A 71117-nucleotide genomic window follows, 5' to 3' on the forward strand; every position below is an offset into this window, starting at 1 on the left:
ATACGATTCCGTTGAAACAATATAATGGAATCATATTTTTGTTGTTCATTAGAGGGGGTGTGAAAAAAATAACAACGAAAATATGATTTTGTTGTATCGTTTCAACATAATTGTGTGGCTAGGTGATATAGTGGGCGCGGGGTGGGGCGTGGCTCCATGGTATGGTGGGGATGGGGGTAATGCAAATGTGTGTCGGCATATTGGTGGTGCAAAGGAGTCGCAGTGGACTCATTACGGCACAGAAAAAGTTGGCTTTACGATGGTGCAGTGGTGGTTGGACTGTGTTAGAGGGGGGTCGCACCTGCACAGGTTTGGTCGGGCTGACGGGGTCATGGTTGTGTTATGCGTAGCTCGTGTTGGGATTGCTGGGGTGGGGGTGACAGGTCACTAGTGATGGGTCTTTAGGAAGGGGTAGGTGAAAAAGGGGGTTGGGGATGTAGGGAATGGGGAAGGGTGAAAGAGGGTTGGGGGCATAGGGAAATTCAGATCTTGGGGGTGTGTAGAAGGGTTGGGGGTGCTGGGAAGGGAATAAGGAAGGGTTTGCACTGAAGGGTAAGAGTATTTTTTTTTGAGATATGTAGAGGCCAATAACAAAGAGGGTAGGGGCCAATAGCAACTCCCGATTTACACTTGAAAGATTAAACCCACTTTTGGTTTTCTTTTTCTTAAATTTTATTTAAAGAGTATGTCTTGCACATGTGATTTATTCAACGTTTCAAAAAATAAATTCTAGAAGTATGAAAAATTTACATGCTTCTAGAATTTAATTTTTAGAAGTAATTTTTTTTACTTTAGATTATAAATTACTAGATATTATTATATTTGAATGAATAATTAAACAATTAAAATGATTGGATAAATAAAATATGAAATTAAAATTTGTATATTTATTATTCCTTCAATTCACAATTGAGTTGCAACATGATCCTTAATATACCTGAGTAAGGATAGGTAGGTCATGAGAAACTTCAAGAATTGACTCAAGCATATGGAGGGACCTGCTAAATTAATATTAGGTACTTTACATGCAAAGGAATCTCCTTCTTGTTGGTCCTTAGGTGTGGAAAGAAGTTGAGTTACAACACGTCTATATACCAAAGTTATCAATTATGGGTATGCAATACTATTACCTCTAGTTTCTCACCACTTTTGTAAAAAAGTGTGTCAATTCAACCTAACTCACTTTTTGGTAAGCCGAAAAGTAGTCATCTCAGCTCAACCCACCATGCGTTGATGAATTATATAGGTCGATTCACCTAAAACAAAAGAATCATAAAATGAATAAAAAAATATGAACACGCATACACTATTGGTAAAATTCTCAAGCCACACACACATACACATTGCTCTTATTGTAATTATATATATATATATATATATATATATATATATATATATATATATATATAAAGTTTGTGAGAAAACTTATTTGATATCTCATATTTATATTATACTCAATGCTCAATAGTAGTGATATAAGAAAAAGATTGTGAGAAAAAATAATTGGCATCACATATTTATACCAAACTCACTAATAGAGACTCAAAAGTCAGACTATTCACAAAATTGAGATATTGTAAATATTGGAAGAGACAAGAGGCAAGTAAGGATGTGAGATTATTAGAGACCAATAAAGCGAGTTTTTTATATAAAAAATCCCAACCCATGAGCCACAAGTTTAACTTGGGTGAGCCACAAGCTAAGTGTCTAAGTTTAATTTAACCTATAATTGTGGTGAGCTAATTTTTAGCAACCTAATTTGGCTAAAACTTGCGGTATGTCAGGTTGGCTCATAAGTTATAACTCACATTAACAACTCTTATACTAAAAAAGAACATAACAATGATTGATATTGGATACACAATGACTAGTCTTTATGTAAAGATAGAGTCGATATTTTGTGACTTGAGAGTTAAAGACTTAGAGGTTCACTCATTATTTTTTCATTCTTTTTACATTTAATATTTTTAATATGTACAAGGCATGACCTTCCTCTATATCAAATGTCGGTCCAATTAGCTCTTGGCATTCTTTTAGCAAAGTCTTAAGCATGGCTTCACTTCACAACATAGGTCGATATAACTAAGACCTATGCACTTTTCAATAAAAGTCTCAAGCATGACCTCACTTTGCAATGGAGGTCGACCTTGTCAAGCTTAGATCCTCTTCAGAAAAAGCCTTAGGCGTGTCCTTACTCTGAAGTAGAGATCGAACTAGCTAAGTCTAAGCGCTATTCATCAAAATCCTTAAGCATGGCCTTACTCCACAATAAAGGTCAATAAACCTAGGCACTTTTGAATAAAAGCCTTAGGCATGACATCACTTCACATTAAAAGCCTAGTCCACTTAAGCCTAGGTTTTCTTCAACAAAAGCCCTAAGCATAAGTTCACTTAAAAATGAAGGTTGGTCCAGCTAAGATTTAGGCACTCTTTGACAAAAGCCTTAGGCATGGCTTCACTTTGCAACATAGATCATTCCACCTAAGTAGACATTCTTTAGTAAAATCCCTATGCATGATCTCACTTTAAATGTGGGGTTAATCTAGTTAGGGATGTAATAAGTTTAGTTGGGTTGGATTTTGGGTGTTAGAAGTCCGAACTAAGTAGTATCATGGGATTTTGGGTTTTGCTTTGGGCACCGGCCCAACCGCTAGTACACCAACAAGTTAGGTGAAGTAGCAAAAATGCCCTTCACCTATTTTTTAAAAGTGATTTACATTTTTTTCTCTCTCACTGCTATAGTACTTGTGTCTGTCTTCTCCCTCTGTTTGCATCTGTTCTTCGTTATGTCGTCACCTCCGTTGTTCGTGTTGTCGTCGCGCCACCAATGATCGCCACCGTCATCATTTTGTCGTTGTCTGTTGCCATCGTAAGTGCCCTTGTCGCTCTTCTTTGTTGTATTTTATGCGCAGACACGGTTGGGGGGGGATTGTGGATCTGTATAAGACATACAAATTGCTAATTCGTATGCTTCTTACGGATTGGTAATCCATATGAAGCTTACGGATTATTATGCAAAAAAATAAATGACCACCTTACCTCCGTCGTTAATGACCAAACCAACCACCGCCACGACCACCACTTGTCGACGAACCACCGCAAACAATATAGTTTGACCAAAGAGGACACAAGAACGAATGGCAAACTCTCATAGATAACCTCTCACGGAAAAAATGGAATGAACTACGGTGAAGGAAAAATAAAAACAAGCTCGAACGAAAAATGATGAAGGAAAGCGCTACTTATAACACATGGGTATAATGGGTGTTAGTCGTTGTTTACGACTAACTTTGGTATTGAATAGTTTCATGAAATTAGCATCTTTCCTCCAATTTATGGTTCTTTTTGTAGGAGTTGTGCATATTTTTATGTTTAGTTTGATTTTACTCAGCAGATACTCCTATTTTGTGAATTAATGTTGATATCACTTTAGTTTCATGCCAAAAGAATAGAAGGTCTAGCAACTGGTGTCTCGCTAAGCGAGGCATATGCGCTTAGCAAATGACATCCGCTAAGCGAGACACTCAGCTTGCTTAACGAGTTGGGAAACCTTAGAAGAGGATCAATCACAAATGCTTGCGCCCAGCGCGCCGCCAGCTCGCCCAACGAGTCGTTTGTCCCTTCTCGCGCTCAGCGCGCCTAGCTCGCTAAGCCAAATTTTACTAACTCGCGCTAAGCGAGCCTTCAAAATCTGAAATGTCAAGGAGCCTTTAAAACACTAAAGTGGGCGTAAAATCAAAGGAGCAGTCGAAAAATAGAGCAAGAGAAGAAGCTAGAACGACAGAGCCTCAATCTCTAAGAGAGTTTAGGTTAGAAAAATGATTTTAGGGTTCTAGAGGTTGGAGGAGACATCCTCAACCATTTGTAGCCTTAGTCTTTCCTCAAAATCTATCCTTTGTGCTGAAAGTTGCTAACTTGTAATGGAAGGCTAAATCTCTTATTGGGGAGTTCTGCTGAACCTTTGATGTAATATTCTCTTACTATCTATTTAAAGTAGTTTTTATGTGTTCATTGCTTCTATCTATGCTTATTTCTGTATGCTTGTGGCTTGATCACCCATTTGTATGCATAGTTAGGATTTTTAGTACTGGAAAGTGCTTTAAAACCTTAGAACTTGATAGAGCAAGCTAGAAAACTGTATGTCTGGGGACAGAGTGCAATAATCTAGTCCTTATTATGCTGTAATCGTAATGCAACTCTTTTAGACTAAGTTTGTTGAGGGATCAAAGACAAGGTTTAAATAGAGTTAGGCCTATTCACTCGAGGGATCTTGGTTTGGACAGTTTTTCAGCATAAGAACACTAAAACAATGTTAAATAGAAAAAAATATTTGGCAACATCAAAGTAAGTTCAGTAGAATGACTCAACGCTTTTTACTTGACTATTTTTACTTCTCAACTTTTAGGTATTTTAATCTGTAGTTAATTAGACTTTTAGACAAAAACCCTATTCAACATTTACTTGCTTTATACAAATGTTTGCTCATTGAACATATATTTTCTGAATGAAACAAGTTCTCTGTGATTCGATATTCGATTCTTACTGTTTTATATTACTTGTGCGACTGAGTACACATGCTGATTAGTACCGTAGAATATTATCGAACAAGTTTTACTACGAACAATGGACATTTGTAAAATTTTGCTGGGTGTACTAGCAAATCTGCTAGTGCCCAAAGATAAACCCTGAGAATTTTATATTTTTTTTGTGTACAATGACGAGAATAAAAGATTGAACTTGAAACTAAAACATTTTAAAAAAATATAATAATTAGTGATATTCAAGAAGAAAATGAAAAAAAAAACTAAGCTTTAGGTATCCAATTAATCATATGAAAATATTTTTTTTTAAAATAAATATGGGAAGAGTTAATAATTAATAAATGTGTATGAGAAATTATAAATAATTCAAATATTTAATATTATAATAGGCATTTATTTGAAAAATATGTTATATATTAAAATAAAATAAATTAATTATTTAATAATTTTTATATTGTATAAAGTTTTTAGATTTAATATACTTAAGGAGAATACTAATAGCTAAATTAATGAAATTTAATAATATAAAATGTTATGAAATAAAGTATTCGAATAAATAGATCTCCCCCCTAATTATATTATGCCAATTACATTCCGACATTGTTTTTCTTTGAAGGGACATTCCCATATTGTTAATTCATGAACTTCTACAAGTTTAACTTGTTAAAATGTCAAAATCAATATTAAAAAAGGATTGAACATTTTTTTTTGTTACAATTAAAAGGATTAATTTTCATCTAGTGATTTTTTTTTCTGAAATATATGCTTATAATTTTTTTTATTAGTAGTATGAAGTAGTTTTTGGTCAAAAATAATGATTAATATTTGTCGGGACCCATAAAAATATATAAAATAAGTATTTTACTTGTAACAAGTTTATTCTATATTTAAGATAAGATTCAAACTCTAAATTACTTGATTAAAAAATATAAATTATTGTTGGTTGCTTATAATTTATTTAACAGTGTCTTGAAGGGGATTATTTTATTTTTTAAAAAATAGGAATAAGAAAAAGAAAATAAAAATAGGTAAAATGAAAAAAAAAATGTCAAATAATCATTTGAAGAGGTGCCCATACGCAGGCAGTGAATATGGACCGCGAGTCTGCGACGCACAAACAACCCAACCCAACCCGTGGGTGGGCGTTTTCACAAAGGCAGTACTGGTGTGTGAATGCCTGGCTCTCCACGTATTCAGATAAAGCACCCTTCCTGCCACGTCAGCGTTTCCTTCCTTCTCTCTTCTTCAGTTTGGTCACGCCACAAGCTCTTCCACTCTTTCATTTCACTTGTGATTTTTTTCTTCTTCCCTCTCTTTCTCTAACAGCAACTCCATTCTCTCACTCCGATTCTGCATCGGCTTCATGGCAGTTACACTGCGCAGCACCAACAACAACTTGCTTCCGTTAAGGTGATCGATTTCTCTCTCTCTCTCTTGCTGGTTGCGAATTACGATTACAATTACGATTCTTCTTCGCTGAGTGAGTGAGCGTGGAGGCACCTAGGTTTTCCGCGTAGATTACGATTGGAACGTTTGTCCGCTGTATTATACAGCATACGCTGAAACTGCTTGAGCTAATTTGTGACGATAATTGTAATTCAGGAAGTGTCTGTTTCCTTGATTTTGATGCTCTTGTCTTTCGCAGCATGGAAATGTGTGTTTCAATCGGTGAAGAATGGTTGAGAGTAGTCATGACTTTTGATGCGTGGTTTTGTTGCAAGTTCTTTAGGTGATAATGATCTGGCTTTGCCTATGTGTTTTAATTATTATCAAATTTGAGAGATTTAGATAATAGGAGGATCTATTATTAATTGCTGTGGGTTAACAGAGCATTGGTTAGCTATTTAAGTTCATGAGGTAATGCTTATTATATTGGTTGGCACCAGCTCCGTGAGAAATAGCGTATTAGTGTGTTTGAACTATTGCTTTGTTTTCATATTTATTGCATTCCTTTTGAGCCGAGTTCTTGCGTATGATTTGTTGTTTATGCGCTGGTACTAATTGCATATCATATCGATTGGCAGCTCTTCGAATTGTTGGCTTTCGAAAGGCTCCCCTTTTGCAGGGAGAAAAGTGTCAGACTTACATTGCGTACTATTGAGTAAATGGGGGAGTTCAAGAAAGGGATGCCTCATACGACATGATGTTTTATCGAGCAGTAATTATGGTCTGTTGGGCTTTAGAAAATGCTATTTGGTTATTTCTAAACCTAGAAGGGGGGCGCACCTGTTACCATTTGCCTCCTCTGATGATGGTGTGACTGTCAATGGGAGCCTCCAAGCTAGCACCGGTACTGACCTAGAAAAAATGAGGGTGGAACTGAATAGATCACTGGAAGATGAAGAGTTTTGCGATGGACTTGTCCAAGCTTTATATGATGCAGCCAGGGTTTTTGAACTGGCAATTAAAGAACATAAATCGTTCTCACGAATGTCCTGGTTATCAACAGCCTGGCTTGGGGTAGACCAAAATGCATGGGTGAAGGCACTGTCTTGTCAGGTATGGCATTTATCTTGTCAGATATTATCATGACTTTTGTTGCACATTATTATTTGGGTCATATCATGCATAAAGTTCAACACGCATTTGTGAAAATAAATTTTAGACTGACAGCCTTTGTGATAGCATGTTATTCTATAGTCTAACTCATGTGAGCTTAGACAAATACAAGCTACATGAATTGTTAAAAGGAAGAAGACAATAGGTTTTATTTTGCAAGTCTTTGTTGGTATACTGACTAAAATATGCACCGACATATGTCAATAACAAGCACAATTATGGTTACTACATACTAGGAGAAGCTTTCCATTATTAGGCATGTTATGCATGTACTTGGGAACATCAATATTAGAGTTAATAGAGCATTTTATCAGTCATAAGCATTGAGATGGTGTTACTGTGTGTGTTTGTGACATTTTTATCTATAATACTAATTCATTTTTAATAACTTAAATTTGCTTGTATTTTTATCAGTAGGACAGATATACAGTGCATCAATATGGAAAGCAACTAATTATCTCTCTTTTCTACTGATTATTAAAAGCATTATGTTGAGATAGAAATTATTTTTTGTATATCGATTTTATAATTTCTTTTATTAGGACAGATTTGTAGCATGTAATATAGCTCTTTTATTGTATAGTAGCAATAGGAATTGCTCCATATATATTATGTAAATTCCTTGTATATTCTGAATGAGTCCGAATTATATTTAGAAAATCTCTCTATCCACTTGGTTTCAACGCTTTAGTAATTTTTGTTGTTCCTGATAGGAAGTTCCACATTGTCTGCCTCAGTTCTTGGAGTGCAGCTTATATATTTGTTGAACAACTTCACTTAGTGCCAATTGGTTTTAAGTTGAAATCTAACATGGTATCAGAGCCTATAGCCCATCTTAGTTCTTGCCTATTCTAGTTGGCTTGCCTGTATTGGCAGACATCTGTGGAGGGGGGGTGTTAGGAAGTTCCACATTGCCTGCCTCAGTTCTTGGAGTGCAGCTTATATATTTGTTGGACATCTTAGTTCTTGCCTATTCTAGTTGGCTTGCCTGTATTGGCAGACATCTGTGGAGGGGGGGGTGTTAGGAAGTTCCACATCGTCTACCTCAGTTCTTGGGATACAACTTATATATCTGTTGGACAACTTCACTTAGTGCCAATTGGTTTTAAGTTGAAATCTAACAGTTCCATGGTTTATGGAGGGGATATTCATAGTTTCCACTACATATCACTTGATCCGACAATTTTTGGTGTAGGGGAGGGCATTGAAAAGTCCCATATTGTCTACCTCAGCCACAAGGGTGTGATTTATATACTTGTTGAACTACTTAACTTGATCTGGTTTTACGATGAAATCTAATGCATTAATGTGATACAGATATTGCTTCTTGTAATATTGAAAAGCATTATCACTGAAATGTGGTTCTCTCCTCCTCCTAGGCCAATCCAGTAGTGATTCAATGGTATGGTACGACTCTTCAAAGTTATCACTGCATAACTGCCGAAGGAAATGGTCTTGTTTCACCTTTTTGTATATGTTTGTAAGTAGGTGTTTTATGTTTCACTATTTTGAAGTAATAGGCAGTTGAGTCTTTGGCTTTAGGTAATTTAATGTGTTGTCTGCTTTTAGGCTTAGGATTAGGGAATTTGGCTTCATCCTCATTATATCTCTTTTTTCTAATGAACATTTGTATTGATGGAACCTAATTATATATTGCTGTAATATACATGTTCATCATAAATTAATCTGAGTGATGTTTCTTCTATTGCCTTTGCTACAAGAACTTTTAGGATCTCATTGGTCATAACTGACAAGTTATTTGAGCTCATTGTTTTTAAATTTTCAAAATTATAGAAAAACTGAGAAACAAGTTGCATAAATTCTCTCAGGCTGCTGTGTACTCCTTATTGCAAGCTGCAAGTGAAATTTCATCTCAAAGTGACGGTAGAGGCAGAAATGTTAATGTATTTTTTCAAAGGAGGTAGCAGTTGCTTTGTATTTTGGTTTACTTTTATCTGTTTCCATTGAACTTTGCAAAGAATAAAATGTTAGACTTATTTATCAGAAGGAAGTAGAAATTCTATGCTTGAATTTGTGTGTTGTAAACTTGTAATAGATGTACCAGAAATATTTCATAAGATAAGTAGTTCAGTCATTTTATGGTTTATAAGTGTGTTTTATACAGCTATTTTACATCTTAATGTCAAATTCTGAAGTTTAAAGATTTTTTTTTAAATCAGCAAATTTATACCAAATATATGGTACCAGAGATACCTTCAATAAGAAATTACAAAAGATAAGTGTCCAGTTGAAAGCTGCAAGGTTAGAGGGTATTAATATTCATAATGAAATAAATACTAACTAACCCCAAATCTAACAACCAAGACATCAGCAACATAAAAACAAAAGAAACCTTAGAATATAGCTTCACCATGAAATGTGGCTAACCCCCCACCATATGAAAACTACACCAGGAGTATCAAGATTCTGATATACCAATATTCCCCTGTACCAATAATCCGATTACCACAAGCCAAAACCCCTGCGAACCCGATTGCCAGCAATTGGAGCAGCTACCAGATCAAAAGATTACGCACTGTTTGATTCGTAACTGTATCCCATGCTGTTCAAAAGTGATGCCGGGATCCAGTTCCCTATGAAGCACGGACAACTCTCTTGTTTGAAGTGTCACAATGTCGGACACGTTTCTGATACTAGCACTCTACTCCACAGTTGGGACTTGTTTTACATGTGTCAGGCACTTTTCATTAGGTTTGCAATTAAAAATTATTTTTTGTTGGCTTGGACACCTAAGCTGACACCTCTACACAACTTGAACACTTGAGCTAACATTGCTATATAGATGGCACACACTAATATTATTTAAAAATATTTATTTTTTTTAGCTTTAAGAAAAGTCAGCTAAAAATATAATATAAAATATAAAAAGATAACACCTCTTACTTTAATTTGTAATGAGGCTTGTTATCATAGATAAAACATATAAGGTTATTTTAAAAAGGTCAACAATACTACCTATTTAGATCTTTTGTTATGTTATTCATATTTTGTTTCATTAGACTATTTCTAGCTATACACACATGGTGTCCCAATGTCTAATATTTTAGACATTAGCTGTGTTATGTTTGGTATCTGTGTTAGAGTCCATGCTTCACAGCCAGTTCAAATGAGAACCATCTGATTTGAATTTTTGGGCTCGTGTTTAAGGTAGTAACTTGTGTTGTACCTTCAATATCAAACAGACTAATTTTTAATATCATATCAATTTTCTATCCACACAAAAAATGATTGTACACTTCTAAACCATTTCGATTGCCTTCCAATCTTTGATTCACCATTATTGACGTGTTTCCTGGCTATTTTTTCTCTTTTCATGTTGTTTAGTTTTAATATTTTACACTACTCCCTAGTAGCTTTGGGCATAAAACTTGTGCAAATGTTTCATTGATTCAGTTTGCTAAGGCTATCTGCTCCCCTGGAGAGTTTAATTAGAGAAAAATTATCAGCCAAACACCCTGAAGCATATGAATGGTTTTGGTCTGAGCAAGTACCAGCTGCAGTAGCATCCTTTGTTAATAAGTTAGAAGGGGATGGACGCTTTACTGCTGCCATTGCATTGTATGTTTTCTCTTATCTATATATTGAGATATTAACTGCTACTTGTCATTTCTTGTTCCTTGATATTATTATTATTATTATTATTATTATTACTATTATTTTTTTTGTTATAGACAATGCATAAATGATCTTTTAACTGAATTCTCAGGTCTGGAAAAAATGAGATATTAACTGCTACTTGTCATTTCTTGTTCCTTGATATTATTATTATTATTATTATTATTATTACTATTATTTTTTTTGTTATAGACAATGAATAAATGATCTTTTAACTGAATTCTCAGGTCTGGAAAAAATATGGGTTTAAGCAGTGCAAGTGACATATCACTTCTTCTGCTTGCACTAACATGTATTGCTGCAATTGCTAAACTTGGTCCGTCAAGAGTTTCTTGTTCGCAATTCTTTTCAATGATCACAGAGATATCCGGTAGTTTGATGGACATGATGGTTGGTTTGATTCCTGTAAGTCAAGCATATAATTCTATAAAAAATATTGGTCTGCACAGAGAATTTCTTGTACATTTTGGTCCTCGGGCTGCCTCATGTAGAGCAAAAGAGAAGTGGGGTTCAGAAGAGGTTGTTTTCTGGGTAAATCTTGCTCAGAAGCAGCTACAGCAAGCTATTGATAAGGAAAAAATATGGTCAAGATTGACAACATCTGAAAGTATTGAGGTTAGTTATGTTCTATTTTGAAGAGGGCATGGTTTTGACAATTCTAGAGAGATGATGCTGGATGAAATGTCTCAGAACACATTCAGTTGAAATGATATTGGACCCTAGAAAAAACACACTGAATTTGGAGTAAATTATAGAAACATGTTTTAAGCCACGATTTGAGTACAAAGTACAAACATCAACAAACACAGGGTTTCCACCTAACAAGGAGTTCCCTCCTTCAAAACACCAGAAATAACAATCTTACACCATAATTACCTTCTACAAATATGTAACAACTTTTATAACATTGTAACTGTCATCATAACCTATAACTGCTTAATCTGAAATTAATATAAAAATAACTGCCTAATCATAGTTATCAATCCCAGATAGCGGCGCAGAGAGGCTGACTCCAAAATCGATATTCTAATATTTTACTCATAATTCATGAACTGTTCAAGATTAATTATAAAAACTCATAGTCCTCAAACAAAACATACCAGTAGATAGCAAAAGAGGATAACAGAGTCAAGAAACAAAAAGAATCAGAATACAGCTACTGCTCAGCAGCTGGGTAGTGGGGGAAAAAAGAAAATGTGAAAATTGATAGAAGAGAAAAAAGGAAAGTGAGTAGAGGAACAAGAGAAAGAAGGAAAGTGTGTCCAAGTGTCCAACCTGCAGGACTGGAGGAGAAAGAGGAAAACAGAAGTGGGTTGCTGGTAAAAAAAATGGTAGCCGGAAATAGCAGTGGGTCCCCAGAAACAAAGGTTGGGTTATGTGCAGGCAACTAGGAGGAATAAATAAATTGTCCAGGGTATTTTTCCACTTTGAAGGCTGACGCACATCTAGAATCCCCAAAATACTCCCAAATGAACTATGTGCCTAATAACTTCCAAATATAGAATGCTTAATTCAGAACTTGGTCCAATATAGAAATAACCTTGTCCTCAAGGCTGAAATAAGGAAATTGTCCCATGCAGATCAATATTTGAATTTGGTTCCATCAATTCAACCTCCCATCATCTCTTCCCGCCAAACAAGCACTCAACTTCCTTTCACGACCTCTATGAAGTGGCCAAATTGTTGGCCACAATGAAAACAACATCCTTCTTCCCTCCTAACATACTCTTGATAAAGTAAATACCTAGTGCTGTGGGGTTTTTGTTTTGTATCTGAACGATGAATTTCATGAATAACTAGCAGCAGAACTTTCACTTTTTCCTATTGTATTCCTGCCTGATTTCGTGCTTGGAGAAGGAACATAGTGCTGTTCTTGGGCTTGATTAATACTTGAATTCACAGGTTTATAACTAGAAACAGTCTAGTGGTTAAACTCTGTTCTCACATGTGAAAGTGCCTCCCTCCTGTCAATCTGTAACTGCTCCACGCCTCCACCTGTAGCCAAACTGCATGAACAATTTTTTTCTGTGCCAAACATCATACTATCATCATATAAGATATGACACAACAATATCCTAAATGAGATACAAGATATACAGAAAAAAGGAAAGGAATCCCCAAATCTAAGATATGATTCAACAATCCCCTAAATAAGGTAACTAAGAAACACAAAACGAATCAACAAATATCAATCAGAATCGATCACATAATCAACAATTAAGTTTGAAGAGAAAGAACATTCAGTAAATGAAATAACAAAAGAATGAAGAGATGAGTTCAGTTGAGTATACTAGAGCTAATCCTCTTCCATTCATGTATGTGCTTTGTTGTTACAAAAGTTTCAATTGAAAGTTAGCACACTGCAGGTCTTGGAGAAGGATTTGGCTGTTTTTGGGTTCTTTATTGCTTTAGGCAGAAGTACAAGGTCATTTCTTTTGACAAATGGTTTTGATACTCTAGATGATCCAATTGAAGATTTCATCAGGTACAACTTGTATATGTTATTCCTGTTGTTAAAACATTATGTTTCTTGTTGTTTAAGAGTCTTATCATGTTAGTGGCTATTAGGCTAGGCTTGTACTAGCTGTACTATGCTAGTAGATGACCTAGATAAATAAGTATTTTAGGTTAGTAACTTTACACACCATATCACTTCTCTCCTTTTCCATCTAATTCAAACTCATCTTTCTTTATCTTTAACTTTGTTTTTGCTTTCTATGAATGTTTATGCATTTTTTTAATATAACTATTTGTTACAGGTATCTTATTGGAGGCAGTATTTTATACTACCCTCAGCTCTCATCCATTAGTTCATATCAATTGTACGTAGAGGTTAGTATTATGGTCATTAAATTTTACAGACACGCTTAATCATTAAGTTATTTTAACTGGTAAAAGCCTATTAACTGCATAGGTAGTTTGTGAAGAGTTGGATTGGCTTCCATTTTATCCGGGAATCACCAGCGTTACAAAACAATCTCATATGCATAGAAGTAAACATGAAGGTCCTCCCAATGCTGAAGCAGTGCGCCAAGCTTTTGATGTTTGCTCTCATTGGATGCAGAGCTTTATTAAATACAGTACATGGCTGGAGAGCCCTTCAAATGTGAAAGCAGCTGAGTTTCTGTCGACAGGGTAACTGAAACAATGTTTGTTTATGGTTTGACAAATACTAACTTCTAATTTAATAAATTATTATATGTATTTTATTTTATGTTAGGCACAAGAAGTTGATGGAATGCATGGAAGAACTTGGGATGATTAGGTAATCTATGAATCAAAGTCTGCATTTACAATGTATTTGCATTCAAATAGTTGCATTTATATTGTACTTGTACAAATTCATTGACGCCAATATTCAGGCATCAAAACTATACATATTTGGAGTAAAATTAAGACCATGAAATTGATTGCTGAAAGCTTCATAAGAACAACTGAAAGAGATCAGTGTAGTAACTGCATGTTACAGTTGCATATGCTTCTGTTATATTCATGCCAAAATATTCACCAAAAAATGTTTGGAGGGTTGTCAAATGTGCTTTGTTGTTCTTGTTTTTGTAATTGGCCAATAAATGTGTGTATTTCGTCAACTTTAGCTTTCACAATAAATTTTTCATTTCTTCAATATAAAATTTGTTATTACATTGCTAGGTTTTATCCTACAACTCTTACTTCAGAGGAGAATTTACTTCTATTAAACAGCCACAATCACATAAAAGAAAGTGAATATGGCATGTGACTACTCTTCAAACAAATGAATAATTACATGTGGAAGACAAAATGGAAGGCCAAGTGTTGAATCTAGAGGATAGAATAACAACCTTGGAAACTGGCCCACTGATTATTAAGTTTGCATATATGTTGTGTCCTCTAAAGGCAGTGAAATTAGTTCTGTTATGATTCAAATTATTATGAAATTCTGTATTTGTGCCTCTGAAGCATAAATGGTACTATTTTCAAATGTATCTTGTCAAAGTCCAAGACAATCCTTTAGGAAATGAACTTCGAGGTTGGTCAAGATAGTGCTACCTTTTAACATGATGGCTCCATTTGGTTGGAAAATGTTCATTCACTTGGGGGGGGAGGGAGGTGGGGGGAGTTAAAAATTCTATATACGTGCAAGGGATATGGGTTGAATGGTCATATTATGGGACAAAGCATCATCTACCAGAGAGCTTGTTTAGCACCGACACCCTCATGCAACTAGTGCAGATACCATGTGATGTTGAACTAATTGTCTAATGTCTTGTATGGTGCCAACATTTTTTTGAAGTTGTTTATACATACTTTGTATTTATATTTTATAGCGTTTACTAGAATTCCAGGGGTTGTGAACCTGATGTTTTATAGAGTTTCTTATTCCAAAGTTGTGTTGCTTATTATTTTTGTAAAATGTAATGCAGGGATAAGGCATTGGAGACCGAAGGCAAGAAAGCAGCTCATAGACGTAGATCTACAGTTCAGTCAACTATAAAAGAGTCAGGTTCTTTTGATGAGGTTTGATTCCCATTTTCAAAATTTGAATTTCATCCAAGTGCTGCTTCCAGTTTTGTTGAATTAGTAAATTACTTGGATTAGTGTCAAGCCTGAAAATATAGGCCTTAAAGATTAATACATTTATTTTATTCTTGAATACTGTTAGAATAATGTACAGTTCATGCATAACATGTTAAATGAGTTCATGCATCACATGTTAAATACATTTAGTTTTCATAGCAATTATAAACCTTTTGTTTTGAAGTATCTCATTCTTGTTTATGCCTTCTCTTTGGCATATAATTTTAGGCATTGAAAAGTGTTGAAGAGACTGTTGTAAGACTTGAAAAGTTGCTTCAAGAGTTGCACGTATCAAGCTCTAGTTCTGGAAAAGAGCATTTGAAAGCAGCCTGTTCTGATTTGGAGAAAATACGAAAACTTTGGAAAGAAGCTGAATTCCTGGAGGCATCTTTTAGAGCAAAAGCTGATTCTCTGCAAGAGGTACACCTTCCAACCCTCACCAACCTCCTTGATCAATTCTTTGGAACAATGCATAATGGATATCTACCTTGGAATTATTTTAATTTCCATGAATTTTAATTGACAAAGGAGATTAAGAACTGAATACCAGTTTCTAATGATCAAAACTGTATAATTCAGGTTACAGTATATAAAGCTTTGATAATAAAAGCTATCATAGAATTATGGGCTGAGAATCTGGCCTGATGACTACAAATAAGAAAATCAGTCCTAATTACATAAAATGAGGAAACAAATCTACTTAAATTTGACAATATGTTGGTATTTGTTGATATAAATGGACGAATATGTTGGACAAGTGACCTCAATAACTTAAAAGAGAGGCTGAATTAAGTCTTACAAAATTTTCCGCTAACAAATTTTAACCCCCTTTTAAATAAGATAGACTCAAAATGCAGAAGTAGAAGAAGAAGCAATCAATTTAACAATGTTCTTTTAAATGTGCAAGGCAAAGTAAATTGCAGTAAAATAACTGAGACAGGGGAAGAGAGAAATGTAAACTCAATTTATATTGGTTCGACCACTTCCCGTGCCTACGTCCAGTTCTCAAACAACCTATTTGAAATTTTCCACTGTCTCTGTAAATCATTTACAGACTTTGAACACACCTTGGGATCCCTCCTCACTCTTGTGTTTAATATCCTCATAATCCAAGAGACAACCAGTCTCTTGATTACAACTAAGTTTATGAGATGAATAAAAATATTTCTCTCCTTTAGAGTAGATGATACAAATTGAAGATCCTGAAAGAATTCTCAATAGATTTGCAAATGTTTGCCCAATAGTTGTTGAGAGAGTATTTGACAATTAAGTTCTCTTAGAATATCTCTCTTGCTTTTCGAAGTCAGACACACATATATATAGGTCCATTGTGCCTTTTCAAAATGGTTTGAGAATATGTGTCTTTTCAAAAAAAAAATTTGAAATTTTCTCACTGGTAATCGATTACAGGTTTTTGGTAATCGATTACACAGTTATATTTTGAAGGGTCATGACTTTTCAAAGTGTTTTCAGAAGTGTCGTTACTGGTAATCGATTACAAGATTCAAAATTCAAATTTCAAAACCCTTTTTGAAAAGCTGATTTCCAAATTTGTCTCTGGTAATCGATTACCATTACACTACCTGGTAATCGATTACCAGTGCCTTTGATCTCTTGAAAACAATTTGTTTTGAGGCAAAAACCAATCAACTAGTGAGATTGTTTGAGGTCTTATCTTTTTCTTGATCTTGTTTACTTAACTTTGAATTAATCTTGAAGCAATGCTTAACCTTTGAATGTTTGTTGAAGCAACCTTGTTTGATTCTACTTTGACATCATCAAAACCCTGTATTCATACATTCACATTCTCCCCCTTTTTGATGATGACAATCATTAACAAATGAATTCTTTTCGGCATCATCAAAACCTGCATTGTTCACGGAAACAGAACTATTTATTATACACTTATGATTTAAATTGAGCTAATTGAGAATTTGATGTGTTTGATGGTTCTCGGATTCCAAAGAATAAATGGACGAATCCACATAACTATTCATTGTACACCTATGATTCACTTGGGGTCTTGTTAAAATAAGGAAATATTAAGAAACACAACTTTGAGAGAATGTCTAGAGAGAGAGAGAGACAGAGAGTGGGTGGGAGAGAGTTAGGACTAGAAGAGAGAAGACAGAGAGAGAGTGAGAGTGGATCCCCATCGGAACAAGGCTTGGAACAGGAATGGACAACGACAAAGTTACATTTGAGCTAACTGGAGAGGCCAGAATGACATACAATCATTCTACTTCACCCGATTCCCTGAGGATGCGACGGAGAAAGAACTGTGGCTTCATTTCAAAAAGTTTGGTGATGTACGGGAGGTTTTCATATCCAGACAAAGGAACAAGAACGGTAAAAGATATGGGTTTGTTAGATTTAAAGGGATGGAAGACGTGCACAGCTTAGAAAAGAAGCTAGACAACATCATCTTCAGTGGGCTGAAGATGTATGTTAACATCCCAAAATATGGGAGAGTCAGGGATGCACAGATAGTACCAGAAGCTAAACGAACAGAAGAGAAACAACAAAAGGGAAAGGAGGAACCTTCTCGAAGACACCCATTCCCGAGAACGACTCAAGGGTCGTGGCCAGGAACAACAGACACCCAGCTCCAATGGGAAGACCAGGTAGTCAAAACCATAGCCGTGAAGGATCATGGTCTTCGGTGTATCTTGACTTAACGACAACAGGGATTAAATGGCTCAAAGAGACGTGGGTGGAAAGACTAAAAAATCTGTCCATGTTCAATAGAGTTGAAGACGACTTACTTTGGGGCATCGAAGCTGACATATCGCCAAAGTACATGGGAGACGATATTGTACTCTTACTAGGCCTCACGGACGATAGAGCTCAGCAGATGGTGGAAGAAGAAATAGAAGGAGGAGTCTCTTCGTTCCACTCACTGGAAAAGTGGAACCCGAAATTGCGTCCTGGATGCCAGCTGACTTGGGTGAACTGTTGGGGCATCCCATTAGTGGCCTGGGACACGGAACAAATTAGGAAGATAGTGGTTGGTATTGGAGAAGTGGTGGACGTGGACGACGATGTCGAGATGCTTCGGAGGCTGGACAGGGCACGAGTCCTCATTAAAACACCATGGAAGCCACTCATACAACACACCGTCAATGTACACATCCAAGGTGAAGTGTACGGTGTGCATCTAGTGGAGGAAGGTGGGATTTGTTCAGAGATGCATCATTGCCGGCGCGGGAGCGAGTACGGGTCATCGGAAGAAATAGAAACCGATGTAAGTGACGTCGGAATGCCGCTCAAAGAAGACAGAAGAAGATCGGCGTTGGAAGATGGCCTTACCGTGAATCCGACAGAAAACCAGGCCCAGACAGTTGCGCCCGAGTTTGTGCAGGTGGCACACAAGGGAGCGCAGCTCGCACACGCCGCGCATGGCGTCGCGAAGGTTGCTGACGTCATGACGGACGAGACGGGGATGACGAAGACCAGCGCGTGCAAGTAACCAGTGGTCAAAAGGAAAAACAACGACCACTGAGTAATAGTATCATCTCGTAGACAAAACAGGCCAGGCAAAAAGGAAGCACAGTGGATTCCATATTGGGCATGGACGCAGAACGAGAGGCACACCAACCAATGTGGACTGAGGTCAACCATTCAGAGGAAGGTAGCTAAGAAGAGGGTAGGCTACAGGATGTCGGGAAAAGAAAATTCAAAGCAGAAAGGAATACTTGCTATATAAATGAAAATGGGTCAGACATAAGGAGGGGGGATGTGGTAGGGGAATTTAGATGGAAGAAGAAAGAGGAACGTGACCACCACCTGGAAGAGGAAAGTAATTCAAATGAAATGGGCCTTTCTATTTACACCCCTTTTAAAGGCACAACACCCATTGCCTTCAGCCCACAAACTGATAACGTAGCTACAGCTCCCCCCTGGCAGGTGTATTCTCGAACCAGGAGGTTCCAAAAGAAATCGCAGGTGGAATGTGCAATTGCTGAAGCTCATGAAATTGAGTCACAATTAAAAGTAATAAGCACACAACAACAGCTAGTAACAGACACAAAAAAAGAAAGAAAGGGCTCTAACTATAATTCTGCCCACATACAAGTATCATCAGTCCAGGCTGTAGTGGAGATTGCAGACCAAGGAGAAAACATGAAGCAAGCTGCAACAGATATATGGAATATAGCAAAACAATTGGGGGTAACAGGAGCTGCAGATCAGGGGAGGTTTGTTGAGAAAATCTTGATAATGGAGGAAAGAGATAGGAAAGAGGCAGAGAGATTGGGGAAGAAAAGTGATAACCCATGAACATCATCACATATAATGTTAGAGGGCTAGGGAAGGGGGTGAAATGGTCAACAATAAGGAGATTGGTTGAAAAAGAGAATGTAGATATGATATGTATCCAGGAAACAAAGGAGACAATTGAGAAATCAATGTGCTAGGCACTGTGGGGGGACCCAGAAATAACTTGGGAAATGCAGCCTGCAGTCAACAAGACAGGAGGAATTTTATGCATGTGGAGTGACAAAACATTCAAATTAGAAAGGAAAGTTATTGAAAATGGTTTTATTCTGTTAACAGGTCAATGGATTAAGGAGGCACAATTGGTTCATATTGTAAGCATATACTCACCATGTGATATTCAAAATAAGAGAATACTATGGGATACCATCAAACAGCTGAAAATCTCAAATCAGGGGGGATTATGGTGTATAATGGGGGGCTTCAACAACATTAGAAATCATTCAGAAAGAATGGGTGTTAGTCAAAGAGGGGTGGAGGAGAGCAGTATCAATTAGTTCAATGAATGGATTGAACAGTTGGAGGTAGAGGATGTACCATGGGTGGGAAGAAAATTCACATGGTTCAGACCCAACGGAGCTGCTAGGAGCAAGTTGGACAGATTTATGGTATCCTCAGAATGGCTTGCCAAATGGCCAGGAAGTTCCCAGCATCCACTAGATAGGAACTTTTCTGACCATTGCCCGGTTTTACTCAGGTCTAAGTTTGTAGACTGGGGTCCAAAACCATTCAGGATTCTTAATTGTTGGCTACTAGACAACTCTTTCAAGTCAATCGTGCAGGAATGCTGGACATCCCACCAGCAAAGGGGTTGGGGAGGCTATGTGCTTAAAGAAAAAATAAAGAGGCTGAAAGCAAGGTTGAAAATATGGAACAGGGACCATTTTGGGGATACTTTTAAGAAATACAAGAAGATTGAGGAAGAGTTAAACAAGATGGAAGAGAGCACAATTGACAGACACCTTTCCCCTCAAGAAGTGTTGATCAAGAAACAGCTCCAAGAAGATCTGTGGGTAGCTGCCCAATCTCATGAATCTTTACTGAGGCAGAAGGCGAGATCTAGATGGATAAAAGAAGGGGACTGCAACTCCCATTATTTCCACTTGATGTTAAATGTTGGCCGTAGAAGCAACTCCCTCAATGGAGTGTGGATTGATGGCTCATGGATTGAAGAACCGGCAAAAGTAAAAGAGACAGTCATACTATTTTTCCTGCAAAGATTCCAAGAATCTGACCAAGATAGACCTCGCTTAGATGGAATCTGTTTTCAAACCATTGGCCACCAAGAAAATCACAAGCTAGTGGGGCGCTTTCAGGAGGAAGAGGTAAAAGATGCAGTCTGGGATTGTGGGAGTGAGAAAAGTCCAGGCCCAGATGGAATTAATTTTAAATTCATTAAGAGCTTTTGGAATGTAATCAAACCCGATGTCCTTCGGTTTTTGGACGAATTCTATGTCAATGGAATGTTCCCAAAGGGTTGCAATGCCTCTTTCATAGCTTTAATTCCTAAGGTGGCGGGTCCACAAGTTCTGGATGAATATAGACCCATATCACTTATTAGCTGCATGTACAAGATAGTTGCCAAGTTACTGACTAATAGATTGAAGAAGGTTATGTCACTCATAATAGATGAAAGGCAATCTGCATTCATAGGGGACAGACACTTGTTACATAGTGCACTGATAGTCAATGAGGTGGTTGAGGAGGCTAAAAGAAGCTAGAAGCCATGCATTGTCTTCAAAGTGGACTATGAGAAGGCATATGATTCAGTCTCCTGAGAATTTTTGTTTTACATGCTTAGAAGGCTGGGAATTTTTGTTTTACATGCTTAGAAGGCTGGGATTCTGCTCCAAATGGATCCAATGGATAAAGGGGTGTTTAACATCCGCATCTATTTCGGTACTGATAAATGGTAACCCCTCGCCTGAGTTCATTCCACAAAGAGGGCTTAGGCAAGGGGATCCATTAGCACCACTTCTCTTCAATATTGTTGTTGAGGCATTAAATGGGCTGGTGAAAGAAGCGGTGAAAAAAAATTTATTCAAGGGTTTCTCAGTGGGATCAAATAATGTGGAAATTGGCATCCTCCAATATGCGGATGACACCATATTTTTTGGAGGCATCAATGGAGAATGTCAAGGCAATCAAAGCAACTCTGTGGACCTTTGAACTTGCATTAGGCCTTAAAATTAACTTTACAAAAAGCTATTTTGGTGCAATTGGAATGTCGGATGGGTGGAAGCTTGAGGCAGCTGGTTGTTTGAATAGTAGCTTGTTGTCCATCCCGTTTGTTTACCTTGGAATACCTATAGGGGCAAACCCTAGACGGTACCAGATGTGGGGTCCTATTCTCAAAAAGTGTGAGAGAAAGTTAACTAGGATCCCCAAGAAGGTGATGGACAAGTTAGTAAGCATCCAACGTAGATTCCTTTGGGGTGGCGGCTTAGAACAAAACAAGATTGCATGGATTAAATGGGAGACAGTTTGCCTTCCAAAAGATAAAGGGGACTTGGGCATCAAGGACATAAACACTTTCAATCTCGCTCTGCTCGGCAAATGGAAGTGGAATCTATTTCAACATGAAGGTCAGTTGTGGGTTAGGGTTCTGGAGTCCAAGTACGGTGGATGGAGGAGTTTGGATGAAGTACCTCATGGCAATAATGAGTCCATATGGTGGAGGGACTTAAAGGTGGCATTTCAAAACTCACAACAGGGTGCTGATGTTCAAAATAGCATATTGTGGAGGGTTGGCTGCGGTGACAGAATCAAGTTCTGGGAGGATAAATGGTTAGATGGAGAGGTATCATTAGTAGCAAAGTCTCCCAGATTATACTTAATCTCTTGCCAACAAAACCAGCTTATTCAGCAGATGGGAGGATATAAGGAATTAGAGTGGGAGTGGAACTTCTCATGGAGGAGGCCATTATTTGATAACGAGATACCAATGGCTGTTAGTTTCCTAAAAGATATTGAAAGCAAGCCTATTCAGATGCATAGAAGAGATGACTGGGTGTGGATGGCAGATCCAAGTGGGCAATACTCGGTGCAAAGTGCTTACAACATGTTGAGGGGAGAAGCAATAGTGGGGATCCAAGACTGGGCTTTCGAAGAACTGTGGAAGCTAAAGGTCCCAACTAAAATACTAGTTTTTGCATGGAGATTACTTAAAGAGAGATTGCCAACTAAAAGAAATTTATATAGGAGACAGGTGGAGGTCAATGATAGGAGTTGCCCATTATGCAGTAGTATGGAGGAGGATGTGGGACACCTATTCTTTCACTGCAGTAAAATAATCCCTATTTGGTGGGAATCTTTATCTTGGGTGAACATCACAGCAGCTCTCCCGCAAAATCCAAGGCATAATTTCCTCCAACATGGATCGATAATGGCTGATGGGATAAGGGCTAATAGGGGGAAATGTTTGTGGCTGGCTGTGACCTGGACTATATGGCAGCAAATAAACAAGATAATCTTTTCCAATGATTCCTTCGATAGCAATAAACTGATGGACGACGCAGCTTTCTTATTGTGGACATGGCTGAGAAATTTGGAGAAGGATTTTTCCATTCATTTTAATCAATGGTCTAACAATCTTAGAGCAGGGTTTAGGCATTAGCAGAGGATACAAATATAGATTAGAAGTAGCTGTTAATAATATGTTTGTGGCCTGGATTTGGTTCCTATCTAGAATTCATTTAATCTGATTTGGAACCAAAAGCACAGGAAACCAAATATCTGTACTTTAGTACCTCTGGTACTCATTTTACACACACACACACACACACACACACACACACATATATATATATATATATATATATTTGCTGATAAAAAAAAAATGATTCACTTGGATTTTGACTAATTGAGCTTCTGTGCATGTCTTGCTTAAAAAGTTGGTAAATACTGGATGCAACTTTGGTTGTATATGCTTGGTTAATTCTGTTTGCTTCTTGCCGTGCCTCTAGGTTGTGCTCTTTTTTTATATTATTTTTTTATCCTTCCCTTACACAATAATTTCATTGTCTTGTACACTAGTCACAATTGTTTGCTTTTTGAGAATTTGTTTTATAGTGAATTATATTTTTATTATACTGATTCAGGGGGTTGACAGTGGTCGGACCTACTCACCAGTTGGTGAAGAGGAGGAGTATATAAAAGGGAAAAGCAAAAAGAATCCTAATGTAAGGGTGGACAGGAGCAAAAGGTATGAATTTTTTATACTAAATTTTGGCTTGCTTATTTTCATATCTAGATACTGGTTTCTGAAAGTACAATTAGCAGCTGTTACTTTCTTCTCTTTTTCGAAGTTTTTTTTTAATATATTTATATGAAAAGAACATCTTTTCTTCCAGAAATGTTGGGAAATCCCGTGGATTCTGGAGCATCTTTGGACGTCCTGTCACCAAAAAGCCTGGCTTGGAGTCTGATGCGGATCCTTATGTATGCATTGTTGTCCTATTAATTTGATGATGCTATTTTTCTCTCCATATCTATAGTGCAACATAACTCAACTGTCTATTTGTTTTTGCTTTTATTGTGATAAATAAAGTATTAGCATAGGATGTTCATTTTAAATTTGTAATTGTATTTTATTATTGTTATATATTCTTTAGTTTTTTTTCTAATCTTGTCTTATTATAATGACATTTGAATCAATGAAATGAGAATAAAAATTAATGTTTGATTAGTGGCAGAATAAAGATTATATTTGGTTGTGTTATGTCTAAATATGACGTTTGATTATATTTGGGGTGATAAATAGCATTGTCAATTAAATTAAGTGACTAGGTATTCTATACGGATGGGAGGAGAGAGAGAAACCCTCTTCAGTTAAGATACCTATTGGGTGTTGAATTTTTTAGTGAGGATAATAGAGTCAAATTGCGACAATTGTGGGCAAGCTGAATTTTGCTGGTCATTTATAAACTAGATTAGTGAGACAGAAAAGGAAACTGCTGTAGCTCACTCATGCAGAATTGAAAATTGACCTCAAAAAGCCTATCTCAAGAATTTATAAACCTCAGATTTTTTATTCTTGCTTTTGCTTAGACCCTGCACCTTCAAAGCAGTTAGGATCCAAACCACCCCCCCCCCCCCCCCCCCCCCACACACACATAGTGATTGACTTCAAAATTTACAATGTCAAAATGCTATAAGGGCTTAAAATGTTATTTTATTTTGCTTTAGCTTATCACCTAATAATCTGTGTCTTGAATTAGCGCTGTGCTTCATTTGGTTTAATTGTAAAGATAATTATTTGTTATATTTGGTGAGTATACCATGTTGAACTTTGAGTAACATGGACTTGCTATCTTGCTTGAAGGAAAACAATATTGAACAGTCTGCACCAAACGTAGGGGTTGTGGACCAAGAACCCAATGAAATCCGCCGCTTCGAGCTTCTGCGAAATGAGCTAATAGAACTTGAGAAACGAGTTCAAAGAAGTGCCTATCAATCAGAAAATAATGAAGTACGTCTGAAACATTCAATAAGTTACAAGTTTATGATTTTATATTGCTTACAAAATTTTTTCTTAGCAAGTGCATTGGTAAATAATATCTGAAGATTTGGTTTTTAACCGTGCCAAATGGTGTTGTGAGGTGCAATCCACTTCAAGGTCTAGAGGTTTATAAATACCTCCTTTGTAACTGCATTAAAACTAACTTTTTCAGAATCAATAATATCAGTTTTTCCATTTTCTGTTCTGAATGTTTTCTCTTATTCTCTTTGTTCACTTAGTTCTCTAATTTTGATATGGTATCAAAGCTTGTTACTTCATAAAAGCTCCTCTCTTCAGTTTATCGAGCTGCACCTTCACATACATGGCTTCCTCATCTCAAGGTTTCAGTTCGCATTCATTTCCGACAACGATAGCTGAGAAATTGGATGATTCCAACTATCTACACTGGCGACAACACGTTGAACCAGTCATTAAATCGCATAAGTTGCAGAGGTTTGTGGTTAATCCAGTCATTCCGCCTCAATTTCTCACAGAAGATGATCGAATCATGGATCGTGTTAATCCTGAGTGCATGACCAAACGTTGCTTGTTTGGCTTTAGTCGGCACTCTCAAAGCTTGTCCTTTCTCGCGTGCTAGGCTCAAATCACTCCTATCAGGTATGGGACAAGATTCACGAGCATTTCAGCCTTCACACCAAGTCTAGAGCACGACAATTACGGACCGCGATGTGTGCTGTCTCATTCGAAGGCAAAACAATGGATGAGTACCTTCACAAAATCAAAGGCTACATCGACGAGCTTGCTGGCATTGGAGTTCTAGTACGACATGTCGACGCTATTCTTGAAGGTCTACCTTCGAACTATGCGCCAGTAGTTTTCGTGATTGAAAGAAAGAAACGTACACCATCCATTGCAGAGATTGCGGCTCTGCTTTATGGCCACGAAACTCGCCTTGTTCGATACAATCGAGACACTCAGATGCTTGTGTCTCCATCCCTGAATTACACTCAAGGTTATTTGTATGGAAGCTCATATAAAGGTAATGATTCTGGTGGCTCTAGAGGAGGTTATGGTAGAAGTAACGATGGTCGTAATGCTTCATTTGATCGAGGTGGTGGTCGCGGTGGTTCTGGAAGAGGCCGCAGTGGAGGCAGATTTGCTAATTTCCGCCTCAAGTATGGTCACACTGGTAATGTGTGCAACTTTTGTTCTGATATGAATTTTCAACCTCATGAGTCACTCGCCTTTGTTGATCCAAATACACTCCCACCAATTCCTTATTCGATTGCCTCGGGTAGGACCTTAAACACTTGGGTTAATCCTAACTCTAAACCAGTTACTCAGTCCTCCAGCCTGCCTAGTGTGATGCTTACCAATTCGACACCTCAGGGTAATGGTCAAGCTAGCTCAACATGGATTCTAGATTCTGGAGCTAGTTTTCATGTAACTGGTGAATCACAGCATATCAAACAATTGTCACATTTTGATGGACCTGACCAAATCTTTATAGGGTGAAGGTTTGAGTATTTCCAACACTGGTTCTTCATCATCTTTCTCTCCTAATGACTCTCATATTAATTTCAAACTTAAAAGTTATTACATGTTCCTTCCATTTCAAAAAATTTGCTAAGTGTCAATCAGTTTGCGAAAGATAATGCTGTTTTCTTTGAATTCCACCCTCACTTATGCCTTGTCAAATCACAGGGGACCAATAAAGTGCTCCTTCAAGGTGCTATGGGTGTTGATGGTCCTATTCTTTTCATAACATCAAACTCCAAGATCACAGACCTCAGTTGTTATCAACAACATCTTCTACTGCTAATAAAGAGTCTACTGTTGCATCTAGTTCTGGTTTTTCATCTCCTAGCATTGTTAACCTTTGGCATGCTAGGTTAGGGCACCCTAATAGTCATGTACTAAAACTTGTTCTTGATCAGTGTAACATTTCATCATCTAATAAAGTGATTTCAGATTTTTGTGCCTCTTGTTGTGTGGGAAAATCTCATAGGCTGTTTTCCCATGCTTCCACTTTAGTTTATTCTCCTTTAGAACTTGTCTTTACAGATTTATGGGGGCCTTCTCATTCAACCTCCTACTCTAGTTTCAAATATTATTTATCATTTATTGATGCCTTTTCACGATATACTTGGATATTTCCTATTAAAACCAAAGCTGAAACTATGTCTGTTTTCCAAATTTTCAAGTTATCAGTTGAACTTCAACTTAATACTAAAATAAAAAGTGTTCAATCTGATTGGGGTGGTGAATATTGACCCTTCTCTGCTTTATTAGCTTCCTGTGGCATTTCGCATAGGTTAATTTGCCCACACACTCATCATCAAAATGGTGTAGTTGAAAGGAAACATAGGCATATAGTTGATCTAGGACTCACATTACTTCATCATGCAACTCTACTACCTCTACAGTTTTGGGATTATGCTTTTGTCACTGCAGTCTATTTGATTAATAGGTTACCACTGCATCACTCAACTTTGCTATTCCATTTGTCACTCTTTTTAACAAAGAGCCTGATTTTCACTTTCTTAAAACTTTTGGCTATGCATGCTTTCCTCTGTTGAAACCCTATCATACTCACAAACTAGATTTCAGGTCTCAAGAGTGTGTTTTCTTGGGGTACTCCTCTTCACATAAAGGCTACAAATGTCTGTCTTCAACTGGTAGAATTTATATTTCTAAGGATGTTTTGGTTAATGAGTTGATGTTTCCATATTTAGATCTGTTTTCCTCTCCCTTCAGTTCAACACAGAATATTACTTCCTATTTCAGCCTCAATCCTGACCTATCTCCTCCTGTTGCAGCCTCTACACCTTCACTTTCCCAAATACCTTTCTCCAATTCCCTTTCAGCTCCCTCTATTCCTCCTGGTTTCTCTGCTACTGCCTTAAATCAAACCTCATATGAATCCACTTCCCCTCATCCTCAATCATCCAATATAGGGTCATCTAGTGAATCTATACCAACTGCAACCTCTCCCACTCATCCTCAATCATCAAATACTATGTCTCATAGTGAATTTGTGTCTGCATTAATTCTAATTCCCATTAACACTCATCCTATGCAAACTAGGTCTAAATCTGGAATACACAATCCTAGGCTGCATCCTTCATTATTTCTCACTCATTCTGAACCTAAAAGTGTAAAGCAGGCCTAGAAAGTTCATAATGGTTTGCAGCTATGCAGGAGTATAATGCTCTAATGAGAAACAAAACTTGGGATTTAGTTCCATTACCAGCTGGTAGACAAGCTATTGGATGCAAGTGGGTCTTTAAGAATAAAAGAAAATGTTGATGGTTCAATGAATAGGTACAAAGCTAGATTAGCTGTTAAGGGATTTCATCAAGTTCATGGCTTTGACTTTCATGAAAAAATTTCTCCTATGGTTAAACCAGTTACAATTAGAGTAGTTCTAACTCTTGCTCTCTCACAAGGCTGGGACCTATTTCAGCTTGATGTCAACAGTGCATTTCTAAATGGATTACTTGAGGAGACTGTCTATATGACTCAACCTGCAGGTTTTGAAGTTGAAGGAAAATCCTTGGTTTGTAAACTTTAGAAGGCTCTCTATGGGTTAAAGCTAGCTCCAAGGCAGTGGTTTGACAGGTTAAGGTCAACACTAATACAGATTGGGTTTGTAGGAAGCAAGTGTGATCCCTCTTTGTTCATTTATACACATCAACAGCACACTGTCTACATTCTAGTTTATGTAGATGATATCATCATCACTGGAAGTTCTAACTCTCTCATTCAGCAGAGAACTTGGTTTGAGAGGCTGACACGAGTTGTCAAGAAAGAGGGGTTCACCCAATGTCAGTCAGATCACAAAATGTTTGTTAATCACTCATTGGAAGGGAAGGTAACACTATTTATCGTCTATGTGGATGACATTGTAATCACGGGAGGCGACCATAACCAAATCGATCACTTGAAGAGTTTTCTGGCTAGAGAATGAGGTCAAAAATTTGGGGCAGCTTAAGTGCTTTCTAGGGATGGAAGTGGCTAGAACAAAGCATGGGATCTATAAGTCTCAAAGGAAGTACACCCTAGATCTACTTCAAGAAACAGGGATGCTTGGGTGAAAGGCAGCCGACACCCCTATAGAACCAGCCAACCAGAATAGCTCCGAAGATGATAGTCCTCCAGCTGACAAAACCAGGTACCAAAGTCTGTTTGGAAAATTAATCTACTTGACCATACCAGGCCAGACATTGGTTTTGCAGTAAGTATGGCAAGTTGCCATATGTCAAACTCCACAGATGTTCATGAGAAAGCTGTGAGGAGAATCCTACAATACCTCAAAGGTACTCCAGGCAAGAAAAACTCAGACAAGAACATTGAAGTATATACAGACTCGGATTGGGCAGGTTGTGCTTCTGACAGGAAATCAACTACTGGTTATTGCACCTTTGTGTGGGGGAACCTGGTAACTTGGAGGAGCAAGAAGCAGTCCGTGGTAGCCCGGAGTAGTGCAAAAGCCGAACTAAGAGCCATGGCACAGGGCATTTGCTAAGGAATTTGGCTGAAGAGGATGTTGGAAGAAATCAGGATTCCCACTAACTCTACAATGAAGATACTCTATGACAACAGAGCTGCCATAAGCATGGCCAAAAATCCAGTTCACCATGATCGAACAAAACATGTAGAGATTGACAGACACTTCATTAAGGAAAAAATTGACCAAGACATTATAGCTGTTACCCATGTTCCATCATGTAACCAAACAGCAGACATCCTAACTAAATCTCTTCCAAGACGCTCATATGAGGACATCAAAACCAATCTGGGAATGATAGATATCTATCACTCAGATTGAGGGGGAGTGTAGATGATTGCGGAAATTAGACAGAATCATGCGATTCTGATTGTACAACTATAATTAGGATTTGCTATTATTTCTTTTCTTTCTTAGTTACAACAATTATAGGGATTTTGGTTCCTGATTTTTAGCTCTAAATTAGTGTACAGAATCAGTCTTGTAACCCTATTTATACACACCATTGTACCTTTTTCAAAAAATAGAAAAATACAGTTCATTTTTCTATAAATTATTTTGATCATCAGACTATCTAATCAAAATCATTCAAGAGTTTCTTAGGTTATCATTGTTCTTAGTTCTTACTTGTTGTTTTGAGCAATTGACTCTTGATACTATACGCTTGTAATTGATTAAAACAGTGAGAAAGAATTTCTCAGGATTTACCCTGTTTTTGTAATCTATTACAGGATTCATGTGATCTATTACATGTTCTGGAAACCTTTAAAGAACAATTTAATATATTACAAAATCAACGTTCAACAATTCAAAACATGAATCCTTTCACTAATCAATCCCTAAAACTTAACTTCATCTAACCTAAACATCTTTAAAACATCATTTTACCTTTTAAAACATTTATCAACATCAATTACACTAAAACCAACCAGATTGATTAAATCATTACGAGCTTGATTGATTGATTGATTTATAATAAGAATGGTTACAAAGATAATAAATAAAAATAACTGTATGTCCTAAGATACATTGAACTACTATTGAACTCAGCTAAACAATTAAAAATAACTACTATTTTCAAGAGAACAATTAAAAATTTAAAATATCACAACATCCTAAGATACATTGAACTCAGCTAAACACTAAGCTACTTGGAAGGGTAATAAACATTGAATGCTCCTATTTCCAACACTGTATGTCCTCCTCATTAAATTTATTTTCCCTTGACTGTTCTTTTAAATTGAGCTTTGAATATTGTTTTTACAGGATTTACTGGTTATTGATGATGGTGCCCCTTATAGCGATGATGCTGGGGGTGTTCAGATGGTCAGGGTTGAGAAGAAAGAAAATATCCTGGAAAAATCTTTTGGCAAACTAAAAGAAACAGGAACGGTATGCTTTAGTCTTGTGGCTTTTCTTTCTTGGAAAGATTGTCTTTCTTTTATTTGGCTTATGAATTCATTTGCATCATGGCATTGATCTGATGAAACCAACTTCTTTCCCCCCCATGTTATCTCTAGAAACTGGTGGGCATAATATATATTAGTGTCTCTGATAATATTAACAATGTCCCCTGAAATTTAAAATTAAGTCATCAATTATGTCTTGTAAACATCTATTCAATAAGCAGGATGTCTGGCAAGGAACTCAGCTGCTCGCTATTGATGTTGCTGCTGCCATGGGTTTACTTAGAAGGGCATTGATAGGGGATGAATTGACCGAGAAGGAGAAGAAAACACTTAAAAGAACCTTGACTGACATGGCTTCGGTTGTTCCTATTGGTGTTTTGATGCTTCTTCCAGTGAGTCGAACATTTTTTATTGTTCTCATCTTCTATGTCTGCATCACGACTTGTTCATGCTAGAGAAGCATATTGTTCACTCATAATCACAAAGATCCCATTAAAAGTAGGTTAGGGTTCTAAATCATTGTCTTGTTTAAATATGGACCAATGAGACCAGATCCTTTTAATCCCCAGTACCTGGTTGCCAAATCTAAATTGAAAAAGAAACAAAATTGTATAAACAAATCACATCATGTTCAACCTCTATGTTGATATCTTATTTTATAACTTTGTTACCTTTCCTAATTCTCCGGACCTTGCTTGAATTAACCCATCAAACATAAAGAGGGCTGGGTGCCTGGGTGGTTTGCCAGTCCTAGCCCACTTAGGGCAACACGGGTCGGGTTAGTTGATTGACAGTTCCATGTGAAGATCGGTGTTATTAAATGGCAGTGCCATGGCTGCTATAGGCAATTTGTGAAGGAACTCATGCTATGGCGGCGCCATAGGTTGTAAAGGCATGTTTGTATGGCAGAATTTTGACCTTCCGCGGTATTCCACCATCCGCCATATGTATTAAAATGGGGGGCCTAATGCTCACGGTTACCACTGTTGTGAGGTCTATGGAGGATCAGATTTCTGTAGCCTTACCAACTTGGGCGAGATTTTTTTGGTGATTAGAACCCATGACCACTACTATATCATAAGGGTAGTAAAATTTCCATTGTGATAAGGTATCTCAGAAGATGTAGACATTGCTCTTATCAATGATTGATAGTCCAACAAGCTTAAACTACTAGGTGATGACTTATGAATAGCTTTATTACATCTTTAACAGGCCCCTTCATGCAGGGCCCTTTGAAATTTGCCGCATTGAATGCACTAGTCCATTATTACCATGTACTGAATTTCAACTTTGGATTAATAGAATGGAGACAGCAAGGATCAAAATTATTTACCACTTAGTTATGGAGACTTTGATACCTATTAATGACTAACTTCCCTGAAAATTTAAGTTGTTAGGTGAGACTTTTTGAATAACTTTATTATATCTCTAACACACTCCTCATGCAAATCCTTTTGGCTTATGGCCATTGTGCAGCCTACTTTAACCATCTACTGAATTATATATATATATATATATATATATATACACACACACAAAGAGAGAGAGAGAGGAGGAATCAAGTTTCTCCAAGAGTACTCTTCATCCTCACCATTCATTTTCTTGAAATATAATGGTTAAGATTAGCTACTCATTACAACCATTAGATTTCAAGAAAAATAAATGGTGCGGATGGAGAGTAACTTTCTTAGAGTTACTCTTAGTGTAACTTGATCCCTCATATATATATATATATATATATAGAGAGAGAGAGAGAGAGAGAGAGAGAGAATAATGGGAACAAGAATGTAGAACTACTTCATCAATGAAGCTCTAATACCATCTCTAGAATCAACTCTCCTAAAAGCGTTGTGAAAGACTCATGAATGCCTTGTTGTTGCCTTGGATCCCTGCCACATGAGTAAAAGTGGAGAATGCACAAGACCATTTGTATCATATATTAAAATTTCTTTTTCTTTTTAAGATCAATGTGAGCAATAGGGATTAAACTCTAGATCACCGGATCATAGAGGCTGAAATTCTATGTCAAGGAGTAACACTCGTAAAAGTTATGCTATTAGGTGGAAGCTTTAATAGATACCCATTAGAAAGTTACATAAATTTGGCACCTTCATTGTGCCCCTTTTTGCTGCTGCCCTGCCTTTGGTAAACCACTGTATGTCATTCTCTTAGTTTTAAATAAGGGCTGACCTAAAGAGTGATTTCAGCAACTTTGCTTGTTGAGAATGATTGGCTTTGATTTACCAATTTGAGGGTGAGTGTTGTAAGTATGTAAATAGCTCTAATTTAGAATAGAAATTGGAATACCTTTTCTCTTTTTGTAATATCCTCTAGTAGCATTTGTTATTATACTGTATTTCCGTATTTCCTGAGTTTCATTTATTAGAATTAGCCAATATGTTCATATTAGATCATGTACGTTCAGGGAATCATCAAATGATATTAAAAAATTAATTCATCCCTCCCCTCATATTTCAAGATCATTACATCTCTAGGCTTAGTGCTGTATTCAAATCAATGGTCAATAAATTTAATTATTGATCTTGCATAAGCAAGAGATTCTTGTTTCCTCCATTTTTTCCTAGTGAATCTGACTCTGCCAAACTTGGCATGATCAATTAATTCATTTTCCCCCTTTAATATTTTCCTCTGCCTCTTATAAATTTGAGTGGGAAATATAAGATAAAGAGCTAATTAATGCTTATATAAAATGTAGAAAAGATGAAACAAATGAACTTACTGCCATTTCATATATTTTTATTTCTTATGTGTGGTAAATTATCATTTTCCAACATTAGATCTGGTCCTTTCCTTGGAGTAATTGTCTAGTGTAACCTGCTAAAGAATAAAAGTTTATTTTGCACAGGTTACTGCCGTTGGTCATGCAGCAATGTTGGCTGCTATTCAGAGATATGTGCCATCTCTAGTATGCACACTATGACTGGCTGCTTATTTTTTTTTCCATCACCTATTCAGATTCAATTCTCCAATCATCACATCATAGGGTTTTTACAAAGCCTTCTTTCTTGCAGATTCCATCCACTTATGCACCAGAAAGGTTAGATCTCTTGAGGCAGCTTGAGAAAGTAAAGCAAATGACAGCCAGTAATATGGGCTCAGATGAGGAAGTGGATGAAGATAAATGATCAGAAGCAATGCCGATTTATGTATAGCTAGCGAAACTATTCTTTGTGATCTGATGAAAATTGGACTGCTTTGTTATCCTCTTTCTGGAAAAAATTTGTTGATGCCAAATTTCTCAGATAGAAGTTGAGCATAGAGAAGTTCATTCCACGTGTCTGGCACCCCTGGTAAGCACCAGTGGCTGCAATCCTGTGGGGCATCAGGTGGAGTGCCCGGTTCCCGGTACTTGGAAGGGTGACCGTCTTTCCTCAACTCTGAAAGATATGTGATGTTCAAAAAGTGGACTTTCCTGCTCTCGTGTTGCATCTGTTTGACAACACCAGAAACAAATATGTTATAATATGGTTCAATTTCAAGTTTTGTAGGGTCATTTTCTGGCTCTGTTTCCATGTCACACTCTCCTCCATCATTCCACGTGCCATTCCTGTATAGTAAAGACTTGTCCAAATGTAAGCATGCCATCCAAACCCCCTCCCCCCAATACATATATTTTAGATCTATTCTAATAAAGATCAGTACAGTATTTGTGAAAAGAAAAGTGGGGGGACTGGGAAACTGGTTTCATATTCATAATTGATGTCTAACTTTTAGTTAAGTTATCATCTAAGTTTGACTATCTTTTCTGTATTTATCGTGGGTGTGGATGACCATAAGAAATCACCAAAAACTAATGTAGGATGACTGAATTTGAGCAAAATAGTTTTGAAGTGAAGTTAACTAAGTAACGCTTCTGTTTGGCCAAAATTAAAAACGCCTTGCTACATGAAACACGCTTTTGATGATGAATTGTGTTTATGCACTTGCCTGAAATGAACGGAGGAATAGCTACGAAAGAAGACGAAACTCCTAGGATCGAGATTATGCAATGTCCATGATTTCCATGTCTGTAGGGATCTCCTAAATGCTTCTTTCACGTTCATCGTCTTGTTTACCCTCCCTCCTTCCTGGAAGTAGATTCCCCTGCAAAATATTAAGCAGCTTTTTTAGAAGTGTTATTTTCGATCATAGAAGACATTGTAAAACCATTTTAAAGAAGTGAAGAGCTTTTTCATTTCAAAGAAGCTTTCGGCCTTTTAAAAATAATAACTTTTTATATTTTAGAAGGTTAAAATAAGCACACTTAATATATATTTTTAAAAAAAAAGTTCATTCAAATGAGCCCAAACTTCATCAGAAATTTGCCAATACTTATGCAAGAAATGGTTACGGTTGACCTACAACTTGATAGTTTTGTCTGGGTTCCACCAATGCCCAGAGTTGAAAACAAGAACATCTGCTTCTACCCATTTATTAAAATACCAGTGCAACTCGTCAAGCCTGATAGTACTTCGGACATTACTTGATGAGTTTTGTGGTGGACGACCTATAACACACAAGAAGGGTGTCCTGTAGTACTCCACTGTCAGGTTGTATTCCTGAAACCTCATTACCAGAAAACCCTTGTGTTTGCTTATGGGGTTTCCATTCACTTCATATATATTGGAGAGATTAGAAACCCCTTGTGTCAGCATGCATAGCAAAGACTCCCATTGGTTTCTCCCCACGGAATCACCCGCAAACACAATGCGTCCATTGCGATTCCTCTCTAGGAGGTCACTGGCATTGAACCTGAGTTACATCACGATACAATCAAGAGAAGTTGCTATCAGTCATCAGTTACTCATGACTTTTACAAAGTACCATACAAACTTAAAAGAAAGGCAAACATTAATGTCTTTTAGGAATTAAGGAACTAAAAAAATAAATTATTAGGACGTTCAAAATTATATTGCTCGTTATTTTTTTTTATGATTTTTATTATAATTTTTTTTTAGTTTTTTAACTAATGACTGTAAGCAAGGCTCTAAAAGAAAAGTGCAATGGCTGAGGCTTATCACAGAACGTGAACCTTACCCACTTTGTATGCTTCTAACATAATATGAATTATGTCAGTCAACTGTCAAAGTTGAATGTTTCATTTGGATAACCCCGGATCCCCCCTCCCCTCCCCTTCTTTTTATTAGTGGAGTGTCAAGTTCAGATTAATTATGCTCCTCAATTGAGAATTGAGTTCATAAAAACTAGGGTCACCCTTAACTATTATTTTCTTTTAGTTCATAAACACTACTATAATAGATTATTAATGTCATTTCACTTACTAAGTCCCCTCTTGGAAATAAGGATATTGTTGTCGACAAGTGTTTCTAAAAAATTAGCCTCATTCTCCTTCTCTACCTTATTGACTATTTCCAACCAAACCATTTCTTTGATCCAAAAGCTTAAAAGAAGAGTGGGGGGAATAATACTAAACAAAAAGACACGTTGGAACCCACACGATGGCATTATTGTTGACAATGTGAGGTTTTATTTTATCTCAACAATCAAGAATACATAATATACATATAGCCATGCATGGATGCATGCAATAAGTAACAAATGAGCATGACATGATACCGACACATATCACATACCGGGGAATGTCACAGTCATCAGGTTGCCATCTCCATTTACGAAACCTCTCATTTTTCCGTCCGTTTCGGCGGCACCGGAATCCGGGGTCGAGAAACGGACAGTTTTCGCCGTACAATTGACGAGGGTAGGTTTCATCCCACACCCAGCGGCCTCTGGAATAATCGCAGCCTCCGGTGAGTGGCGAATTCTGTGAATTATTGAGAGTGACATATGATGATGACAAGAAAGCAAAGCGAGAAAGAAACTGTGGATCAAAAGGGTACACAAGGTTGAAGAATAATATGGATGAGAGTAAGAGGACAAGAAAAGAGAGCGCATATGTTGATTCTCTCTTCATTTTTTTTTTAAGGTTCTATTAAAATTATGTGACGGTAAAAACAATAAAGAAATAAATTTAAATGAGGTGTTTTATTTTGAGGGTTTGGTTGTTTTAGGGGGTTGAAGAAGATCCATGAGAAAAGGAAGCACGAGAGATTTTACATCTTTTTGAAAGTCTAGCCCCTTTTTTTCTGAAGACGACTTCTGAGCTAGCTGGAATTCACATGACTTTCATCATTGTTTTTTGTTTCTTAATTATTATTGTTATTATTCCATGTACAGCTTTTGGTAATTCCTCTCGTCTAGCTACGTTGTCGTTAGCTAAATATTCCCTGATTATGAGATTATTGTTTTGACTAATTAATCCATCTTCTCTCTGGAATTTTTTTTTCTTACATATAATAAAGTTTAGATTAGGAAAAAAAAACAGTTTATCGAATGAATTAAGTTATGTTCAAAAAAACTAGTGGAAAAACTAACTAATAGTTTAAAATTGAAAATTAATAAAATTAGTTTATTAAAATGTAATTGTTCAGTAAAGTTGACTTTTTAAGTAACTAAAAAATATAAAATGACATAAAAGTAATAAAATCATAATTTATTTTAAAAAGATAATAATAAAATTTGATAAATATATTAAAAATAAAAATAACAAATATATTAAAACTAGAAGTTTGCATTTTAAAAAATGCAATTTCAAGTAGGTATTTTAAAAAAAGATAGTAATTACTAAAAAAATCTTGTATATTGAATAGTCAAATAAGTTTTTCAACTAGTAAAAAAATAAAAAATTAACTGATATGTCTTATAAAACATAACCTTAAAATCATCTTGAAATGAAGCATCAAAATTAAGAGAACTTCCAACTTGTTGGTAAAGTTATAAAGAAGTATGATACTAAGGCGAAACGACGGAAAGGGGATAATTTTTTTTTTTCAAATTACCAAATGGAAGTAAAATTTAAATTAATATCTAGAAAAAGATAAGTCATAGGTTATCTACGATAAACTATGTTACGCCTTTTTTTTCATTGAAGTCATAAAAAATTTTACGACTTCAATTTTTTTAATACAACTTTAAAGTCATGGGAGTATTTTTTATTTTTTTAAGTCGTAAACTATTTATGACTTCAAAGTCTTAAATATTTTTTATTTTAATTATTTAACCAATTAATATATGTTTTGTTTTTTAATTTTATTTAATATTCTCTATATTTTTTATATTATTTTATTTAATATATTTTCTATATTTTTTATTAATGTTAAGGATTATTATTTGTTTTGTAAATTAAAAAAAATAATACAAAATTCCCAAATTTAAATAAAAATATTAAAATAACCATATTAACAAGTTGACGACTAATATTGTTTCCAAATAATCGTATCGTGGAACTGAAGGACATAATCGTATTAATTATCCATACAAATAAGTTGACGACTAATATTGTTTCTAAATAACCATATCGTAGAATTAAAGGATATAATCGTATTAACTGTCCATACAAGCAGCAAGTTGACGACTAATATTGTTTTTATTTTTTAATTTTATGTTTGTGTTTAATTTGTATGGTTTGTTTTCTATTAATGTAGTGTGTTGTTTTTATTTTAACAACTAATTTTATTATTAAATTATTTTCTGTTGTTAATATTAAAATAATTTATAAAATAAAATTAATTAATACTACTTTACGAAATTCTTAATTTACTTAATTATAAATATAAAATTAATTAAATTTTTTTATAAAAAAATTAAGATTATTTGATAAATTATAAATTAATATTATTTGTTAATATTAATAACAAAATATTTTAATATTTTTCTTAAACAAAGTACATTTTAATATTTTATTTAAATTTAAGTCTTTTATATTATTTTTTTAATTTACAAAACAAATAATAATCCTTAACATTAGTAAAAAAAATAGAGAAAATATATTAAATAAAAAAATATACCAAAAATAAAGAAAATATTAAATAAAACAATATAAAAAATATAAAATAAAATTAAAAAAGAAAAGATAAATTAATTCATTAAATAATTGAAATAAAAAATTATTTACGATTTTGAAATCATAAATAAATTACGACTTTAAAAAAATAAAAAATAAAACAAAAATACTCCCACAACCTTAAAGTCGTAATAAAAAACATTGAAGTACCACTTCAATGAAAAATGAAAAAAAAAAATCATAACACAATTTATGACTTTTAATTCAAAACCTATGACTGACCACTTTCTGGGTATTGATTTAAATTTTACTCCCATTTAGTAATTTTGAACAAAAATTACTCCCTTTTCGTCATTTGGCCCTATTCGTAATCTGTCGATAAAATAAAATTATAAAGTTATTAAGCCAAGAACAAAGGAAAAATTCTTAAATAAAGAAAACACTAAATTCATAAGATTCAACTTTGAAAAAAAAAACACGTTTACGGATAAAAAAGGCAAAAAAAGATTAGGAAAAAAAAAACGTTCCATTTTGGAAGGTTAAGGAAGACTAGCAATCTTAGGGAAGATTAATAATCGTTTACCAATAAAATAAATCTAAGAATTAAATGTAAATTACAATTAGTATAAATAGAAGAAGACTCCTTCAAATGTGTAGGCATCCATCTTCTGGAATGGTAATGTTTGTAATAAATTGAATAGTGTATTTTAGGTCAAAGTTTATTTGAGGATAGAATAGAATAAGATAACCAACATAAGTGGAAGTTTTTTTTTCTTGTTTCCGATATGCATTATATATTTTGAGATATTATTATTAGAAGCATGATCAAACATTATGTGCCAAGTATAAACCTCTCTTTATAAGTGAAGTATGATTTTGATTTATGGGTGTTCTCCTAATTTATCGGATAAGGGATTAATCCTGCTCATAGAGTATGATTGTCGTTGGTCCAAATAAATTTTGTACACAGTGTGAATCAAACATGAGTTTTTTCGTTAAATAGATCATTCTCACTTATCTAAATGCATTAGAGTCTTACATCACTCTGTCAACCATTTGGGTTAAAGTATGCTTTTGATTTAGTTCAACTTGTTTCAATTTTAAATATAAAAATCAAATATTAAATTGAACCAATGAATTAAAAATGCAGTTTTATCATTATCGCTTTTTATCTTTAAGAAACAAAGACATGTAAAAAGAGGTTAAGACATGACAATGGGATGGGAGACGGGTATGTAGTTCCCCATCCCATCCCCACCTCCAAAAACTCATATCCATCCCCGGCGGGTATGATTTTTGGTTCTCCATTCCTGTACCTGACATGTATCATGTATATTTATACCCGCCCTATATTTTTTAAAAATAAAATCAAAAACATAAAAAAAATAATTTTAAGAAAAAAATGAAACAAAAACATTTAATTTCCTATAAAATAGTGTCACCATCTATATTTAAGAAAAAAAAAACTCTATAAACAATAACAAAAAATTAATTAAGTAATATATGTTACATAAAATATAGATAATTGAGTTATTAGACATACCGAGTACATGTATGCGTACTGGTAGAAGGGAGGTACCTACATACCCATTCCCATCCTCATTCTCGTCCCGTATCCATTTTTTAAGATTGAATATTACTTTCGTATCCATTCCTGGTCAAAGCAAGGATTTTCCGTCAAACTTAGAGTGAGGGCGAGATGGTACCCACCAATATGGGTTTGTTTGTTATGCCTAAAAGGCTTAGATCATTATCAATTAATATTTGTTTTTATTGGATTGATATATAGTGATTTGCTATAATTTAGGTTGGTTGTTAACTAAGCACACTTAATTAATTTAGAGGATAATATGTAATTTTAGACGTTGATAAAAAAATTAATCATTAAAATTATAATAAAAATCTAGTATAACGAACTCTAAAATTAGTTCAATTGCTGAATTTTATCGATAAAAAAAATTCAACAATTGAATTTAAATGAATGACTGTAATTCACTTTAAATAAATCAAATCCAAGGGCCAAGATGAAAAACGCACAAAATTGTCTTCAACATTCTTTTTTTTTTTTTTCAGAATATTGTCTTCAACGTCTTCATTCTTCATGATATTAGATCTGGGTTTAAGCTTGTCATGACTAATGTAGGGAAGAATGCTTCCATACGTTCTTTTCACATAATCTTATGTCCAACCACCTTTATGGGAAAAGTATATACACCAATCTTCTTTTAAATGAACCAACTCAAAAAGTTTTTTATTTAAGGATTTTATTTTTAGTAAATATCTTCCATATAGCTCCTTATATCTTTTTATTTTCCCATTTGCATATGCCTTGCTTTTTTTTTCCACGTTACATGCTTTGTTAAATGTAGTGACAACAAATAATTTTTCTAAGATGATTACATTTTCAAAATTAATTTATAACTAGTATTTTACTCATTGCATTGTAAAAAAAATAAATGTTTATTTTATACAATAAAAAACTATAACTTATAATAAATAAATATTTTCAAATATATAAGTTATATTATAATTAAAATCTATAATAATAAATATTTTTAACATAAATTATATTTTAAATTTATGATAAATAATTTATATTATGATATATTTTTTATTTATGATAAATAATCTAACATTGTGTCACATTTCTCATGTAATGTCTTCTGGTACAACATCAAAACATACAAATTATATTTGTGCAATATAATAAGAAACAATTTTTAATTGAGAATTAGAAGAACAATTGTTAGCAACAACAGCACAAGATGCTTATTGTAGCCATATTCCTTAACAATGTTATCGTGTACACAGAATTTGTAAAAAAAGAACATAGATCCTAATTTTAAATTTATCAAAAGAAATCTTGCTTTAATGTTTGTGCCAATTTTATGATATCTTTAAAATAGGAGATTTAAGAGAAGGATTTGCAAAATGACCTTCAACTAGCCCATTTGCTATTAGCCTATAAGCTTCTTCGATGAAGTGGGTTTCATCCCAATTTATATGTTTCCAAGGGTCAAAACAAATTGTTGAAGCCAAATGCAAAATATATGTAAATCAACATTGTAAGGTTCGTCTTTTTCACAACATGCTTCAAAAGTCTCATTCTTACCAAAAGAAAAGCCTGCATCAATAACATACATAAATAAAGTATAAGATAAGAACAGATCATGATAAAGTTGTCCATCCCATATAAGAAAATAAAAAGCACAGCATACCATATTGTTGTGGTGCTTGAACTAAACGTATGACATCATCATAATAATTAAAATATATTATCTTAACATGGTTGTTTTGTTGTCTTAGTGCCTCTATGGCTTGAGTGAGCACGTATTATAGTACTTAATGAAAATATTGTATGCTTCTAAACATTTAAATGGATCATAGTCATCTTTAACACCACTATTCATTATTGTTAAAATACTAGAATTACACCCAATTGGAAAGTTCTCTGGTATCAGTATCTCTACAACCCCTCCTTCTATTAATGTCTGGAACATAAAAGAAAACAAAAACAAAATTGAGTTTCTAATTAATTTTGAACTACTCAGTCATATTTCTAATCAAAAGTGAATGCCAACATTTCAATACTTAAAACTGATATGACATACAATGGTGGCCTTGGTAATTTCTTTGATCATTAGAGGAACTATTTTACGAAATTTTGAAATATTTTATATGAAATAAGCACATTAATATCATTTCCACCAATTTCTCCTACCAGAAACAATGATTTTTTGAAATAGTTATTGTACTCTCTAATAAATGAGAATAAAATTTGTAAGTCATATGGAGAAAACCTAGTGTGTGTGTAAAGATTACTAATGGAGTTTTGGTAAAAACAAAACCTTTATTTTTCCAGAGGATATGTTTGAGCTTTTTAAACCAATTAAGTTGAACACTCAATGAATTATATGTCTAATGTCAAGGCATTTGGTGAGATTGAGATAGGCTGGCAACATTAACAACCCATATGTTTTGGCTACAATTGAAAAACCATTGGTTAACATTTTCTCCAATCAACAATACATTGTGCATTTCCTTCCTTCCATGGAAATTTTATTTAAGCTACCTAAAAAATATGGACATATATCTATAAGGTTAAATTACTTATTTGGTTCTTATATTTTTATGATTCTTACCTTTATAGTCCTTATAGTTTGAAAGTGGTGTTTTTAGTCCCTATAGTTTACATTTTAATTTTTTTTTAGTTCTTGTAGTTTAAAAGTGTTCTTTTTAGTTCTTATAATTTATATTTTAATTCTCTTTTAGTCCCTATTATTTGAAATAGATATCTTTAGTCCTTATAATTTATATTTTAATTACCTTTTATTCCTTACTATAAAAAATATAAAAATAATTAGCTACAAATTAGTTATAAATTATCAATTATTTTTTTATTACAAATTATCTTACGATAAATTAATTACGAATTACTTGTTAATATTTTTGTAGTTAATTGTAATTGATAATATTACTCATATTTTGATGGTAAAGACTAAAATGGAATTAAAATATAAATTATAGGGACTAAAAATACCACTTTCAAACTATAGGGATTAAAAGAGAATTAAAATACAAATTATAAGGACTAAAAAAATTACTTTCAAAATTATAAAGACTAAAAGAAAATTAAAATTAAATTATAGGAACTAAAAAAATCACTTCAAAATATAGAGACAAAAAAATAAAAATTGTAAAATTAGAGGGACTAAATGAATAATTTAACCTACTATAAAACCTATGATCAATCGTTCATTTAACAAACATCTGGATAGATGTTTGAAGTATGTTGAGCCGTAAGCATCAATACCAACCTTGGGTGAGTAAAGAGAAGCAGCAATTCTTGTATCACCTATAGAGTCTCCAAAATTGAAAATAATTAACTTCATCATACGAGAGATGATTCACATTTGAAATAACATTTCCAAAAAAACACATGCAAAGGTGACACTAAAGATAATAATGATCTTGATAATTGGCACTTGAATATCAATTGGAACTGTACATTATATATTATCACAGTTCCATCTTGTCATGCAGCTGTCCTTTTAATTTTGACATGGTTTGACTATATTGTTTCTTTAAATAAAAGAGTTGTGAGTTGTATGTTCATATATATTAACTAATACACATATATCCTTGAATATCAGTTTGTTACTCGTCAACGTTATTTGTTGTGTTATTATTAATTCTATGACAATTTGTGTCATGTGTTTGCATTGACTCCATGTAGCGAGATTCATACGTAACAAATAAAGGTTGTAATAAATTCAGTATATGAACAAATGAAAGGTGTCTTTATCCGTCAAAAAATCATTTGTGTGGACATCTTAACTCTTTTTTGGATCAAAGTTAGTACAATATATATTATTCAACTTTAATTCATTTAGAATTAGGGATAGAATTTTTCTAGTGTATGATACTTAAAGAAGGAGGATTCAAATATCTAACATTGCAAGAAATATAATTATGTAGAAAAGTAACCACCTTATAAACTAAACGACATTTCTTTATTTAGAAACTTTAACAGGTTATGCATAACACACTAAAGCAATTTTCTATTTCTCATTTGTGCCAAATTCAAGGCTAGCTTTTATCGTTACCAAAAAAAAATTCAAGACTTTTATTTTTTAAATCTTCACCCTTAACAAATTCTATTAGCCCGAGTCTTAAATTTCGTCCACTCTTTCCATCATAAATCATATATATAATATAGCAAATTCTATTGTTGACTCTCAATTTTCTCATCCCTTTCCAATTCTTCAGCACTAGGAAGCTCTTTGAGCTCTTCAATGGTGATAGGTGCAATTAAAACATATAGTAATAGAAAAAGTACCTTTTTTGCCTTTGATCTTAAATACTAACTTTAATTTTTATTATAAGGTCTAATTCACTAATTTATCATAATTAAAAAAATTAATTAATTTAATTAAGAATATTAAATTTATTTGAAAAAATTATAAATTATCCCATGAACAGAACTAACAAACGGTTAAAATTATAACAGCATATATCGACATACGTTTAACAAATTAATAAATTCACTCCAACAAATTTTCAATTGCATACTGCTCAAGTAAAAATCTCTTTGTTTCTTTGATTGGTCACTATACTACGTGAATACCAACAATAAACACCACATACCTGGGGACCTTCCCACTTGCAGTGTTACAGAACCACTGAAATATTTGACGCCTTCTCAAGTAGAGAAGTTAATGGGACTCTTGTTTGTGTAAATCTCTATGGGCCCGTAATAATCACAACTCACTGTGCTTGTCTCGATATTTTTTTATTGGGAGTTTCAAACATAAATACTAAATATTTAAATATTCATATATTTTATTCAACTATATTGAATTAAATTTGTGTACTTGTTTCATTTGATCTCATAACAGTGTGCAACACCAATAATGTTCTATGTTCATTACTTTTATAAATATGTAAATAATAATAATAATTTTATTTTCAGAAACAAAGCAATAAAGAATGGAATTTTGTGGTATGCAAATAACAAAGTTCTTACTCCTTTTCCCTTTTTTTTAATTAATTATGTTGTATAACTTGGATAAAACTGCATCCATTCCGTTAACAGAACTCAAAAACTTAAAATATCATGTAGACCTAATTACGCATTATTTTATATATTCACACAGTTTTCATTAGCAATATCATTGTTTTAATTTCGTATTTAGACACACACATTCTGTAAAACTATTAACTATGTTTTTGGTGAAGATTACTTTTGAGATAAAAAAAAATTAAAGATAAAATATGTTTTGAAACAAACAAAGTTAGGATAAATTCTGAAATTTATTGTTAAAAGTTATGAGATTATTTTCAAATTAATTTTTATCCTCTATTTTTAGCCTTAATTATTTATTATTTTAAATACAAACTAACTATTATAAATAATATTCTATTCTTCAGAATTCAACCAATACATCTTAAAATCATTTTAATTTAACAAATCTAAACATAAAACTTACTCATGCGATTAAAGAAAGTAACAATAATCAATTAAATAATAAATAATAACTAAATTATTATTATTTAATATTATTCCAAAACTTTAGGACTAAAATCGAAATCCTAACAGGAGAGTTTAAGTTTAACTCAAATTCAAAAACTTATATCATCATTTAGTTTCGCTTTTTTACGGTTAATCCAAATCACATACTAATAAAATAAAGATATTTATCCTTCCATATCAATCAGACGAATCTCACGATGCAAAATCCGTACCAAATTAATGTTATTGCACTATGCTCATCGCATCATGCTTTATCATATAAGACTTTGATAACAGTCTTCAATAAACAGAGCAATCAGTCCAAGCTGTTCCATCTGGGTCCTCACAATTTGGTTTACATTATATATCTTTCCTTTTCAATTTCCTGTGAGGGACGAGGGATGGGTATCTGTACTGGTTGGATAGAGTTTTGGTAAATTCATCAGTGCGATTAATCAATCATCAATCATTAATCACAACACAACTTCGTCTTCATTGACGCGTCACATCCTAATTTCCGCAGTCTCTAGTTGTAGCTTGTATTTTTGTAGAAGCAGTTGCTCGTTCGTACCATGGCTAAACTTCTTAGTCAGTGAAGTGAAAGTGTACTAGTCCTTTCTTCGCATGACAAAAATTAACCTCTGTGGTCGTACCAGAATTTTGAAATTTTATCCCCCTACACAACTCAATGTCAGAGAGCGAGAGGATCAACAACTAAAGAAGATGACAAAAGAATTATTTTATTTGAATTTATATATATAATACAATTAAAATATATTTTTCTTACTGTAAAATTGATCAAATTCAAATTTCATTCTTACAAAGTTTTTCATTCTCATAGAAATATAACGTGTATTTTTTTTCTTAAAATAAGTTTGAATCTAGTATTATGATTTTTTATATTTATTATGTATATAACTAATGTAAATATAATATTTTTTCATATGTATATAATCAATATAATAAAGTTACACACTTAGATTCAGATATTTAAACTTTACTTTAGATCAAAAAAAGATACAATATAATTTTATGAAAATGAAAAATTAAAAATAAATTACAAGCAAAATTCAAATTTTATTAAGGATGAAAAATACTTATAAGTGTGTGGCAGAGAATATACATGTAATGGTATTTTTTGTTTTAATTTGTTAGCAATGGTCAATTTTTTTCTTTTATTGACTAGTTTTTTTTATATTTTCTTTTCTTTTCGATTCATTAGATATCTTTATGCTTTATTTATCTTGATATTTTGTTCCATTCTATATACATTTTTATTTATATGAATATGATAATTAATAGTTATTATTAATTGTTTTTTAAATAAATTATTCCTATTATCTTAAGGTAGCATCCTTTAGTTTTTGTTGAAAATTCAAATGATCATTTTTAATGAATTTTTTTTAATTATATATATATATATATATATATATATATATATGTATGTATGTATATATATATATATATATGCAAGGGTTGAATCTTAAAATTTACATAATTGATTCAATCTTGTATCACTTTTTCTTTTTTTGATAATATCAATCTTGTTTCACTTGAATCGACGTGACAACGTGCGTATATATTATGTCATTTTTTTTATGTTGAAATCATCCAACACAGAAAGAAAAAAAAATGAGACAGGTTCCGTGTTCAATGTTAACTTAAGAGAGAGAGGTTCAAATGGTGGGAAGGAAACTTCAATCAATCAAGCGTTCTCTCTTTTTTTGTATGCATTATTATGTATCAGTTGAAATTGCTCTCTCAAAAGTGGTCCAAAACCTCCCTCACCCACTCTGCTAATCAGCCAAAAGGCAAAGACTCAGGTTGCCACAAATACTGCATTGAATCAGTGCTGCTGAGAGCCTGAGTTGTTGTTTCTGGCAGTTTCCCCCAATGACCTAGATAGTACATTACACAGATGTTTTATGAGAATTTAGAAGCCGTGAATCACCGGATAAGCAGATAAGATCAACAACAATAATATTCAATTTTTTTTTCAACCTAGCATTAATTATATTATTAATAAATCATTGATCTAAGTAATATTAAGTTCAATCATTTAAGTAAAATTTTAGATTGAAGTCTTATGAATAAAAAAAACATAATTAGAAAGAAAGATCCGCTAAAGATGAACCAGATTCTACAATAAAAATTAATTATTAATAAAATTAAGAGATATTTAGCACCTAAGTCATGGAAAGAAAAATGTCATTGTTATCTTTGGTTTTGATACACTGCATACCTTGGTTGCTCCAAGGATATATCTGTCTCCTATTTTTGCTCAAACATTTCACCCCAGTTGGTGATGTTGTTAACGTTGTTCCTCTTTCCCCTCAGTTTAATTTCATGAGTGTGTTGTTGTACGTTGTTTGTAGTTTGCATCAGAAGCTTACAACATTGGCCAATTAAGAATCCCATATAAGACAGATCTGGCAACAACGTAGTGGGGTTGGGTTTGGAGGGCTCCACTTGTATTAAATTTCGTCTTGATCTTTTCCATCCATACTTCATGACTCTTTCATCCACATGTTTGAATGCTCATGACAAATTAAGATTGGTGGATAACCAACAAAACACCCTTGTTATTATCACCAATTCATCATCACCATCGTTCACACAAAACTTGTGTTTAGTGAGATCAATTTGTAGCACAGCTCATTGGCCCCCTATTAGCTTAAATTTTGTATAGAAACAAAGAAATAATTTTCAAACAATAAAACAACTTTTGTCTTCTTTCATTTTTTAAGAATATTTTCAAATGTGCAAATAGTTTTTTTTTAAAAGGATAAGATGAGTAAAAAGTTGATGCACCAAATATAAAGTATATTTACACTATCATCTAATGATTAATTAATATATATAATAAGTTTATTATTTTTTATAATAATTATATTAAAAATCATATTTATTAAAAGAGTGTTAGAAATATATATTTTGTTAATACATTCTTTTTAATACATTTTTTCTTTATATTAATCAAAACTTGTTAAAAGTACAAAATTGTGAGCAAGATTCGTTGTATAAGGAATGAAACCTACGTGATTTTTAATAAATTTTAATTAATAGTAAAAGTATTAAAAAATTATCAAACAGTGAATTTTTTTAGCATTTTTTAAATATCTTATTATATCATATTGATTAACAGTGTATTTTATATTTAAAATAAATAGGAAATCAACTCTTCAAATCACGTATCCATAAACAACATATGATATAAACACACTGTCAATTATGTGATATTTGAAGAATGAAACTATAGTTAATGTTCAAAGGACCTTTTGTCAACATAGAATTATTGCTGAAACTCAGGTATGAGATTGAGCACATGCATAGATGCGACCTCAGCTAATGCACAGAAAAGAGTGAAGGACGGAAACAACAAGCATGTGTTTTTATTGCTACCGCTACGTCTAATTAGGTGTTTTCTATCATATCAACCATCGAGTCATTAGGTCCATCCACTCAACTCAACCCAACCCCACCCACCACGCCAAAATACCAGCACACCATGACTATCAACATACCATACCTCTCCCACATAAACATAAACACATTAATTACCATGAGCCCTCGTGAAAAAAATATATATATATAAAATCTTCAGGCAGAATCTCAACAGTGCCAAATAGATTCCCCATTTTTCATTTTCTTCCATGACTTCAATTCTCCATTTCGCACTTGGCTGACGCCACACAGTTCCCCCAATGGGCCCTACTATATACCTTTTCATATCCAAAAATTATTAGGTGATCTTAAATTATTACCTATTTATAAATTTATTGATTCAATCAATTTTCACATTATAGTTATACGTATTTAAATTTTTTGTAATTATTATTGTAATTAATATATTTGACTTTTTATAGAACCGGGTGGTATTCTCAATAATTTTAACCTTTGAAGTCAATTATAAGATTAATTATTAATCTAAAACTTTATAACATATACTTAAAAAAATTTATCTTTCTTTAAAAATGTATTTTTTAGAAATCGAATGAGTTTTCTTTCACAAACTCAATATATATATTTTTAATTAAGTTACTCTCATATTATTAAATTTTTTAATTTAACAAAAATGATTAACAGTATTTAATATTTAATTATGTGCTAGGTAAAAATTGATCCAAATTGTAGACCAGATAGCTGACTATCAAATAACTTCTCACCCATACCTTACTGCCTCTGACTCTGATGCTGCTCTATCTTTTCTCTTCCCACTGCCACTTACTTACCTTCCTTTGGTTTTCATAACTGTGATATTACTATGGTGTGAAAATCGGGGATTTCATTTCTTTCCTCACCTTGCTAGCTAGTAAAAAGTTTTGTTACGTAATTTTTTCTTTCTCTCTCTCTCCAGGCAAAAGCACTGACATAGTCGGCTTAATTGGGTCAATTCATGGATGTCACATCTACATATCTTTATCCTCGGCAATTTCTCATCTGGTTGACATCTGTTGCAATCACACGCATCCTCACATATTCTATTAATTACCTGCTACTTTGTTTTTCAATGAGTAATCACCTCACCTAGCTGCTAGTTTTGTTGCACATCATCCTATGCATAGTTTCCTATCTAGTATCTAGGAGGCCTTTAACTAACGAATTAAGTGCTATTTAATTATAATTTATTACATTAGGGTATTTTAATAGTAAGTTGTAGAATCTAATTTTGATACAATGACATTTTTTACATTGTTAGCAAATTAAAATATATATATTTTAAACAAAATTTTTAAAATAAAATAAAATAAATTTACATACATGATCAGTATAAAACATTTTCCGGTCATTTAAAAAAAATACTCTATTGGTGTTATCACATCATCTTATTAATAAGATACTATGTTATTAAGCTAAATTCTTATGAGATGTTTGAGAAAAAAATTATACCAGCAATGCATATGAGTATATCAAACTCTTAAAATAATTAGAGAAAATACTAGTATATAATGGTGTTTCACATTATCATTTATAGTTATTTATGATAAATTTGTTAATTTTAATAATAATTGATTATTTTAAAAGTTATACCGAAAATATTTTTTGATTGGTTAATAATTAAAAAAATTACCTTAACAAATTAAACTCCAATAATCATCACAAAAGTGAATATTTTGTATTATATGATAATTTTTTTAGAGATGATATTATAAAAAAATTAGTTAATATATTCTGATTAAATTCTACTTTTTTTCTAAACTTTAAAGAGATAAATTAAATTATAAAAAAGTCTTGTTTTTATAATGAATATGAAGAAACTAACACCGTGTGAAAGAATTTGCAATGTTTTGATTCTGAAAAGATATAAAACCCTCGAGAGTGATCTGAAGTGGAACTAATTATAATAGGTTTCCCAAAATTGAAAGGTTGCAAACCTAGATAGTTGACTACTATATGTAACAAACTTGTTGAATTTCTGTGGGGAAAATTTTAGATCGATTTAACAATATGTTGGAAAAGGCAATACCTTTTCTGGAGGGGATTTATTATGTTTAATGATGATGCTTAATTACAACGCTAAGAAGGCCCACAAACCATATACATGGGGGCTTTTATTACCAAAAAGGCTACAGGTTATGGAACCATTTTTTTTTTTACCAAGGTTCATCTTGTTATCCCTTGATTCTCAAGAGGAATTTGTTAAAAGTGGAATGCATGCGCGAGGCTACTAATTAAAATCATCTATTAACATAAAAAAAACAATTTTGCACCAAAAAAAAAACAATTTGTTCCAATATATATATTGGTAAAAATAAAGTGTTACTTATTATAGTATATTGTTAATACAACTATTATTTAAAAGAGATCGACATGTTGGTATAAACACTGAGTTCACATTACTACGTGATACATCAATAATATACATTAACATCTTGTATCATTAAAAATAAATAAATATTACTAATAAAAAAATTTAGTACAAAAAAAATAATGTATGTCATCGATGCATCATACTCTAATATATATGAACATATATACAAAATCTTATATTAACAAATTAATTTTCTTAAAGCATAAATGATACAGTATCATGCAAAGTGTTTTCAGGAAAATCATAAATGAGATCATGCAAAGTAATCAATATTACACTAAACTGAAACAAATAGATCGAAAAAGAGGAAGGAAAATTTTTATTTCTTCTAGTTTCATAATTTTTTTTTAAGGGTTCGACTTTCATAGTTAGTTAACATTTATTTGAACTTAATTATAACCAAACATGCTATTACTCCATGACATTATATACACACAATTAAAGGACTAAAAAATTCTCTGTCTATAGGATTAAATTATAGTAGAAATTTCAGATTTAATTATATGAATTATGTTATTGAAACTAAAAATTTCAACACAAACTCACATTACTTCTCAAAACACGATGAGATAGATGCCCACAGTTTCAATACAAAATGGAGATGATCTTCTTGAAGTGTAGTAACAATTAGAACGTACTTAACACTATTTAATATTCCTTTGCCTAAAATGAAGTGCCAAAACTGCATCAAGAAAATGTCCCTTCTGCCATTCGCGCCTTAAACCGATGGTGAGTGGGGTTGAAGAGAACATCATTCAATTCAAGGACCCCATAAAAATAAACAAACCAAATTGCACTTGCATGCATCTCCCGAATTGACCAAGACAAAGAAAGATTCTCAATAACCTCACGATGATGAACCCATTAATTAGCAATAGTTATAATAATAATAATAATTAATCAAGTGGATACATAGATAGTTATATATATCTTACACTTGAGCCATATAAAAAAAAATGAGGATCCAAAAGAGGAATACCTGACATAATATTTACCTTTTTTTTCTTTTTAAATCACATGTATTTTCCCCTCAAATTAATCTTGTTCGAGTCGGATAATATTATCATGAATAACAAAATTCTAGTTCAACTCAACTACATATCCAAACTTGAACCCAAATTGAAACAACTCCACCTGAGTTGATCCACGCGATAGATGATTGCATAATATATGGCTAGTAGTAGTATGGTTGGTGATGTACCATCATGTGATGAGGGGAAGGATTGGAATTAGAAGGTTGCTGTTGGTAGAAATTGTGATGGGAATGATCTGTGCCCTGTGTTGATGGCAACATGTTGTTACTATTGTAGGAGCATTGGGGTGTGGAGGGACCAGAATCATCATGTTCGGGTTGGCATTCCATGTCGACCCCGAACAGCCTAAGTACCCTTGAACTCGAACTAGAGCTAGAACTGTTGTTTCCCACTGGTCTCATCCTTTGGTTCTGACCTTGGGACCCTCTACCTGTAACATTACGACACGTGCATTTGTCAATGCTTCAATGCCTTAATCATATCATACTATCATTGCAATTGAAAAAAAATATATATAAATGTAATTAGAGGGTAAAAAAAACAGATAATTAAATGCATTTGAAATTAATCCAATTGTGATGAGGATGAAGTGATGGAAACAAATTAAACGACACCGCCTAGTTTTCTGAACCTGAAAGTTTATTTATGCTAAAAAGATTATTTTCTTAAAAAGTAAAAAGAAAAAAAGGAAATCCTCGAGTACATTGATTCAACGAAAATAGGCGCGTGTGTTCACGGTGGGTTTGAGCAAGCTAAACGAATGACTAGTATCCTCACAAATCCCTATATAAAACCACATTTCTCCCAATTAATTGGAAGGTAAACTTCACGCACTTCCACAAGAATATAATTATTTCATCTTGTCCTTTTTTTAACAAAAATATAGTGGTGCTTCTTTGTTAATTATACATAGAAAAGGGAGGGAAAAAAACAAGTACTAGTAATCTTGAAGAAAAGGAAAAAAAAAACCCAAAAACAAGTACTGGTAATCATGGTTATTTATACAAGGATAAGGATAAGTTGATTTTACACATACAATATACATTCTTTCTTGACTTGCACTGTTATGTTACTCTTTCCAGTTTATTCTGTTTGAAGATTAAGTAAAAAAAAAATGATTGTCATTTTAAATATTAATGATAAAAATTGTAATCTAATTTATATAAAAGATAAGGAATATATTAGAAAATGACATAATATTTTAAAAATTATATAAAATAGTAATTACATTTTTTAATTCTTGTAGCAAAACCTTAAACAAAAAAAAAAAAAAACAGGATGGGGAAAGTATTAAAAGAATAAAATTAACACTCATTCAGAAACGGTGAATATGAGCAACACGAAAACGGAAGATAAAATCAAATACGTGTTTCATTTGAGTTGATTTTAAAAAATAACTATTAATTTCCCCCACCTTTTTCAAAGAAAAATCGGAAGAAATTAAAACGATAATTTCGCAGGGCATAGAAAAACCAAGAACCAGAATGTGAATGTAAAACAATGAGATTGAATTGAAGTCATTAGCAAAGAAAATTGACATGTATTGAAGAGATAGATAGATAGATAGAGCTGAGACCTGCATGAAGACAGTCATGTTGTTGTTGGTATGGCGAGGGCTGATGATGATGAAGATGATGCGTAGGATAAGGATGATGCGCAGAATAGAACCCTCTGGTCCACCCCTCATTCTTATTACTATTCCCATCACCACCACCACTCTTCCTACTGCTAACGTGCGCAGGCGGCAAGGCGGCATCGCTCTGCCGCCTGCGCCTCCACCCGATGAAGAGGCGCTGCGCGTCGACGCGGTGACGCTCGAACAAAACGACGTCGCCCGCGTCAAGGCGCTTGTCCTTGACGTAGCGGCTCCACCCTTTGGTGAGCACGTAGCTCTGGCTGCTGTTCCAGTACGAGTAGCGGAAGCGCCAACACTTCCCCGACTCGTCCTCGAAACTCAGTAACAGCCCCTTGCACTCGCTCCCGCCCGAGTCACCACTCAGTGGGAAGTACTTCTCCGCGTGCTGCTTCGGGATTACGAGACGGTTCAGCTTCCCCACGTCGCTCGGGGTTAAGGGCTTCTCGAACATCGGTTCTTTATCGTCTAATATTTCTTGTTCTCCTCCTGTTGTGGTTGTTTGATTTTCGTCGTTGTCGTTGTCATTGCCATTGCCATCGTCGCTATTGAGGTTGAGACGGAGAGGGTCAGGATCCATTAAGGTTAGTTGTTGTTGTTGGTGGTGTGGGTGTGGCCACCAGAGTGTCGGTTCGGGAAGGTCCATGGAGTAGTGGTTTATGGACATTTCCTACGTTGTTCTGTGTCTCTGTCTCGAGCCAACTGGTCGATTTTTTCGGTCCGAATTGAGGTTAATACCTACTAACGAGAGAGAGGAAAGGGGGAGGGAATATTGAGGATTTTGTGAGGCTACAAGTAGGTAAGTAGGGGAATGAGAGAAAGAGAAAGAGAGGCGTGATGATTATGGTTTGATGTGGGAACTATTTGATGGAGCAAGGCAAGATATGACAAAGAGAGAGAAATAATAGACTGAGAGAGAGAGAGAAAGATGTTTACTCCTGAACCCAATTATCTGCCCCCATTTTAGTTTTTCTTTTTCAATTATTCTGAATTAGAAATGATATTTTAATAAAAAAAATTATTTAGAGAAACTATTCTCTTTCAAGAAAGACAAAATTTTGTTTAGTTATCATTTCTAATTAGAAAACAGAAAAAAGTTATGTAAAGGAAATGCTATTCAAATTATGTTAATACTATTAAATTAGGATTCTATTCAAGTTCATATGCATAGAATTTAGAAGATGAAATTATTAGAGGTCTAATATTATTATAATCTCTCTAATTTTCAAATAACACGTATAATTAAATATATTTTTTCCTCTAAACTATAAAACTTAAATAATGTCATATATAAATAGATAACAATCATTAACGGTAATTTTAAATTATCTAATAATTTTTCATATAGAAGAGAATATGTTGATAAATGTGAGTCTCTTAATTATTTTTTAGTATTTTGAGAAATTATTTTTTGGTTTTTTATTTTTGATTAAAAAATATTCATAGTTGACAAAAAAAAATTAGGTTGGAAATTCTAAATTTTTTTAATATATTTTTAAAATTAGACATATCATCTTAATTTTTTTTTAAAATAAGTATGTGTATTTATTATATATAAATATCTTTAAATTAATTTTTTTTTGTAATTTATTGATATTAAGTACTGTATTATGTTGTTTAAAAAAAGTACTTTATTATGTTATTTTATAGTTTTTTAATTACTCTTTTTATTTTAATAAAAATTAAAAAATACCCCGCCACACACGTAGTACTTATTGGTTTAAGGTTACGTGCGAAATGCGTTACTATATAAAAAAAGGAAAAGTACATTACATATACCCGACGAAGGATCGACAATGATAACTTATTTGAGCATTAAATAACTAATACTATATAATTCTTTATATCTCGTATTTTTATTTTTTGATTTTTTTCACTTTAATTGTAAAACAATCATTTTTAACAAATAACTATTTTGTAAATTTCGTATCAGTGCTCGTGCTGCTTCTCTATCTAATTATAATTAGTGAAATAATCATAATTGAATAACTTCACAAAAAGATATACACATGTCTAAGTTATACTACGTGAGACATACTGAGATTATAAAAATGAATTATTACTGAATTTGGCCGAACATTTATGTCTATGAATCCTGAGAAAGAAAGCGAGATTCCAAAGGTGAGTAATTTCGTGGAATTAGGGACATCCCATGTTACTAAATTGGCAAATAAATCAAGTATAAAAAAGATGGGACCCTTCTCCTTCTCCATTCCCAGACTAAGTAATCATCATAAATTCATAATCTGTTCATACTCTACTATGCTTCTTTCTAATCCCCTTCCATGGCCGGCCAGCCTATAGTTACCTAATACTAATATTTTCTAATTTATTTGCACACCGAATTTCATTCTTCATTTTGCCTCTATTTCATTAAAAATAATCTTTGACTTTATTAGACTATGGAGTTGATGAGTGACGTAAAAGTATTGATTAAAAATAGTCCAAACTAAAAAAAGTTTTTAAACTAGATTCGTGATTAAGGTGCATTGAAAATATGGTATAATGTTTTTAGTAATATTTTTTTACCTAAAAGCTTTCTACTTTTGATTTCTTTATTAGTGCTTTGAAGATATTTTTCTTGGTCCGAGGTCAAAGGTATTCTCTAAAAAAAAAGTAATTCTATTTGAGTTAAATAAAATTATTTTATAGGGCAAATTTTTTCTTTGTTTACTAGATAGCTGTTAGCACTGTCTTTAATTAGTTTATTTAATTATCCTTGGAATATTTAATTTAATTTTTTTCTTTCTTTGATCAATCAATGAATCTCATTATTTCAACCTTTTTGGTTAAGATAAAAACTTAACACCGCTCACATGTAATGGGTAAAAAGGTAAAAACTGACTATTTTAAATTTAATGCCCAATGACTTAATATTTGTTCTTCAGATCGATCAAAGGGTGGCCGTTGATGATTCTGAGAGAAAATTAACTTAGAGCCAAGAGAGAGTGGTCCATGTTCTCCCTCTGTTTTTGTCCTTATGATGGGCATGTGTATACGCAGATATAGGTCTAACTCATTGAGGTATCTCCAAAATGTATTATCTTCAGATGAAAGAATAGTATTTATGTCACGTGCAAGCCTGCATTACTTCTGTTTGGCCACTCCTAGTTTTCAATGCTATGAAATTATGAAATTGAATTTTGAGGAAAAAAGATGCTAACCAATATATTTTTATAACAATGATTAAGAAACTAAAAATAAAAAATATTATTTATCAGAAAACATAAAGTTAAGTTGTGTATGATTTTTTTCCATTCTTATGTAATTTTCACATTTACTTTCTCTTTTAAATATTTCTTAACTGGTATCCTCCCGGTTAGTCAGACCCAAAAAAGATAAGAAAAAAAAAAAGAAAAAAGGTTGAGGATTGGGGAGTAAAATATCCTCTGATACCTTCCCTTCCCAATAAACGGAGATGGGATAAGATTTGTCCAATTAGAGAAGACACAAAAACCCTCTTTGTGTAACCGTGTTTGAATCCCCTCCTCACACTTGAATCTCTCTCCCACACTATAACACACACTCTAAATTTGTTTACTTATCCGGTCCCTTTGGCTGTCTACCCCATGCACCCTTTTTTTATTTTATTAAAATATAGTTCTATTCCATCAAATATTTATTGGCTTCTTTAGTTAGATTGCGTCTTTTCCATGACTTAAAGACAAAACTCACCTCAATTTCCAGGTAGATTCAGACACCCTTTTCTGCTCTACCAAAGGTTGAACTGTGTGTGTGTGTTTTAGTTTAAGTACATGTTAGAGTCACGCCCATAATTATAGAGCCTAGTTTGGCCTTTTGTTATATGCTTTCATTATTAATTTTTCTAATACAAACAACCATTATTGTGTCATCTTACTCCAGGTATATGTGCTTAAATATTCTCCATCATGTCATATATCCCTCTTGATCGGGCGGTCCACATGTTTTTTTTATCGATAAATATTAGTTATTAAATGTTAATTTTTTGTTAGTGAAAGAAACGAACCCGCGACATTTCTTTCTTTCCTTGTGTTTTCACTACCAAGTCAATCTTACATCTTTCTTGGAAGATTCACATGTAACACAAAATCATCATGTAGCATAAAACATGCACACACATGGAGTGCAATTAATTCCCAGAAAAGAAAACTAGCTTGAAAATTGCATTTTTTGCTGCAGGCTCTGCAAATGATGATGAGATCAACTCTTCTTACATGTAAATGCCAAAACCTGAAAAAAATTAATTTACTGGCACAAAGATGTTGCTTGGCCCAGTGCAGGAATCCTTAAATATGAAGAAAGGCACAGGCTGGGGCTGGGTTAGGAATCTGCATGCCATGCTATTGTTTATTTCAGAGAAGAGATGGGGAACAAGACAAAGAAAAATGAGATATATTTAAGGAAACTAGGGTAAGCACTCCCAAATAGAAAGGCAAAGGGAGGGGGATAACCAAGTAATTAATATACACATTATAATATATATACACAGTGTGTGACAGAACCACAAATTTAATATTTTCCAATTCTGGGGGTTCCTCATTCCCCAAGTAAAATCCCATACCAACTGGGTTTTGCAAGATCTATCCTAGCCTTTAAGAATTGAGTTATGGTATATAAAGTCCATGTAGTTCTTTTAGCAATAAATTGCATGAGGACACATACATACATTCATTAATTAAATTGCTAAACCTATTGTTTTGTTTTTGCTAAACCTATTTTTTTGAGTATGATCATCGGAAACAACAAAACTCTTCTCTCTCAGAGTATTTAACACGATGTTACATATCCAAGACATCAACTTAAATTAAACTTTTGATTAATAAAGCGAGAAGTCTGGAACAACTCAACATCAATTAATCCCCCTACATGCTTGGCAGTTTTTGTTAGGAGTACCACTAATATATTATCTGACAAACCGATCTCTATTTTAGATAAAATTAATTAAAAATTATAAAATTATGAATGAGACATATTAATAGAAAAAGTAAGACTTACAATTTTTTATAAATAATTTTAATGAATAAAAAAATTGTTATTAGCATTTTTTTAATTTGTTTAAACGATTGAACAAAGCCAGCGAGCATGGTTGTCATAGAGATGTCATGATTGGCTTAACTATATATTGTCTCTTGTATGAGATCAGAGAGACCGTTCCAGATTGTAATTTGCTATAGTTCATTGTAGCATTGATGTATTCCAAAAACAACCAGTTAACAAAAGGCCAAGAACGATGTACGCAATCTATTATCTTTGATACGCATCCTGCATCCGAGTTAAATTATCGTACAACGATACTAATAAACAACAATAGCCACTCAATTAATATATACTTGAAAACCAATCTAGTTAATTTTAAAATTACAATAGAAAATTATTAAACCACTTAACAACATAATTTAAAGTTCATGAGTTTATTCTTTGACCAGTCTTAATTGACACACCATGCATATGCTGTTAGAATTGCAGATTAATCAAATATCAGACTAGGGTAAAAGGGTAAGTGGGGGCCAATTAGTTGGAGTCGATCTCACTTATAGAAATTATTAATATTAATCATTATAAGTATAGTAATATGTTTGCATGTGGCCCCTTCCAAGTTAAAAAAGTGTACAATGATCCCAGATGCACCGATTTATTTATACGTGTAGGTGACCCTAAATCTCCAACAAAAGCATTAAACCAGGTTGAAAGGTATAGTCCCAACCCAACCAAATAAGAAACTAGAAAAAAGTTCATGCCAAATTTCAATAAAAATTTGCCTCACGCAATTCCAATTTGGTGTATTTGTTCATTCAAGATAATTTAATTATTAGTGGGGACCGTAGTCCTTAAGTCTATACATGATATACTTGAGCCATACTTGTCGTTGTTCATGGACCATTAACTTTGGTAATAGTGCACAAATGCAAAGTGGACGATATGTTAGACTTTCATTACATAGGTAGGGACTCAAGTGGGTACTGACCTTTCCATTGTCTTTGGACATTAATGATCAATCTTATCAGCGTGATTAGTTCCTGGAGGGTCGGGTTTAACTAGCCAGCTAGATATGTTGAATTTGATCTAATTGGAAGACTAGGAGGAAAGTGGGGTGAACATAACCAATGGTGCAATTAATCAAATACAGTCCAAGAATTTCTAATTTGACCGATTAATACCCACGAGTGAAAGCGTAAAGTTAGAATGCATTTTAGCACGCCAAATGGCACTTCAATGAACACCGATAGAATTGATGAAAGAGATTATTAAGGGGTCGATAATTAGCCATATAATAAAAAGTTTGAACCAAGGAATTATATATGCTAAATTCAGAAAACCGGATATGTTGATCTATTTGTGGTAATGAGTGGCTCAATTTCTTGTTAATTGGTTGTCGATCATGAAATGGATGTTTTTGATTAGGATATATACCCATGAGTTAACATAATTCAATTGAAGGCATGCAAGTCTAATTTTTTACTTCTTGTAGTGCACCATATTATATTTGATCTGTCGGCAAGCCAGTGCCCCACGCAACACCATTTTCTTCCTTTCTTTTATTCATTTTTTTTCCTGCTAATTAATAATAATTCATTGTGCTGTACATATATAGATACACATAACGGAGAAAGCAAGCATTTCAAATTGTATTTTTATAATTTTATTAAATTCTGTAAAAAAAAATTAGTATCCTAACCTTGAGTAATATAATTCTAATGATTATTAATATAAAATTTTAAATGACTCAGATATTCATAAATATGCTATTTAACAGTATATACTTGCATTTTTTTGGCCGAGTAAATACTTGCATTTTAAATACTTTATTAATGTAATGTGATGAAATATTTGATAATTTTGTAAATTTGATCAATTTTATGAGCATTAGGTAATTTGAATCTAAGAGTCAACTTGATAAAAATTACTATCTGTAAAACATTATTAAGGTATCAATTGATGGTTGGTTCAAGTCATACATGTTTGATCTTCTTAGTAATTAAGGACTTGATTTTGGATCTTATGTACGAAAAAAATCACTAAGAAAGCTAATCCGTATTATGAATATTTCAACTCTAATGGGACTAATTTTTGTAGACACTTGTGACCCTAAATAAATACAAAAGTTATATTTTTTTTAACGAACAATATTTATACACTAGCTTTCTCATCTTCTACTTTATTTTTTCACCTTATTGTTATTCTCTCTATTTATTCATTTTATATTATGTTATATGCTTATCAAATTTGTCACTTTCTCTTTCTTTCGTCTTTCTCCCTATTTTTTTTTCTTCTTCCACCTACATACACTCAAAAACAAGATGACACTAATCACTAGTATATATAGAGAGAGAAAGAGAGAGAATAGTTCGCATTTAAAGGATGTGAACATTATAGATGTGGATCATATGAATCATACATGGATGGTCATACATTGATACATGAGTACTTAAGAAAGGCATAATTTTTCTTTTAATATTGATCATCATAGAATATTTATCGATTCATATTTATTTTTGCACTATTTTAACAAATTTGTTAGGATTTGGATAAAATCCATTTTATTTTCATTTTTCTAAAGATTCGAATAAATGATTTTCTCTCTTTTGTGTGTTAAAACGTAATTATATTATTTTTTGTGTAATAAAGAGATATCTGAGTTTTTTTATTTAATATCCAGCTAATTTTTTTCTGATCAAATTGACCCATTTTTTAATAAAGTAATAACTTTAGTTACGATTTCATACCTGAATCGGAAATCAAACTTCGGACTTTGATTAATGAACCTAAGTGTTAAAGTGCTTGTGTGAATAATGTATTTTATAAATGCATTAGATGTCATGTATAAATCAATTGAAATATAATCATTATGTTTAGATGGTTACATTTATTAATGTCAATGGTAGGCATCATTCCACTGAGAAAGAGGGTAGAAAGGCGATGATGTTAGCAAAGAGGGGGAAATAGTATGTATGACGAAGATATGTAAAGCTAAATGGAGTTACATCTAGTTGAGCTAATTAAATATTCACGACAGTATAAGACCTGGGCCATATATTAAACAGACATTTTCTAAGGAAAATGTTTTAGCTTGTGAATTTTATGTTGTGTTTAATATTATGACAGGAAAGGAAAAGAAAGCAACGCAATAAGATTAATAAAATAAGAAAGGGAGAGGAGACAAGGTTAGGAATGAAATTATCACTACATAACCCAATAAGAAAGATACTTCTGTTCCTTTATTCAACGTTACTGATCATTGTTTTAAGGGTATTAATTATGAAATCAAAAAATAAAAATTATGATAAGAATGAACAACATTAGACAAAATTCACTTTTTATAAGAAAGCATTCTTAATTTCTTAAAAAGTGTTCTAAGGATAATCATTAGTAAGCTGGTATTAACTTTCATATTAAAGAAGAACATAAATAAATTAAAATATGAATTTAACGATATCATACATTTATTGATATAATTTTTAAAATATTATAAAATTTAATAAATATATTATACATAATAATTTGTCAGATTTAAATAATAATATAAAATAATTTTACATGTTGCTATCAAGTTGTTTTTATTTTTTTTACTCAAAGAATATATCACCTCACAAGAATAATTTTCATCATCTGTCTGTCTTGTTCCCTTTTATTTTTCACATTAAGTACAAACCGCACCAGATCTGGGCTCCCTGTTTTCAACCTAGAAAGTAGTCTACTCTTAAATCCAAACATCCGAATATATATATATATATATATATGGCATAATGGAGTCACAGGTCCAAAGATCTAATGCAAGCAAAGTTTAACAAAACAGCCTACATGCCTATAGCTAGCAAGAAACCAACATGGCAACATACATAAATACATAATCTATTTAAAAAATAATTTAAAGAGACCGAATGAAAATTCGCCCAAGAAACATTTTTTTTATGACTATAAACAGCTAGATGGTGCACCTCAGAAGAAGCTCACAAGTAATAATAGATAAAGAGTAAAACTCTATAATAATATATTAGTGTATTATACAAGTATTTATTAAACTTTCCAGTAAATTCCTTAATTTTATGAGACCACTTATTTTTTTTTTTAATTTGATTCCTGTACAAATTTTTTTTTGACTTTTGATAGACTTGATTGATAGATTCTGAATAGTTTTAGTAGACTTTTGAGTTTATTATCAAGTGAGTAAGTCACTAAATTACAAAAAAATCAAAATAGATTTTTTATGAATTTTTTTTTATATATTTAAAATTCAACATATATTCATTTGATATATTATTTCTGAATAAAAAAATTATCACATCTAATAATTTTAAATTAATCCTTGTTCTTCAACAAGATGAAATCCTTAATGAAATATTCTCCTACTATCAGATTCATATGTTATTATCTAATAATAATAATGTATTACTAGATTTAATTATTTAAGTATTATAAAATTTATAATTTATTATTTTATTTTATTATACTGCTAAAATATTTAATTAATATGTTATATATAAATATTTTATTATTATTTTTATATAAAATAAATTCTTAGTATTTATAAATTTATATAAATTTTCGAGTTTAATAATTTTAATCATATATGTACATCAAACAAATTGTGACACAAGAACAATAAAATATAAATTCAATTATTGTTATGTTTATTATTATCCACGGAATTAAGATTTAAGAATTCTTCTGTCCACGGAACTGTTTATGTGACAATATTTATCGTAACAAGTAGGTCACAAAGAACAGTTCATTTCACAGGGGGCTTAAATTTGAAATTAACAAATCATAAAATAAATAAAAAAATTGAAAATGACAGAATTAAAGAAAAAAATCTTATTGGAATGGCGAATTCATGTTATTATTAGTTTAAAAAAAAAAGGTAAAGTAAACCCTCCGAACTCAGTGAAAAATAAAAACTGTGGGTGGCGAGACAGCTTATTAGAGTAGACCATGTGCCGTCGTGTCCTAAATAAATATGGACAAAATTAGGCACGGTGCTTTTTCTTTTGTTATTTTTTTTAATTAAAAATCAAGTTTTTATTTTAGATATTCAAATAGCAAAAGTTGACGTTAAAGATTGGTATTAAATATTGAAGTAAACTTTAGTTTTAATTAAAAATCAGCAAATGAAACACTTGTATTTTGTTTGGTTAAAGTAAAAAAAAAAAAAGGAGAAAAATGAGAGACGCTTCTTATTGAATAAGAAGAAAACAGATTATGTTTCACTATTTTAGTTATTTTCTAATTTTTCACTATTTAATAAATAATATTTTTTAAATAATTTTTAGCGTTTTTAAGCTACTTGGAGTAGTTTGTTTTTAATATTTTTTTTTTAGTTTCTATCTTTTTTTTATTATTATTTCATGTTTGTCCCTGAATATTAATTACATTTACTTTTTAATATTTTTATTTAATGTAAGATTTTATTATATATTTTTCTTCTTTCATTCATAAGGCAGGATTTTATTATTTTTATCTTCTTTTTTTTACCTAAGATAGAATTTTATCATTTTTATTTTTATTATATAATATATTGATAATAATCGATAATAATTTTATTTGATTTTTATTATTATTTTTGGACATTTTCATATTACATTATTTATTTTAATCATTATACTGCTTACAATATTTATTTTATTATTTCAACTTATACGTCGAGATATTGACATTTTTAGATGATGATAGATTTGTTTTTTTATTATTTCTTTAATAATTTGATACTAAATTATATATTTTAACCATTACTCTATTCACATTATTTTTCAGTTATTTTAAATCATTTTAACCATTACATTAATTAACTTAATGAAAGTGTGATGTCTACTTAAAAGTAGGTTGTTTTTATTTTATTTTAAATTTGATTAAAACATTTTAAGACAAAGTATAAGATGAATAGTAAAAATACAATTTTTAGATATATATATATATATATATATATATATATATATAATTTTATTTTATGCTTAAACTAACTATTACTCGACTTAATAACTTTTAATTTGATAATTTCATTTCAAAACTTATTCATGAATTCAAAGTTCCTTTTATATAAATCAAATTTTCAAAAAAATTATATTAATTCAATATTATATGATTCTTCATTCATATACATGGAATTTGCCGTAATGTATAATTTTTAAAATATGTCCAAACATGAATAATTTGATTACTATATTTTTGTTTTTTTCTTTTTTTATAAACTTTAACAAATAATTAAATAATATATTATTATAATTTGATTTGATCAATAAAAATGATTTTATGTAAATTTATCGATAGTATAATTTTTATCATAAGTTATACTTGTGTAAATTAATCCACATGTGTATAAACTTTCTACATTCCCAACAACAGGATTTCTTATGACATTTTCAAGTATTCTTTCCAAATTTGTTAATAGAAGGTTATATAAAAAATAATTTTAATTGAAATATTTTTGTTATTTGTAAAATGTATTTTTTCATTAAATTGTTTATTTAGTCTCTAAATTTGTATCTTTCTATCTTGTTGTAATATTAATAAAAACTTAGATAAATTCCTAAAAAGATATTGTGTTTCATTTAAGTCACTGAGAATAATATCTTTTTATTTTCTCATTTTGAATCCTATTCTAGGAACTTAAGTGATAATAGTGATAACATAGGTTTAGGGATAAATATGAGAAAAAAGGAATTACTTCAGGGATCAAAAATTTCAAAAACTTATTTAAGTTTTTTTTTTAATTTTGAAAACTAAAATCACAATGAGATACAAATCTAGAGACTCAATAAACTTACTTTTTTTTTTTAAAAGAGTAAATAGGTATTTTGGTTTCTAACTTTTGGTTCCTTTTGCAAATTAGTCCCTATCTTTTTTAAATGTAAAAAATAGTTCCTATCTTTACATCCGTTATACAAATAAGTCCCTACCGTTAAAATCCAATTTTCACTATTAGTCATTTGTCTATGTTGTCCATGTAAGCAAACCCATGTGGCAAGTCTTCGGACTGAATTGAAATTCAGCGATAGTAACTTTTGGCCCCACTCTTCTCATGCTTGTTGCTTGTTGTAGGGACCTGATTCTACATGCTTGTTGATGTAGTCCAGCGTTGAGGATGATGGATTGCAATTGAACTATCAGCAACAAAAGCTATTGTACTTGATTCTTCTGATATGCTAGCAGCTTCTTCAAGTGGTAATTCTCTCATTACCCACAGTACCAATGCTGAAGTTATTGTATTGATGAACCTGTGGAAGAAATGCCAGATTCAGATTTTAAGGAGATGAAATCACTTCAGAAAGCAATTAACAATTGTATGTTAAGTGTAAAACAATATCAAATACAGTTATGGAATGAATAGAAGATTCCTGCAACTGAACTCAGATGTAACCAAACAACACATACCCACAAAATAATACAAAATGAGTAAAAGCGAGGAGTAAACATCATTCAGACGCCACAAATGCCAGCTATACTGCATCTACAATAATAAATAATAACATCACAAGAAAGTTCAGGAAATCTTAAACCTTTTATCAAGAGAAAAATAGAATTCTTGGACCCAGTGAACTCATATATACAAGGATATCGATTAAAAGTTCTACACAGGAACTTGATGTGAAGCATAGTACAGAGACAATAGATAAACCTGCAACCTGAGAAAATTGAATACTTCAGCAATCTATTTAAATTTAATATACACACAAGCATAACAACAGAAACTTGTATATTTCCATCTCTATATATGTATATATTTATAATTAAAATAAGCATATAAATTATGCGTCAGATGAAAAGGTAGATTAAGTGATGGCAGCCATGGTTGGGCACCCAGTGGCTGGCAGATCACTAGCCCTATTAAAAAGGTTCAAAATCACAAAGGATATACATTGTCTAATACTCCAGTGGACAGAGGTTTGGGGAAGAGAAGAATCCATTGGAATGAATTTAGAGATAAGGTTTTAGGATTGGATGAGGCGCAACGAAAGGGTTTTAAAGTCTCTCTCTCTTACGCTATGGGGAGAAGCTTTAGAAAACCTAATTTGAGGAAGAAGAAGCAAGTAAGAAAGAAAATATTTGACAACTTTTTAAATTTTGCATCAAAGTTCAGTCTACGTGTCACAATCTGAGATAATTTGTCACGTTGGATAGTCTATGTGACACTAAAATTGGCAATAATGCACTTCACTAACGACATTACTTTTTAATTTAACGGCAAACATTATTTTGCAAAACTTATGTAAAGATATGAACTATTTTTTACATAAGGACTAATTTACAAAATGAGTAAAAAATCAGGGACCAAAATGCCTATTTACTCTTTTTTAAAACATTACTTGATTGTCATATTACTTTTTCTCACCATTTATGATTTGTCTTCTACTTAAAATTTTTTTTCATCTCTTTACACAAAAACAAAATATTAACATATTGTACCCGAATTTTTTCAAATAAATAAGCGGTTTCCGTGAATTAAATGTGTACCACAAGGTAAAGGAAAAACAAGAGGCATGCGGGGAGGGGGGGCTACCCCAAAAGGGGCCCACAAAATCAATTCACAAGGATTTCCTAATGTGGGCCCACTGACAAGAAGCCCAAGCTGATAGTAATATTCTACAATTTCTACTATCCCTCACCCTTTCAAATCTTTATTTATTCTCCACTCGTGTTGCTACCATGCCTCTTTCTCAATTCTCACCTCATCCGTAGGCGCAACAAAAGAGTGGCAGAGAATGGTGATGGAATCGGGTAAACAGCACGTGGCATGTGATAATTTTGTAGGATCATAGGTGCGGATCTAGGGTTTTAGATGTGGGATGAAGGCCCAATAACATGGTCCACGGGGCCCCCAATTGTGTTCAATAGCTTGCTTGGTTTTCACTATACTCACTCCCTGAAAATGAGAAAATTGGGAATGAGAGTGATGATGCATGACACATTGACACCTCTTGGTTGGAGCTTTGTAACCAAGAACATCAATTTTGACTTGCCTTTTTAAGAAATTGGCATGCATGCGCGCCTTATAGGACATCAATGAACCATCCATTTACAAGAACATAAAACAAAAAATAGGACATCAACGTCATTTACAATAATGTGTTTTCAGTCTTGGTTAATTTGCCTTTCTCTGAAGAAAGTGAGATGTCCTACATTAATGGATGTATGTATAGTTTATGCGGGAAAAGTAGAAAAGGATTAAATTTAGGTGCACTTCTTTAAGTACTTTGAAAGGTTTGGTAATTTTATCCAATCAAAATTGAACTTGGTATTCAGTAAAATAAAGGTTAAATGACATATTTAATTTTTATTTATTTTTGTTCTTCGTCTTTAAAAAAATTATTTTAATTTTTTATATGTTTAAATTGATCAAAAACAATCATTTTATCAGTTTAAATTAACATAGCTGATAAGTTACAAGTTAGGAGTTAAAAACTTATATAAATTAACTGATTTAATATGAAAGTGATTAATAAGACTAGTTGATAAGTTAGTTGATAAATGTCAAATGAATTTTATATATATATATATATATATATATATATATATATATATATATATATATATATATGTTTAATATTTAAATATTTGAATTTTATTTCTAATAACTTATTATCTTAAAAAGTTGGATAATAATTTTGAAAATTTGTATTATAAAAATGGTAAAATTAAAATTTTCATTTTTTTTGGAAAAGTTAAATTAAATTAAATAAAGTTTATTAAGATTATATTGTTTAAAATATTTTTTAAATATTTAAATACTTTATTAATAATATTATTTTAAAACAAAAATGTTTTTATCTTTATAATTTTTCTTAAACATTCATTTTTTATTTGTACAATAAGAACTTCTATGTGTACGTCTCTTACTTGCATGACTATGAACTAATTGTAAGAGTTTACATAATTGAACTATTTTTTAATCTTAAGAAACAATTTTATGATGACAATTGTCGAGTTGATTGTCGTTTGTGTCACGTGCGTGTATGAACATAACATTAGATAGAGATTTTTCAAACAACCAACAAAAAAGTTAAGAAGATTTTTAAATTGAATAAAAGGGTGAAATAGAATTTCAAATAAAATACTACGGATAACATTAAAAATAAAATAAAAAACTATTAACTTATAAGCTAACTTATTTTATCAAAATAAGCTACTTGAAGTGGCGTATGAAAAATAAGTTACTAAAATAAGTTCATGTATCAAACAAACTTATAAGCTAGTCAAAGGAGCTTATAAATTCCTCAAAAGACTTGTCAAACAAAGATTATAAGTTTCCAGCTAGTTTTAACAAACATAGTCAAATGTTCGATAAAACTAATTATTGAAATAACTGGAAAGTGTAAAATAACATAAAATAATAAAATCATGATTTATCTAAAAAGCTAATAAGGAAATTTAATGAATATATTAAGGGTTTAAAAGGAAAGAAAATATAAAAAAGTTAGAAGCTATAGAATTTTGCTACTTTAAGTAGCGTTTCAAAAAATGTTAGAAGCTACTAAAATGTTACTGAAAAAACTTGTTTATTGAATAATCATACAAATTTTTCAGCTAATAAAAATTATAAAAAATAATTGAAATACCTTGTGAAAATGATGAAAAGGCAACTAAGTGTTGTTTAATTTAAAGTTTGATAAGAGAGATTTTGTCAATTTAATTTTGAATGATTGAAGTCTATAAATTAATATAAATACATATTCACGTTGTTTCATATTAATTTAAATTGTATTAGTGTAAAAAAAAGAATTTTAAGACTAGTTATTTTGACACTCTTATCAATTTTGAGAGTTGATGTAGAGTAAATCAATATCAAAAGTCAATATTTTCTAGACAGATTATGAAATTGATGCATAAAGCAACTTTCTAGATATGTTGAGATAAAAGCTTTGAATTTTTCGCACAAATGCATAATAGAAGTTTGCTTTAGTGTGCTATAATTAACCTAAGAAAAGTACTAAATAAAGAAATGTTTTTTATGATAAGGTGGTTATTTTTTCACATAATTATGTTTCTTGAAATGTTAAATATTTGAGTCTTTCTTCTTTTGGTATCATACATTTAAAAGGTTCTATGCCTAACTCTAAATGAAACAAAGTTTAGTAATATATATTTTACTAACTTTAATCCCAAAGAGTTATGATGCTAACACAAATAGTTTGTTAAGGGATAAAAATACCCTTCATTCATAGATATACTAAAATCGTTACAACCTTTAATTGTTGCATATGAATCTCATTATAGGGAGTCAACTGCAAACAACAACTTCGCTTAGAATTTGACCAAAATAACATCACAACAAATAATGTTGAGGAGTAACAAACCTATATTTAAGGATATATATGTATTAGTTAAATATAAGAGGATACAACTCGCAACTTTATTTTTTAAGAAACAAAAATAGTCAAACCATGCCAAAATTAAAATGACAAATACATGACAAGATGAAGCAGTTGTTTCTATGACAATATAGTATAACGAAATGAAACACAAGTCATTAACAAAATGCCGAAAAACAAAAATCAAAATGTACCTTCAACCATTGCCATGAAAAAGCTGTCTTGTTTTAGTACTTTCAAGCTCTCACTCTCTCTATATAGATGGTGTATAAGACGAAATTAAAAAGAGGTGAGCTCAGAGACCAAATACATGTGCTATATATAGGCATTTTACCATCAAGAATGCATTTAGTAGCCGTTATCACTCATTAGTAGTCATTCAATATTTGGCTTTTCAATTCCAAAACTGATGGAACATTTTATTTTTCAAAACGTACAGACCAAGTTATTACATTCTCCCACTTGGCCCAAACGTTTTGACTCATTGCTTAAAATAAGTCAATGCTCAATCTTCTTAAGAAATGAATATATGAA

At 32.5% G+C, this 71117-nt stretch overlaps 4 protein-coding genes and 1 pseudogene across 4 annotated transcripts; 1 reads left to right on the forward strand and 4 right to left on the reverse strand.

The window, feature by feature from the left end:
• Positions 1-5657: 5657 nt before the first annotated feature.
• LOC100793363 (uncharacterized) lies at positions 5658-34687 on the forward strand. The gene is made up of 18 exons (XM_006588788.4): positions 5658-5951; positions 6566-7040; positions 8930-9021; positions 10515-10679; positions 10964-11351; positions 13103-13221; positions 13496-13568; positions 13651-13871; positions 13957-14001; positions 15140-15233; positions 15522-15713; positions 23669-23772; positions 23921-24008; positions 24892-25038; positions 30806-30931; positions 31170-31340; positions 33815-33874; positions 33981-34687. The coding sequence occupies exons 1-18, from the start codon at positions 5905-5907 to the stop codon at positions 34092-34094; spliced, it is 2721 nt and encodes a 906-aa protein (XP_006588851.1). The 5' UTR covers positions 5658-5904; the 3' UTR covers positions 34095-34687.
• LOC121172869 (protein trichome birefringence-like 8) lies at positions 34168-34656 on the reverse strand. Its single transcript, XM_041005686.1, has one exon. It carries the CDS (start codon positions 34576-34578, stop codon positions 34168-34170), a length of 411 nt encoding a protein of 136 aa, XP_040861620.1. The 5' UTR covers positions 34579-34656.
• A 148-nt stretch (positions 34688-34835) lies between the features above and the next one.
• Positions 34836-37005, reverse strand: LOC100794408 (protein trichome birefringence-like 8). Its single transcript, XM_014763036.3, has 3 exons — positions 36543-37005; positions 35311-35700; positions 34836-35052 (listed from the first exon to the last, which is right to left on the reverse strand). The coding sequence occupies exons 1-3, from the start codon at positions 36878-36880 to the stop codon at positions 34851-34853; spliced, it is 930 nt and encodes a 309-aa protein (XP_014618522.2). The 5' UTR covers positions 36881-37005; the 3' UTR covers positions 34836-34850.
• A 4690-nt stretch (positions 37006-41695) lies between these two features.
• LOC106794729 (GDSL esterase/lipase At5g45910-like) lies at positions 41696-43701 on the reverse strand (annotated as a pseudogene).
• Positions 43702-52501: 8800 nt separating this feature from the next.
• Positions 52502-55252, reverse strand: LOC100795470 (B3 domain-containing protein At2g36080). Its single transcript, XM_003537033.5, has 2 exons — positions 54244-55252; positions 52502-53097 (listed from the first exon to the last, which is right to left on the reverse strand). Exons 1-2 carry the CDS (start codon positions 54965-54967, stop codon positions 52808-52810), a joined length of 1014 nt encoding a protein of 337 aa, XP_003537081.1. The 5' UTR covers positions 54968-55252; the 3' UTR covers positions 52502-52807.
• Positions 55253-71117: the final 15865 nt, after the last annotated feature.

Source organism: Glycine max, chromosome 10, assembly GCF_000004515.6.
Source record: "Glycine max cultivar Williams 82 chromosome 10, Glycine_max_v4.0, whole genome shotgun sequence".
Lineage (NCBI taxonomy): Eukaryota > Viridiplantae > Streptophyta > Magnoliopsida > Fabales > Fabaceae > Glycine > Glycine max.

Coding starts and splice junctions, on each gene's coding strand:
- LOC100793363 (XM_006588788.4), top strand. CDS start 5,905: ATGGCAGTTACACTGCGCAGCACCAACAACAACTTGCTTCCGTTAAG. Junction 9,022..10,514: donor AATGTATTTTTTCAAAGGAG/GTAGCAGTTGCT, acceptor TCATTGATTCAG/TTTGCTAAGGCTATCTGCTC. Junction 10,680..10,963: donor TTTACTGCTGCCATTGCATT/GTATGTTTTCTC, acceptor CTGAATTCTCAG/GTCTGGAAAAAATATGGGTT.
- LOC121172869 (XM_041005686.1), bottom strand. CDS start 34,578: ATGTATTGGGGGGAGGGGGTTTGGATGGCATGCTTACATTTGGACAAG.
- LOC100794408 (XM_014763036.3), bottom strand. CDS start 36,880: ATGAAGAGAGAATCAACATATGCGCTCTCTTTTCTTGTCCTCTTACTC. Junction 35,701..36,542: donor GATGACTGTGACATTCCCCG/GTATGTGATATG, acceptor GATGTAACTCAG/GTTCAATGCCAGTGACCTCC. Junction 35,053..35,310: donor CCAGACAAAACTATCAAGTT/GTAGGTCAACCG, acceptor AATATTTTGCAG/GGGAATCTACTTCCAGGAAG.
- LOC100795470 (XM_003537033.5), bottom strand. CDS start 54,967: ATGTCCATAAACCACTACTCCATGGACCTTCCCGAACCGACACTCTGG. Junction 53,098..54,243: donor ACATGACTGTCTTCATGCAG/GTCTCAGCTCTA, acceptor GTAATGTTACAG/GTAGAGGGTCCCAAGGTCAG.